The 72089-nt window shown below is 45.7% G+C and overlaps 1 protein-coding gene and 1 non-coding gene across 4 annotated transcripts; one reads left to right on the plus strand and one right to left on the minus strand.

The window, feature by feature from the left end:
* Positions 1-23743: 23743 nt before the first annotated feature.
* Positions 23744-56342, minus strand: SENP5 (SUMO specific peptidase 5). Of its 3 annotated transcripts, none has more exons than XM_028731682.2 (10): positions 56229-56342; positions 42874-44402; positions 40552-40657; positions 40262-40409; positions 37312-37359; positions 36612-36689; positions 30081-30218; positions 29211-29294; positions 24762-24812; positions 23744-24634 (listed from the first exon to the last, which is right to left on the minus strand). In XM_028731682.2, the coding sequence occupies exons 2-10, from the start codon at positions 44369-44371 to the stop codon at positions 24524-24526; spliced, it is 2262 nt and encodes a 753-aa protein (XP_028587515.2). In that variant the 5' UTR covers positions 44372-44402; positions 56229-56342; the 3' UTR covers positions 23744-24523. The 3 variants fall into 3 exon arrangements, with proteins under 3 accessions (XP_028587515.2, XP_028587514.2, XP_028587518.2); XM_028731681.2 differs by lacking the exon at positions 56229-56342 and adding an exon at positions 56063-56140; XM_028731685.2 differs by lacking the exons at positions 36612-36689; positions 56229-56342 and adding an exon at positions 56063-56140.
* On the plus strand, positions 25047-25119 carry TRNAR-CCU (transfer RNA arginine (anticodon CCU)). The gene has a single exon. It is a non-coding gene; the product is annotated as a tRNA-Arg (tRNA).
* Positions 56343-72089: the final 15747 nt, after the last annotated feature.

Consider the following 72089-nt stretch of genomic DNA (forward strand, 5'->3'; position numbering starts at 1 on the left):
AGTCTCAGATGGAAGTGAGCGTTTCATGTGTGAAGTAGGAGTTGAAATCTAGCACGGTGATTGGTCAGTTTCGTTGTTACCACCTCCAAAGGCAGCTTCCTTTCCTTTCCTGGTGTTTCCTGAGTCTCAGACGGAAGCGAGCGTTTAATGTGTGAAGCAGTGTGGAATGTGGATGTGTGGTATTTCCCCCGATTTGAACTATAAAATGGTGATGTTCTTGAGTCAAAATGAGAGTACAGTGGAACCTTGGGTTACGTACTGTCCTCCTTACGAATGCTTCAGGTAATAAGCTCTGCTAACCCGGAAGTAGGTGCTCCTGGTAGTGAACTTTGCCCTGGGATGCGAGTGTCCAAGTCCCGAAAGCACGCCTCAGGTTAAGAACGGTTTCGGGTTAATAACGGAACTCTGGAACGAATTAAGTTCATTACCAGAGGTACCACTGTGTCCCTAAACATTTTTTAAAGAAAAAAAGCACTGTTCAAGAGCAAAACCCGGGTGCGATATTGTGCACATTTGGCTTTGTAATTAGGGACTTGAAAGGGATCTGGGATGAACTGGAAAGAAAGGGGACAAGTTAGCTTTCATTTCAATTTGGGGTGAGTTGCTGGAATAGAGAAACTTCAAGTACAGTGGTACCTCAGGTTAAGAACATAATTCAGTCTGGAGGTCCGTTCTTAACCTGAAACTGTTCTTAACCTGAGGTACCACTTTTAAGCAAAGTTCTTAACCCGAGGTAATATTTCTGGGTTAGCGGAGTCTGTAACCTGAAGCGTATGTAACCCGAGGTACCACTGTACTGGGCTGCCTTCAGGTGTCTTCTAAAGGTTGTCTAGTTACTTATCTCCTTGGCTCGGGGGTTGCATACACGCCTGCATTTCTCCATGAAAATAGGGACATCCTAAGGAAAACTGGGGGGACGCGGGTGGCGCTGTGGGTAAAAGCCTCAGCGCCTAGGGCTTGCCGATCGAAAGGTCGGCGGTTCAAATCCCCACGGCGGGGTGTGCTCCCGTTGTTCGGTCCCAGCGCCTGCCAACCTAGCAGTTCGAAAGCACCCCCGGGTGCAAGTAGATAAATAGGGACCGCTTACTAGTGGGAAGGTAAACGGCGTTTCCGTGTGCGGCTCTGGCTCGCCAGAGCAGCGATGTCACGCTGGCCACGTGACCCGGAAGTGTCTCCGGACAGCGCTGGCCCCCGGCCTCTTGAGTGAGATGGGCGCACAACCCTAGAGTCTGTCAAGACTGGCCCGTACGGGCAGGGGTACCTTACCTTTTAAGGAAAACTGGGACATTCTGGGATCAGACCAGAAATAGGGATGGCTTCTGTAAATCCAAGACTGTGCCTGGAAAACAGGAACGCTTGGAGGGTCTGTTTTTATATTCCTTTACCTCTGAGTTTGCTGACAGCCATTCCTAATGGCCACAAGGCAGCCCCATGCCACGGATCAAAAACAAAGAGGGAAGGAGGGCTCTCCAGGCATTGTGCGCTCTCCTTCTCTTCCTAAGGAGTGAACAATTGTTAGCGACTGCATTTTATATTTTATCTCGTGTTCCCACTGAACCGCAGGCATGCCCAGGTCCTTAGAAGCCCCCAGGAACAGATGCTCTGAAATCTTGACAAACTCCAGCCTTGCGTAAAAGGACTCCCGCCTCTCCATTTTGTTTCATTTTGCTGTTTACAGAAGGAAAAAGCTAGGGCCTTTCATTTCAAGGTGATTGGCCTTAAAATGCTATTCACAGGACCCGTGTCCTCCTGCTAAACCCACTCCAGTTTCACTTTGATTCCAGGCACACTCGTCTTTATTGCTATCACAGCTGTTTGCCATAAAGCACTTGTTGCAATAATCTATTTATGTACAAGCCAATTCCCCCAAGGTCGCGTCACACTCTCCTGTGACCAAGAAACAACCCAGGCCTGGGAAGGCAGGGCTATGGGATTCCGGCTGAATTCTTCTAGGGCTTTACGGAGCCTTGCCGGCTCACCAGGGGAGGTTAAACTCCCACATTAGAGATATCTTTGAATTGTCCCCTTTATTTTCCTACATAAAGTGCAGCGCTTGAGGACAATATTGCATTGTGTGCAAAACCAATCAGAAAGCAGCTGCAAAGTGTTCCTGTGTGCAGAGATGCCTTTTCGGAGGCGCCTGCATTGTGCAGGCAAGCCTATTCCTCCATCATAATGCAGGGTGATGTTCTTTAAAAGATTTATACAGTACTTTCCCTGTATGTGAGAGGTGTGCAAGCTCTGAACCAAATGTCACATGCTATCTGTTGGCTCTCTTCTCTCCTCCATGGTTCACCCTACAGTACTTTACATCAGAGGTGTGTAAGGTATAGAACAGGGGTGGTCAACTCCCAAGAGACTGCAATCTAAAGGTAAAGGTAAAGGACCCCTGGCCATTAGGTCCAGTCGTGGCCAACTCTGGGGTTGCAGCGCTCTTCTCACTTTATTGGCCGAGAGAGCCGGCATACAGCTTCCGGGTCATGTAGCCAGCAGCTTCTGACGAACCAGAGCAGCGCACAGAAACGCCGTTTACCTTCCCGCCGGAGCAGTACCTATTTATCTACTTGCACTTTGACGTGGTTTTGAACTGCTAGGTTGGCAGAAGCAGGGACCAAGAAACGGGAGGTCACCCCGTTGCAGGGATTCGAACCGCTGACCTTCTGATCAGCAAGTCCTAGGCTCTGTGGTTTAACCCACAGCACCAACCGTGTCCCAGAACAAGGAATGACTGCAATCTACTCACAGAGTTAAAAACTGACAGTTATCTACCCCCTTTTTGGGGGTTCAGGTCAAAGTTGTTGAGTTTTTTCAGGGAGGAGGTAAAATATTGAGCTTTTTTTAGGGGAGCCACAGTTGTTCAGCTTCTTTGGGGGGAGCCAATGATCTACCAGTGATCTACCACGGACGTTCGGTGATCTACCGGTAGATCATGCTCTACCTGTTGGACATGCCTGGTATAGAACAGAAGCCAGCGTTTAGCCTGATTCTTCTGTTTACAAGTTCTGCAGTGCGTGCAACACGGAGTTCCCAAGATCTCCCAAGCCAAATCTGTTAGAGTTCCATAAACCTGCACACCCTGCTGGTGTACTTGGAGCGTCTGCTCTCTCATTTGTGTGTTTAGTAAAATCAAACGAAGCTGGGTGAAATATTTCTTTTTATTGATATCCCTCTGTGTAAACAGGTTTGTATTTTGCATTTGCTTTTCTGACATGCACAGATTTCGAGCATGCAAATGCAAAACGAAACAGAAATGTGTGCGCTCTTGAGGCGATAGGAAAATGCAGGGCGGAGGTTTTGACCAGATGAAGCCCCCAATCTGGCCATTGGTCTATCTGGGCCGGTGATGTCACTGCCACACACCTCCCCAGCACCTGCTGCTCCCCATTTAATTGGAGATGCCAGGAGTTTGACCCAGCAGCTCAGGCATGCAACGAACATGCCCTTCCTCTTAACTATTTCCCCTTCCTCTCTCTTTTTGAATCCCCTTCCCTGGTAGAGATGGCCGGGAGAGTGGGGGAGGAATTGGGGGATGTTCAAAAGCGAATTTGCTATTTTTGCAGCTTGGATATGTCTCAGAGTTTCCAAAAACTCTAACTCTCTCTCTCTCTCTCTCCTGATAACAAAGCATGTCTAATTCCCTGGCACCTGAGATAAGAAGGTGCCGTTTGCTGGCAAGCCAAAGGATGTGTTCAAAGTCTCATCAGGAGGAGTGCAGATGATTTAAAGACATACACATACCCATCCACACACACACACAAATAAGGAAGGAGCCCTCCCCTGTCTGCAGTTCACTCACTGTCCACTATGTGGCAGTAGTTTTAGCACTCAACCCCCCCCCCCCGTGCAAAGGAAGCAGAGTTCAAGTGAGGGAACAGCGCCACCAGGGGAGGAGCTGCAGGACTGCAGCCACGTATTTCTGGGGAATCTGGATGGCGGGGGGGTTAATCAGACAGGGAGAGAGAGAGAGATAAAAGGAGAGGCTTTTCAGAACTGCCCATATATAAGCTCTGCGTTGGTGGGGGTACATGCAAGGGGGGATGTGAATAAAATTTGCATAAGTGCCAAGCTGAGAAGCGTCCCCCTTAATCCCCTTTCCTACACTTGTCAGTTACACTCACGCTGGAGAGTTCAAAGATGTTTTACCGGATGAATAATTTACAGGAAAATGTGTTTTGTGTAAGTCTCATATTTCGCTTCACCTTCAACAGAACATTTGGGGCATATTTACTAATTTAAGACATGACAGGTGGCTTTCAAACGCGACACAGTATCTGAGAGATCCCCCGCCCCCAGCCCTCCTTTTGCTTTGTTGAGAGAATGCAGGACCGCCTCGCAAAAGCTCGGGCCACGTTCTCGCACCCGCCATCCGCTGCGGGGGCAGCTTCCTGCCTCTGTTTCTGGAAGGTGTGCAGAAGAAGTCATTCAGGAACCAGCAGCTGGCCGTCAGAGGACTTATTCTGGACCCAAAACATCACCCTGGTCTGCAACATCACCCTCACCGTCCCCTGCCTTCCATTATGCATTTCAGCTGCTTCCTACATTCCGTGCATCACAAAATTACGGCCAGAGGCACTTTGACACTCTCCTCCTGTCTCTTCAGAATGAACAACATTGGAAGCTTGAGCAAAGCCTATCCAGACTATCCAGTAGGCATCACCAGCCTGGTGATTTCCAGAAGCTCTGAACTGCAACTGTTGGCTAAGGCGTTTGCAAGTTACAGTCCAGAACATCTGGAGGGAACCAGGGTGGAGTAGGAGCTAGGAGGCCTATGGTTCTCCAGATCTTGTTGGACTCCAATCTCCTCCTCAGCACCAGCCAGCATGGAGAAGGGCCATGGATGGTCATGGGAGTCCAACAAATATTGGGGGGGGGGGGACACACAAATATTGGGGGATGGCTGAAGTGGGGGGGTACAAAAGGAGCACAGTAGAGGACCTGCACCTCCAAGAGCTCAGAGCAAACCAGTAAGGTTAGGCAAGCGATCTTCTCCCCCTATTAGAAGGAGCACATTAACCTTCTGATCTGGGGTAGCACAATTTTGGGCGCCGGCAGAGCAAATCCTGGTGGTTCGTAAAGATGGGCAAATCTGTCAATTTCAGTTTCTCTCCCCCCCCCCCTAATCATAACTTTAGTTCTGCACATTTCCACATCGGTTTGCCACTTTTTAAAAAAAGTCCTCATGCAAATTCATCACCAATGTGGGTGGGTGGGTGGGTGAATGTGCATTTTTTACATGCAATCTTGCCTGATATACACATTTTGGCAAGGCACATTTTCCCAAAATGCCTTTTTGCATTTTGTTCTCACCGCTATGTGTATTTTTATGCACACTAAGGTGTGCATTTTTGGGAACACCTTACTTGGCCGGAGAACAACATTGCAAAATTCAGAGGAGTGCAAATTACGAAGGGCCTGCTGTGTTTTGGTACACATACGGTTTGAGAAAGTGTGAGTTTGGTAGGTTCACCTTTCAATGCAAAGTGAAAATTAATTCCTCCTCCATCCATCTCCTCCTGCCTTTTCTCCCCTCCAGTTGGTCACTCACTGTGGCTCCCTTATCTTGGGTTTCCAAAAGACTGGGGCAGTGGACAGAGCCCTTTCTTTCTTGCTTGGGGTGGGCTTCTGTCCTTAGGGAGAATTCACACCCTTGAGAGCCAGCGCTAGCTGTGCAGGACATTTATTGAGCACTACCACTCACTTTGTAGACAGACGGATGCTGACAGCCGCCACCACTCAGTATTTATCTATTTATTTTTAAAACGGCAGGCTGCTTTTCAAATAAAACGTTTCCCGAAAGCAGATTAAAAAGAATATGCCCAAACAAATAAAGACCTAATACAATTTCCAAACCAAGACATTTCAGAACAGCAACAAAGGATTGTAGCCAACATTTGTCATACCATGACCCATGGAGATTAATGGGCATGAATAACATTAAGGCCATTCATTTCAATGGATCGACTCAAGAGTCTGATTTAGTTTGATACAACCGTTAATATATTACTAAAAAGGACCATGAACTAACATAGCCATACTAACAATCCTAGACTGTATCCTTCTTTCCTTCCCATTCCTTCATTTGCCCCTTCCTTTTTCCTTTCTTTCTGTTTCCTGTTTCCTTCCGTCCTTCCTGATCTGGCCAATGGATCAAGCTGACTATGACCTAGTTGAGGTGGTTTGCTCCTCCCTTTGCAGAAACTGGAAAGCAAGTCAGGGAAGCAAAGCTAAACCATTGCATGCAAAATATGAACTATGGTTTGGTTGGTTTTGTATAGGCTGCTTAAAATAAAAAAATGGCTTCCTAACCAGCCAGAATCCATAGGCAGCTTTAAACCATATATCCTGGTTTCTTTGGAAGTATTAACCATAGTATCTTACCTGTTTCGGATGCAACAGGAAGCTATAGGTAACAACGGCTTCTGTCAGAAATGAGCCAGCTCCTAGTGTAACTTTACAGTCTGCTGCAGAACAGAGAGAGTTAGATCTGACACAGGCTGAACAGCAGTTCAGACAGGCGCGAACAGGAAAGGAGAGAGTTCGCCACAGCAAGAAGAGGTGGGAGCTAATCCAATCAGTCTGAGGAGTCGACGAATGGGAGGGCTGCTAGAGAGGAAGCAAAATAAGCGACGTAAGGGGCAAAAGTTCAGTATCTTCTGTCGACATAGGAAGAAGTCTTCAGAAGGGTCATCTTGAGTAATGATTTTTGTCAGAGCCGTCTGGAACTATCTGTTTGTTTTTGCAATATATCCTCCTTTTTAATTACCTACACTTACTGTGTTATCAAGCTAGGAACCTGGACTCCTGACAGCTTCCTGACTCACACAAAAGATCTCATGCACAGCCCAATTTATTAAGCCAAGACTCACTAGTCCAAACACAGCCTACTGTATATGTAATATCCAACTTTCAGAAACCAAAGCGAAAGTCCGTTTGGACCTAATTTGTGAGGTTGAGCTAATCCATCTCTGTAAAAGAGGAGTAACTAATCTCAGTTCTGTTGAGGGCCCCATTTCCCCAAGGGTAGTCTGTCGGGGACGGCCTCCTAGTAGGGTGGGTGACCAATGGTGGGCAGGGTGAGAGCCAGGAGTGGGGATGTCGCCTCTTTTTCTCTCTTTACAATACATACTTTTCCCTTCTCTTCCTTTCTGACACCCCGTTTTCTCCCCACTCACCCAAAGGGCTGTCAGGAGAGGGAAAGATTGTTCTCTCCAGACGTCTGAGCTGATTGATGGCAGAGGCCTTTTGAGGACTTTAGGTTGACCACCACTGCTGTAAATAATTTGCAGGGAGCAATGACTCAATCTTGATCGGGACATGACCAGGCATCATCCCAGGACCTGATTGTTTTTGCAGGCTTTCAGGGTGCAGTAGAGAGTCGCCCTATCGATATAACTGTTAGCGCTGGTTGTGTTATGCTTTGATTATTGCATATTAGAAGGCGGTTTTAATTTTGCTTTTACAGTTGCGTTTTTGCATGCTGTGAGCTGCCCAGGGCTCTGAACAAGGAAGGAAAATACGATATAACAATAATTAACTGGTTAATATTTAAGAGCAGTCCTGGTGGAACAGACGAAATATTCACCCAAGGCAGAATCCTGTTTCCAGCTACGCTGGCTGTGAAGCCGTCTATTTGAAGGCATCCTCCCATTGAGGGCTCTCCAATCCAAGTTTGCTTTAAAGATAAAGAACCAGAAGGCAGGAAAACAGGAGGTGGGCCTTGGAAGTGTCCCATCAACAGTTAACAGCTTCCTCCACTATGATGGTATATATATTGTATTTCTATATAAATTACAGTCGTACCTCAGAAGTCAAACGCCTTACGAGTTGAATGGCTCCTGGATGCTGCAAACCCAGAAGTGAGTGTTCCAGTTTGCAAACGTTCTTTGGAACCCGAATGTCCGACCTGAGTTCCGCAGCTTCCGATTGGCTGCAGGAGCTTCCTGCAACCAATCAGAAGCTATGCCTTGGTTTCCGAACGTTTTGGAAGTCAAACAGACTTCCAGAACGGATTCCGTTCAACTTCTGAGGTACGACTGTATAGCCATTCTTTCTAAATGTTTATCTATGCTTATACATTTACGCATGCAAATTTCATGTAAATCCATGCCACTTTTGGGATGAGGCATTTCCTCTTGCTACCCAATTGGCAGTGACCCATGACAGGACATTCTCGGTGGTGGCTCCCTGCTTTGATGAATGCCCTTTCTAGTGAGGTGCCTTTGTCTCCCTCACTATTAGCTTTTAAGAGACATTTAGGGCTCAAACATGAACCAGGAAAGAGAGGCTTGTGTGAAGCTGCTGGTTTATTAAAAAAAATGCTCAAGCAAGAATACACACCTCTCATCCAACTCTTATTTATTTTGGGATCATAAAGAGACAACCCCCTGCTCTCTCTCGCACACATAAGGGATTATGGAGGGAAATTAAATTCTATTTTCCCCACAAAAAGTTCCCAGAGTATTTGTAATTTGGTAGGCTTAATTCATTCTTGAGGGGATCCTGCACCTGCAAATTTCATCCACTTTGGCTAAGAAGCAGGGAGTTGTAGCCAATTTTAGATTCCCCATTTGAGAACACAGAGCTTCATTTTATGCTGTGCAACTTGGAACCCAAAATACAGATAGATGCAACTGACGCTGAGCACAAAGCAACTCAGATGCTGATACAAGGTAACTCTTAGGGCCCATGAATATTCCAGTATATGGAAGTTGCAGTTAGCTACTATAGCTAGTAGTCATGAACACCGTGCACGTCTTTTGAACGTCAAGCAAGCACACTGGAGACACCGCTTGTGGATTATTTCAAAACCTAGGAAATCTCCATCACAACCTGTCGTGTCCCCTTTCATTAGGCAACCAGGTGAGGTGATCATCAGCTTGTAACAGCAAGTCTAGGATAGCAGCGGAACAACTTGTGACTCTATCTGCCCTAATAATTTATCTCTGGATCTTACTTTGCAATGCACACTTTGGAAGAGGGGAAACATGCCAGGAAAAAAATCTGCATTGCAAAATAAAGTTACAAGCAGTGTAAGAGTTACAGGCAATTGAGTCTTATCGTGTAAGCCAAGCATGTGAATTAGCTCTAATTATTTTATTCATTCCTACTTCTAACCTATCCCTTTGCAAGGACTTAAGATGGGCAAAAAGACTTTAAAAGCCAATTATAACCTGATAAAACCATGATAATATTTCAATTAAAATACATGTGCCAAAGCAAATTAACAAGACTTCGTGACTGCTTAGGTCTGGCCATTAAGGGCAGCAATGCAAGTCTTTCTTGGCATGAAAAGGAACAAGTATGCCAGCCCAGTTTAAGACATTTTGCCGCCTGAGGCAGAGGAAATGATGCTGGATTCTCCACCAAATTTAGGAACACAGCACCCAGCACTGGTCATCCTATATTGATGCCTTGTGCAGCACCTCTCCTACTGCCTTATGAGGAACGGCTAAGGGAGCTGGGCATGTTTAGCCTGGAGAAGAGGAGGTTAAGGGGTGATGTGATAGCCATGTTCAAATATATAAAAGGATGCCACATAGAGGAGGGAGAAAGGTTGTTTTCTGCTGCTCCAGAGAAGCGGACACGGAGCAATGGATCCAAACTACAAGAAAGAAGATTCCACCTAAACATTAGGAAGAACTTCCTGACAGTAAGAGCTGTTCGACAGTGGAATTTGCTGCCAAGGAGTGTGGTGGAGTCTCCGTCTTTGGAGGTCTTTAAGCAGAGGCTTGACAACCAGGAGTGCTCTGATGGTGTTTCCTGCTTGGCAGGGGGTTGGACTCGATGGCCCTTGTGGTCTCTTCCAACTCTATGATTCTATGATTCTACTCCCTAGTAGTAAAAATACTACAACAAACTGGCGTGACTGGTGACCACTGGGACTGGAAGACAAAAGGCAGAGAGCCCCGACTATAGACAAAGGCAGGTGGAGCCAACTAATTCTGGTTCCCTCCCCATCTTCTTCTGTGTTGAGTTCTGCAAGAGGCAATGTTGACACTACGGACACTGGCAGCCAATGCTACCCCCTGGACCAGCTGCAAGTGGAAACCAGTTTAGGTTAGTGGGGCAGCACCCCATTTGCCCTAATGAACCAGCCTCTGCTGCCTGATAAGACTACTACAGCCCTAGCCCTCTAATTTAGTTCTTTCTCTATAACATTGAGGACAGTGGTTCCCAAACTTCCCCCTCCCCATAGACCACTCAAAAGCTGCTGACCCCTGCGCAGACCTCTTTGTGGATTCTCTGCCCATTGCAGCAGTTGTAACGTGCTGTGCTAGACATTGCTTGGTTTTGAGTTGTATCTTTATGGATGCACTGCAGACCCCCTAAGTGAAGCTCACGGACCACTGCTAATCCCCTGCTTTAGGGGACACTCGCTGTAATGATCTCAGGCAGGCAGGCAGGCAAGCCCCGATAAGAATTAATGAGTCTCTGGCAGTTTTATGGTAAGTTTATTTACAATTAGCATCCAGAGTGTGGCTCTGAGCCTGCTGCTCTTAGCTATGAGTTGGGCAAACTCAAACCCAGGGGCCGGATCCAGCCCAATCGCCTTCTAAATCCAGCCCGCGGATGGTCTGGGAATCAGCATGTTTTTACATGAGTAGAATGTGTGCTTTTATTTAAAATGCATTTAATATGCAGGTTATTTGTGGGGCATAGGAATTCGTTCTTTTTTTCTTTGTCTTCCAAAATATAGTCCAGCCCCCCCCCCCCCCAAGGTCTGAGGGACAGTGGACTGGGCCCCTGCTGAAAAAGTTTGCTGACTCCTGTCACTCTGAGTCTCAGCCCCTTTCACAACACGAAGGGTGCAAAAGTCCCATCCTTCCTCTCTTGTACTTCCGTTGCATTTTAACCCTTTCAGTTCTCCTGGTTTGGGGAGAAGGTAGATGAACTCTCTCTCCCCCCCCCCCCGCTATCAAAGGAAGATCCCTCTAAACGTAGCCTCCCTCCTGGTTGCATAGCAACCCCGTCAATGTTGTATAGCTCCTCCTCTCCCTCTGCCTGCGATCTCTCCAAGTCTGCTGCTCTGGGAACTCTTGGTGAAGGGAGGCCAAACTAACCCACTCCTGCTCTGTCTGTGGCTGCAATCCCATGGCTCCAGAGTCGGGCTCTGGCTCCCTCTGTACCTTGGGTTAAGTACTTAATTCATTCTGGAGGTCCGTTCTTAACCTGAAACTGTTCTTGACCTGAAGCACCACTTTAGCTAATGGGGCCTCCTGCTGCTGCCACACCGCCGGAGCACGATTTCTGTTCTCATCCTGAAGCAAAGTTCTTAACCCGAGGTAATATTTCTGGGTTAGCGGAGTCTGTAACCTGAAGCGTATGTAACCCGAGGTACCACTGTACTGGGATTCCTTCATCTCCATCAGACTCTTCCCAGGCATTCGATTCAGCCATGTCCCTGACACCCACCTTGGTCAGGATAGCTTTACAAAACACATGTCCCCAATCCCTGCTCCTGGGACGGGGAAATGAATAGCACAACCAGCAAACCAATAACAACCACGCATACATTGAAGGAACAAGTGTGGGGCTCGCCCCACGCCACATCAGCACACCCCAGCCTTGCCTCCTCCTGCCACCCACAGGGGAAAGTCTTCTGCAGTAACCAGGTGTGGTAAATAGCTCTGCATCCTCTGATCAGGCTCACATGGAGGAGCTCGATGCATGTGCATCAGCCCACACAGAGACTTCTTTCTCGCACCTGCTGGAGGTGTGCAACTCTAGAGTGCTCCAGCATGGCGGCAAAACTCCTCAACACTTTTTTTCAACACAGGTAAAAATGCGTAAACGCTAATGAGTAGAGTGGAGAAGATGCTTTGGCATGAATGACCAGGTGGGAGGTAAGTGCATTGAGCAATATGTGTGGTTTGGTTTTGTGTTTTTGTGTTTTAAAGCATCACGGGGATGCCATTTTCTTCAGCGGCACTTGGGTCAACTTTGATGGCTAGATGAGGACCAAGTGATCTGGTGCCCACCCATCTCTTTGTTGAACTACAACTGCGATCACCCGGCACCGTTGGCCATGGTGGTCGGGGGCCAATGTGTATTCCAGGGGGTTGGACGAGATGACACTTGGGGTTTTGTCCGACTCTACAATTCTGTGATGGTTAAAAGCATCTGGTGGTCACCACGTTGAGGGAGGCTGCTCCAGAGATGCCTTGGACAGCGAGGAAGAAACCCTGAGACTCACAATTTTCTGCATCGCTAGGAGGAAAGGGCATTGCAAAAACCAACAATGACTTTATCCTCAAGGATTTTCAAAACTGGAAATGCAAGGCACTGACCCAATGATGTACCAGTGAGGTACATTTTGTTGTTGAGATTGAGGTTGAATCCTGACAAGACAGAAGTACTGTTTTGGGGGGACAGGAGGCGAGCAGGTGTGGAGGATTCCCTGGTCCTGAATGGGGTAACTGTGCCCCTGAAGGACCAGGTGCGCAGCCTGGGAGTCATTTTGGACTCACAGCTGTCCATGGAGGCACAGGTCAAATCTGTATCCAGGGCAGCTGTTTACCAGCTCCATCTGGTACGTAGGCTGAGACCCTATCTGCCTGCAGACTGTCTCGCCAGAGTGGTACATGCTCTGGTTATCTCCCACTTGGACTACTGCAATGCGCTCTACGTGGGGCTACCTTTGAAGGTGACCTGGAAACTACAACTAATCCAGAATGCGGCAGCTAGACTGGTGACTGGGAGCGGCCGCTGAGACCATATAACACCGGTCTTGAAAGACCTACATTGGCTCCCAGTACGTTTCCGAGCACAATTCAAAGTGTTGGTGCTGACCTTTAAAGCCCTAAACGGCCTTGGTCCAGTATATCTGAAGGAGCATCTCCTCCTCCATCGTTCTGCCCGGACACTGAGGTCCAGCTCCAAGGGCCTTCTGGTGGTTCCCTCACTGCGAGAGGCCAAGTTACAGGGAACCAGGCAGAGGGCCTTCTCGGTAGTGGCGCCCGCCCTGTGGAACACCCTCCCATCAGATGTCAAAGCGATAAACATCTACCTGACATTCAGAAGACATCTGAAGGCAGCCCTGTTCAGGGAAGTTTTTAATATGTGACATTTTAGTGTATCTTTCATCTTTGTTGGAAGCCGCCCAGAGTGGCTGGGGAAACCCAGCCAGATGGGCGGGGTACAAATAATAAATTATTATTATTATTATTATTATTATTATTATTATTATTATTATTATTATTATCACTGACCCTTCCCCAAAAGAGGAGCAAGGAGTTAGCTCAGTTAGTTAGAGAACGCTGATGGTGACGCCAAGGTTGTAGGTTTGATCCCCATATGGACCACCTGCATATTCCTCATTGCAGGGAGTTGAACTAACTCTATGATTCTAAGCTACGAATAACACTGGAGTGATTTCTGACTGTACCACCTATTCATCTGACATTTTACCAGACACTGTCTCCACCCATTTTCAAACCCGTGTGCAGTGCCATATGGACTAGAAACTTGGTTTCATTTTATTATTGCTATTTTTTATAAGGAGCTGAAATAATTGCAGTGCAAGGGTTCTACAGTGGTTCTACAAAATTGCGAACATAAAGAATCACAGGCTACACAAAGCCTGGCTTATTCCAGACAAAGAGTTTGCATGAAAGAATCTGACTTGAGAACGAATGCAATAGGGAGTCCTTGTCAGTAGGGCGGGGGGCAGTTAATAATGCAGGAAGCACAACTCTGAAATAGTTTTCCACCCCCCTCTTCCTCCCCCCTCCCCCCGAAAAAAAAAATCAAGTACGCTTTTTGTGTATTTAAGACAAAGGCCTGTTTGGTGGATTTGACAGATGGTAAGAGGCTTTTAAAAACAGACTTGCATATTTCAGGTTTCAGGAGTGAACATACTGGCTGCTAATATGACAGGTTACAAACATCAGAAGATTTTGCTGTTAATTAGCCATTTGACAAATACCACATTCCAGAATTTCACTCAAATGCTTTTTCTTTTTGTAGCACTTGGGCGACATCTGGTGGCCTAATCCAGATGCGTTCAATCACACAGACCTCGTTTGGTCACACTATATTTAAACATTTCTAAAGGGAGACAACACAGCTTGTCTCCCCCCAAAAAACACCCAGAAGCCCCAAAGGTGTCTCTGAAAGTGAAATGCAGCAATACGTGTGACAAGAGTTCAGCGAGATCTTCCGTGACCCTCACTTTGTTGATGAGCTGCCGTTTTGAGTTCTTAAGGGAACAAGCTTGTTTTCTCCTGCTCTGGAAGGTAGAACACAAACCAATGGCTTCAAGTTACAAGGGGATTTCAATGAAACATCAGGAAGAACTTTGTGGCAGTAAGAGCTGTTCAACAGTGGAATGGTCTCCTTTGGAAGGTGGTGGACTCTCCTTCCTTGGAGGTTTTTAAGCAGGGTTTGGATGGCCATCTGTCATGGATGCTTCAGCTGAGATTCCTGCATTGCAGGGGGTTGGACTAGATGACCCTCGGGTCCCTTCCGACTCTACGATTCTAAGTCCTTCTCGTTCAGGGCACTCGGTGTGAATGAGTAAAAGCCACCAACAGAGATCCTGCAGTGTAGGGAGCAGGGGCAAGTGGACTTCCCTATGTCCCCTTTCTACTGCCATCAACTCCAGCCTGGGTACCAATGCCTAGGGATGATGAGAGTTGCAGTCCATCAGCATCTGGAGGGCTGCAGCTCAGGGGGAGGCCTTGGCCCAGTGGCTGAGTGTCTGCCTTGTGTGCAGAAGGTCCCAGGTTCGGTCCCCCATAGCATCTCCAGGTAGGGATGGGAAATATTCCCTGTCTGGTAGCCTGGAGAACCACTGTGTCAGAGACTGGTTTGAATTTGATATCCCGCTTTATCACTACCCTAAGGAGTCTCAAAGCAGCTAACATTCTCCTTTTCCCTTCCTCCCCCACAACAAACACTCTGTGAGGTGAGTGAGGCTGAGAGACTTCAGAGAAGTGTGACTGGCCCAAGGTCACCCAGCAGCTGCATGTGGACGAGCGGGGAAGCGAACCCGGTTCACCAGATTACGAGTCCACCGCTCTTAACCACCACATCACGCTGGCTCTCGTTGGACCATGAGAGCTGGGAGGCACCAGTCAGGAAACACACACACACACACACACACCCCCAAGGGAAACCGCAGAGGAGGAAGACTCAGAGCCCCAGGGATTGGTGGCAGGACAATGAGGAGAGATCACAAGGGGGAAGATTGGGAGGAGGTGCTGGATGCTGAAGGGGCAACAGGGTTTAGTGAGCAGGGGGAACCTGTGACAGAGAGGAGTTCAGACTGCTTTTCAGGAGGATTAGAGTGCAGTTCTCAACCTGTGGGTCCCCAGATGTTGCTGGACTACAACTCCCATCATCCCTGAGCTCTGGCCTTGCTAGCTAGGGGTGATGGGAGTTGTAGTTCAACATCATCTGGGGACCCACAGGTTGAGAAAGGCTGGATTAGACAGATTGGTGGAGGATAAGGTTATCAATGGCTACGGAACCATGGCACCTTCAAAGGCCAGTCACTGGGAATCACAGGTGGGAAAGAGTACTGTTGCACAGAATTATATAACTGGAAGGGTCCTGGGGGTCATCTAGTCTAACCCCCTGCAATGCAGACTTCCCACTGTGAGGAGAGGCCTCACTTCCTGTATGTTTAGGTTACGTTTATTTATTTTAGGCAGAAATATTTCTGGCTCCAAACACTTCCCAGTGACTATCGTTATAAACAACTAAATGAGCCTATGTACGCAGAATAGCAGGTCAAAAGCACAAGTCCCATTACTGAACAACAAAAGGTGATTTATTTACCTGTGCTATAATGTTGCTATAGTTATGAAAGGTAAGGGGGTTTTTTACATTAAAAAAATAACCACAGCAAATGCCCTTAAAAATCTATTGTCTTCCCGAGTCTTGTACGGACAGAAAGAGGGTCATTCCGTCTCGCACAAGAACTTTTTTGGGGGAGAAACATTTTCTTCCTTAGCAGTGAAGGAATTTTTAACACCTCCCTGTTAGGGAAGGACATAAAATAGCTTTATGAGATAGATCTATGCCACCGGACCACTCGCTGGCTATTCTTTAACCCAAATAAATAAATACTTAATTTCAGCAACCAAAGAATTGCCACAGCTCAGCAAATCAAGATGTTCTGCAAATCCAAGAAAGAAAGAAAGAAAGAAAGAAAGAAAGAAAGAAAGAAAGAAAGAAAGATCATTATGGTTATATGAAATATAGCTCACTAGAGGGAGGAAAGGAGAAAAATGTGCCAAGATCAAATGGTGTCTCGATGAATATGTATTATCTGCAGGCCTGCTGCTTTTCCAGGAAAACGCCATTTGATTTCTTTCCCAGATAGACTAGAAACAGAACAGATAAGATCTTGATCCCCCGCCCCAACACTCTCTCTTCTTTCATAGAAGGAAGCAAGTCCTCAAATTATTTGGACAGCTTAGCTTGCAAGAAATGGCTGCAGTTTGTTAAAGTCACAGTTTTCTCTACCGGGCCTTGCCACCTTTCCACTTTAAATATGAAAGACTGAATTTGCATCTGTCTTAAGTGGGGAGGTTTGGGGGGGGGGGGCGTGTTGTGTTGTTGTTTTAAAACATTTTCCCTTTCAGTCATTCTGAGTTTTAAAGGGCGAGATTGGAAAATGTTGCATGTACTGAGAATTCAAAGCAGCTGGTGATATATCTGCACCTTTTAAAGAGGAGGATCACAAATCAGAGGCCCAATTTGTGTGTTACAAAGTGCAGTCCTGTGGCAATTTGCCCAGAACTGGGGGCGAGGAGGACCGGTGTGTGTGTGTGTGTGTGTGTGTGTGTGTGTGTGTGTGTGTGTAGCAGTGCTTCAGTACCTAGCAGACCCGACTTAGCAGGTCACAAGTTTGAGAGGCGCGCCTTAAACACAAACATGCAGCGTCCCATACAGTTCTTCGGATTTCATCCCCGGTAGCGCATCCCTCTGCGAGGAAGATTCAATCATCGCGCAATTGACACTTGTTTACACACCAGGCTCTTCCAACCCGCTTCCCAGCTGGAAAAAGCACTCGCGTATCACACCAGTGATATGTAGCATGGATCAGGCCGTAAGAAGTAGAGAAGGGCCACTTGAAACTGCTTACACATTAAAACTTGCAGAAATGGGTCAAGTTGCTTTGTTCTTCCTCTTGCCTAACTGCGATTCATTTCAACAAGCAAGATTTGTCAAAACTGGGGGGAAACATGGATAACTGACATCTGGGACAAAGTATAAGAGGGCAGAAAATAATATAAGGAGAAATAGTCTTTTTCTAATGCACCGGAGCAATAAGCTACAAGATCATGCAAACCTCCTTTGTGTTACTTGTAACCTTGCAAAACTGAACCATTAAAAAAAATTATTTTCCAACAGAAATTTGCCTGCTGAGTTCGGTTCAAGATATCCTTTTTAGTTTTATCTGCTGTTTTTTTATATAGTTTTCTATGTTCCATTTGGGACGCGGGTGGCGCTGTGGGTTAAACCACAGAGCCTAGAACTTGCCGATCAGAAGGTCGGTGGTTCGAATCCCCGCGACGGGGTGAGCTCCCGTTGCTCGGTCCCTGCTCCTGCCAACCTAGCAATTTGAAAGCACATCAAAGTGCAAGTAGATAAATAGGTACCGCTCCAGTGGGAAGGTAAACGGTGTTTCCGTGTGCTGCTCTGGTTCACCAGAAGCGGCTTAGTCATGCTGGCCACATGACCCGGAAACTGTACGCCGGCTCCCTCGGCCAATAAAGCGAGATGAGTGCCGCAACCCCAGAGTCGGCCACGACTGGACCTAACGGTCAGGGGTCCCTTTACCTTTATGTTCCATTTAAAAAATAGTACCTATCTCAAAATAGTACATATTTCCAGCAGATTTCCATGTAATACCACAGTGCTGGGCCCAAACAATAGTATGTAGGCTATAGATTTTAAAAATGCTAATTAGTCTTCCCCATCTCACACCCCAAAAGAGAACTGTTGTGAAAGCACAGACCAGCCCTTGTTCTAATATAGACATGGATACATTGCCTGAGATTTGATGTTAGGCATACGCAGAACAGAACCATTAAAGTCAATGGACTTGGGTCCATTGATTTTAATAGATCTATTCAAAGTACAGCTTAGTTGGCTATAGTCCATTTATCCTCTTTGGCATAAGTCCATTCTGAAGAAGTGCCATTTTCAAAGGTGACAACATGATCTTCCATTTTTAAAAAAAGCAAAAACCATCAATTTGTTACAAACCCCAGCTGTAGGAATGCTCATTCCTGTAGAAGGTAAAATGGTACTTTTGGGGTAATCTCCTGGTTTCTTGCAGCAGCTGTAAAATTTAGTATGAAATTGTTGGTAAGATGTTACCAGCAGTACTGTGTTAGCATTGCGCTCTAAAATAAAATTATACCCTACCCATTTCTGGGGTCTGTGCTTTGATAAGAAATCCCATGCACCCCCATCACGCAAGACTGAAAGGGCACCAGCTTCCATTTCACCAAATTTGGGAGGTCAGGATGTTAATGGCAACAGTTTGCTCTTGCAAATGATGGAAGCCAACCCCTTTGGAGTAACTGCAGACACACTGCTTGGGGAATTCTGAAAGTCTTGAGCCGACTGATCAAAACTCAGCCGTGATTTCCCCTGTGTGAGGCTGTCCAAACTGCTCTGATTGACGGAAAAGGGGTAAAGCGAAGCAGTGCCTATAAACAAGGTATTCAGACCCATCAGGGGAAAAGGCTGGCAGAAAGACCCAGTTCAGTAGCCTATTCCAAGGATGATGCACAACCCCTTCCAGATGACCTTTCTATCATGCATTCACGATTATTTGTGCTCATGATGGTACCAACCCCACATTCAACGCTGTGAGTGCCGGCAGAAGTTTGAGGCTTCGTTTCCAGGCGGGTCAGCGATCCCTCAGTGAAAGTGCTAACATTAGGGAGGCAGCCTAATGAACTGAACTTCTGCTTCAGTTCTCGGTTTCCACAATTTCAGCTAAATATTGCAATATTCTTAGGACAGAAGTTATGTGAACTGTACTTGAATTGCCTAGGACCAAGACCTCTTCAGCAAAGTGTATGTTTGCACGCAAGTTGTTGTTGTTTAGTCATTTAGTCGTGTCCGACTCTTCGTAACCCCATGGACCAGAGCACGCCAGGCACTCCTGTCTTCCGCTGCCTCCCGCAGTTTGGTCAAACTCATGCTGGTAGCTTGGAGAACACTATCCAACCATCTTGTCCTCTGTCGTCCCCTTCTCCTTGTGCCCTCCATCTTTCCCAGCATCAGGGTCTTTTCCAGGGAGTCTTCTCTTCTTATGAGGTAGCCAAAGTATTGGAGCCTCAGCTTCACGATCTGTCCTTCCAGTGAACACTCAGGGCTGATTTCCTTCAGAATGGAGAGGTTTGATCTTCTTGCAGTCCACGGGACTCTCAAGAGTCTCCTCCAGCACCATAATTCAAAAGCATCAATTCTTCGGCATGCAAGTATTATTACCTAATAATTAGATGATTATATTATCTAATTAACGTATTTAAAGCCCACCTTATTTCCAAAGAGCTCAAGGCGGCATATATGGTTCTCTCCATCACTGTTTTTTCCTCCCAACAACCCTATTAGGTAGGTTATGAGATATTGCGTTAGCCCAACACCACCCAGTGGGTGCTGCACCAGTAAAGTTTGACTGGACTTAACTGTCCAGGGTCCTTTACCTTTACGTGCTTGAGGCAGGATTTGAATCTTACTCTGGTGCAACACACTAGTCTAAACAATAGTTCCCAAACTTTTTCGGGGTGCCACTCCCTTGGTTCCATAAACTCTTCCCCAAATCCCACTACTATAGAAAAAGGCATTATTCAGAATAGTGGTTTCCACAACCCACTAACATAATTAATTGCACATTTGTTCAAAAGCCAATTAAAATAGTTTAATTCGTTCAACAAAATTAATGAACTTGATCCAGAGGTAGCCGTTTGTATTAGCCAGGTGGCTATTTGCACCGCCTGCATAATCCCACCCCGATATAGAGGGTGGTACCACACATTTCGGGTACCACTGCTCTAACCACAAATAATCAAACTGGGAAAGCTCCTTTAAGGTCATTAGAGACAGAGAGCAAAATGGACAGTAGATGTCATCCAATATCCTATTCAAATAAAGTAAAAGAAGCTAATCGGTTCACGACTGGTGCTATGAACCAGGACAAGATTATATAAAATAACTCAAAAAATGCTTCGTAAGAATTCCAATTCCAATGGATGAGGACTAATGAGAAACTTAAAGAAGGGATCTACCAGCGGGGTTTTTTTTCCTGGAAGAGACAAATTTAAAGCCAGATTATGCCCACCAAGTGCCTGTGTTTTATTTCTTCTGCAGTTTAATAAAGATGGTATTCTAGGCCAAGTTTCCAACAGGCCGAAAGCAGGAACTGAGACAACCGCTGCTTGAATTTCAAATAACTGAAGCCCAATACGCTGAGGGACACAGAATTTGTGACATGAATATTTTCAAATTAAGGTATTTCTTAAACAGCTGGTTGAGAACTCAGCAAAGGATCAAGGCAGTGGGGAGTTAAAAAAAAAAAACTTTTGAAAATTATATGGGAGGCCAGGGTGCAAAAAGTCCCTGCCTCTCAGCTTAACCTGCCACACAGGGTTGTTGTGGGAATAAAATAGGGAGGGGTGAAGAACCATTTATGCCACCTTGAGTTTCTTGGAGGAAAAGTGGGATATAAATGATGATGATGATGATAAATGTAATAATGCTACAAAATGGGAAGTAATGACTGGGATACCAGATACCAGCATATACATTGGGGCTAACATTAACAAGTATGCAGTATGTTCATTGAACTTATAAACGACCTGGTATCCTAACCCAACTCAGAATGGCTAGAATTTATAACACCAGTAATGACAGCTATTGGAAAGCGGGGGAAGTTAAGATCAGATTTCACTCACTGCTGGTGGAATTGCCCCTGAAGCTGAAAAGCACTGACAGGAAATCATATCTAATATAAAGCAAAGTATTGAAATGCCCTGTTCAGCTAAACCCTGAAAATATTTCTATTAAACTTACCTGAAAGACGCAGCCCCAAAAGACAGGGAGAAACTCTAGTTTCACGTGATTTTGGCAGGAATGATGTAATTATATGCAAAGTTAACGGGTTCGGGACAGACCTCCCCGCTTAATGGAATGCTGCAATTTTAGTTCAAGAACTGGCAATTTTGAGCAAAACCATCGGAATCTTATGGGTCTGGCAGAGGGGGAGGGAGACAAAGGAAGAGTTTTGAGAATGAGGGACGTTTAAAGAACTTCGGAACAGCAAGCTGAGGGTGAGTAGCTACAATCCTTTTTTCGGTCATGTGAGATGTCCTTCTTCAAGTACTGAATACCCAGGCAGTGTGTGTAATGGGTAAATCACACAATGCCAGGTGGGAAGACCCGTAATTCAAATCCACACACAGCCATAAAGTCTGCCCATCATTTTTGCTCCACATCACCTACTTCAAAGCACTGCCAAGGATAAAAGAGGTTGAAAGACCAGGATATGCCATTTGTATAACTTTTAAGCTTCTTGGAAGAAGGATTTGATGAAAAATGTTTTAAAAAAGAAGCCACTAACTTTTTATCATGAAGTCTTTTAAGTCCTGCAAACATGTGTGGACTAGGCAACTGCTCTATTTCAAAGGGAATATGCCAAGACTGTTCATCAGGAAAAACAAGTGTTCGTCTCTAACCTCAAAGGGATTTTTTTTAAAACAAAAAACAAAAACCTGTAGCACTACAAATTCAGGGGACAACATGCAAGGCCAGGATTCTTCTAGACGGCTGCTTGCAAAACCCATTAATCTTCAGTGCAAACGTTGAGTTGTCTCTTTTACCGCCGATAGCCATTACACATAAATAGCAATTATTGTGCCTGGCAAAGGGGCTGACAAGCTGCCTCTTTATGGTTTTGTATTTTAATCTCCTGATTTCTTAGCACTCACCCCCCATAAGAAATATTTAACAACGGCGCACAATTTCCTCTCCGAGGCAGGTTTTTTATATATATATATAAAGGAAAAAATGGAAGAGAGTTATGAATGCAATAAAGACAAGGATGTTACTAGAAGGCATCCATGATGAATTGCTTGAAGGCAGCGTAGGCACGAAACCTTGCAAAATAAAGGTCTGCAAGCCTTGCACATTTAATTTAGTGGACACTCCAGCAGGTGGCAAGTTAAAGCTAGTTTTTTAAAAAATCTGCTACATGCGCTTTACTAAGGGGATAGGAGATAATCTTTGCACATGCTTCTGGAATAGATTCTTACGTCTCCAGGACTTTGTGCACTGCACCATTGGTGACTGCATTTGTACAGAGCGCCAAGAAACTAAATTACATTATTGCTCACCGGAGCCAGAGTTGAGACGGGATGGCAACAACAGAAATATGCTTGTACTGTACAGCCATCCTGCTTGGCAGAACAAGCGTAGCAGTCCAATGAACGTGATGGAATTAGAGGGGCCACTGCAGCAGGGAGGTGGCCGCTTCCAGAGCAAAAGCACTACGTTATCCATCAGGCTCCTGCCTCCTTCAGCAACTTGGCAAGCAACTGTTCCATCAGGCTGCTGCAGAAGGAGAAAAAGCAGAGGCACTCCATCGGCTCTGCTGAGAGACCAGCTCCATTTGCCAATGACATGACTACCCCAGCTGCTAACTTTTAAGAATTGGTGCCGAATACATTATTATTATTATTATTATTATTATTATTATTATTATTATTATTATTATTATTATTATATCTGAAAAACCTTTTCAACTTAGGAGCAATGAAAAGAACCCACCCTTTATTAGAATAGGAAGAGTGAATTGCAGGACTATCTGGGGCACGTTCCAATTTTATGATTCTATGAGGTTCTGACCAGGGAAAAACATGCAGGGATTTCTCAGTAAATGAGAATGGAATGGAAGCTCTGAATGCCACTCCTCTTATTTGAACCTCTAACAGTATCCATCTTCAAATCAGCAATTTTCCAGGAAAGTTCACGCCGGGGTTCTCAAAATCAGGACATCTCTAGCTGCGCCAGGTAAATGTGAAATTGCGGAATTCTGTGGCTGGCGGAAGGGTCCCCAGATTCAGCTTTCATTCAAGCACAGAAAAAGGAAAGAAGCCAAGTTACTAGACCTCAGGATATGCATACAGACTTTGCCCAAGAGGATGGTGGGAATTTCACGCAGTGTAGGTACTCTAGCGTATTGCTGCCTGCCCCCCACTCCCATCCAATACTCTCGGCTTTTCTTTCTCAGAAAGCTTGAACAGAAGATCACACATTCTTCAAGTACGCAAAGTAACTTTATCCACATTTAAAAGTTTTATTCCTGGCACGCACGCACACGCACACACACGAGAGAGAGAGAGAGAGAGAAGTCAGCCTCGGAGAAAGTGATCACACTGGTCCTAAGCCAAGGGACAAGCGGACCACGCCGAAAGAAGGGGCAGGACTACACTGAAGCACACGGGGTGAATCTTAAGACTCCCTGCAGGACAAGCCCCAAGAAGCAAGAAAACTTACAGATAGATAAAAGAGCTGTTGTCCTCTTGACCCTGTCACCGACACCACAACAAACACAAGGAACAAGAAAAGGGAGTTTGGGGGGGGGGGGGGAGAGAAGTAAAGGCAGGCAGAGAGGCTCAGAGGTGGCCTACAAATCACCTGAGAATGGGACCATATTAAAAAAAAAAAAAGACGTTTCCAGAGCAAGTGTAGGAGCAACACCACCAAATCCGAACCGAACTAGCATCTCCATCTTTTATTAGTACTAAAGAGTCTCGTGTACAAGGGATTGCTTTTGAACTGTAGGGTGATCTAGTAGCCACCTAGTAGATTTTCTCCCCCCCCTCCCCCCAAGTTGCAATGATTTAAAACTTTACTGGACTTCCACAAATCAAATATATAGGCCAGTTTCCAACACACCCCTCTTCTTCCCAATATAATGGGGATTTAGAGCTTTTTTTTAAAAAGGCTGAAGGAGGAATAGTCTCAGGTTGTCGTTTTTCTGGAAGAAATGTTGTAACTGCTCTCGTTATGGCATTGGGTTTCTTTGTACATTCAAAGCATTATTGCATCAGAGAGGGGGGGGAATGGAACATGCATTTTTTATGTTTTCAGACAAAAAAGTTTAACCTGTATTATTCTCTTCTGTTTCTAGCTACATTTCAAAAGGTGCACCAATTCTACAGTTTTATACTTCTCGTTTAGTCGCATGCTTTGCCTATGCGCATGCGTTTTTAAGATAATAAATATTAAATACAGGAAAGAACATTAGAAAACGAAAAGAAAAGGGGGGAGGGGGGAACCAACGACTGACATCGGGAATATTTTGTGGCAGGTCCGCCGGTTAAGGAGCATGTCAGAAAAAATGTTTGAGGTAATTGTGTTGGCCACACTGCTCCGCCAAGACTCGTTTTGAAATCCATGGAAGTTTCTCAGAAAATTCAAGTACACAAAATACCAGCCAGGGCTCTTCGAAAATGCCGAAAGGAGTAGCTTCTCTCTTTCCTTCTCTTCCTTTTTATTAGTCTATTAGCCGGCATTCGCAGAGCTCCTTGTAAATCCTTTTTCGCACCCGAGGCATGTCTTCCTGGGAGAACTGAAAAGGCTGGTCTAAGGCGAGGCACTTGCAGTACTGTGGGGGGAGAGAAATGAGAGAGAGGTTTAGGAACCAGAACCGAAAATTATTACAAGGAAGATTCTAAAGAGGGAGGAAGCCCACACAAAAATAATAAAATATAAAAAAAGGATTGCATCCTTACCTGGAGCACAAAAACTCCACAGTCACTGTCGTTTTTCTGTTGTGGAATGCACTAGAAGGGGAAGAGGGGTGGGGGGGAAACGCAAACAAATTTCAAACATCCACAGAATGATTCCCCATTCAAGACTCTCCTCCAAATGAAAGCTGGGGGAGCAGCCTCCACACTTCCTAGCCACACCTGTCGAAAGGGTGATACAAGAGAAAGAACCCTGGGTGCACAGGTGGGAAGAGAGCTGTCCTGCAGGTATCCAATTGGCCACTGAGAGAACAGAGCGCTGGACCTGATGCTGGGGTAGCTCAGTTGGTAAAGCATGAGACTCCTAATCCCAGGATCGTGGGTTCAAGCCCCACACTGAGCAAAAGATTCCTGCATTGCAGGGAGTTGGAATAAATGACCCTGGTGGTCCCTTCCAGCTCTACAAGTCTATGACTAGATGGGCCTTGGGCTGATCCAGCAGCCACTTTTCTTATATACTCCTCTTCGTGGCACAAGTCCTTTGCCAATTGGGCTTGTGGGACACCAGGCAGATAACCACTTGCGCTCTTCGACTGCTTGCAGGATGATCCAGTAGCAGCGAGCAAGGGGTACCCGGCGGTTGCTGATCAACCACTCTCATATTTTTCTGCACTGTCTCACATCTCGACTCTCCCTACTTCGCTCTCGTCTGGAGCCAGCAAAGAGGAGTGACTCTAGCAGCAATGTGGAGAGGGAAAGAGACAGCAGGCAACACCTCATCACTTCTACACTGCGCCAGGGAAGGGATGTTTTTGCAGGAGCAACAGCATCTGCAGACTTAGAAGGTGGAACCCAACATAGCACTAACTCCCTTGTCCCGTCAGCACAAAGAACGCCCCCTCTTCTGCTCTTGCTCCCTAAATCTGTCCTGGAAGTTCCCCCAAACTTCTGGAACAGATGGAGGGGGCGTGGGACACATACAAGTAGAGCAGAAATCCCTGGGATCCCAGAGCAAGGGTGGATTCGTCCCAGGACCTTTTGGGATGAAGTCTATATCCACATCAACCTGAAATTCAGATATAATTCAACAGCAAAACATTACTTTTTCCCACTTTGAAGTGGGGGAAACAGTTCTAACAGTTCAGGGATGGGGAACCTGCAACCATCTCTGACCACAGGCCATTCTGGCCAGGTCTAAGGGCCTAAGGTTTCCCATCCTTCTTTTTTTAAATAAAAAAAAAAAGAGAGAGAGAGAGTAGCTTATTTTAGGGGATGGTCCTCTGAAGTAAATCAAAGCCAAGAGGTCACGACAGACTGGGCTGTGTCACACAGCCCATGCATTCTATACTCAAGGAAGTGCTCAGATCCTTGCATGGATCGGGCCAAGTAATTTCACACAAATTTTATAATAGAAAACAAATTACATCTCCCAGCCCAGCACCGAATTTTCAATGACCTCAGCAGGATAGTTTCTCCTCAATTATTTTGAGTAAATATTTGAACATTGCTATCTGCTTTACACAGGAAGAATTTGTTTCGTGCTTGCACACTGGCGCCCGCAGAAGCCCAAATGCGCCAGATCAGAGAAGCATTTGTCTCTAGGCTTCATGGGGGGGGGGGTGAGGGAGGGAGAGATTTCTGCATCCCACCTCCTTAACAGCTTTAGAAAGCTACAAAGGCATAAAGCTATGGCAAATGGAAGTATTTTAGAGTGACTAGCCTGCATATCAATGCCAGTAATTTGAAGGTTTGGTACGGGACACATTTTTACTCATCAGTTCTGCAGGAACCAAGTCAGTGTGTTTCAGGCTAATCTGTAGCAGGTGCTCAAAGAGGCACAGAAAGCAGCTCAACATCACGGGCCTAATCCTCAGCAACACGGCCACAAGCACTTTCTAGTGTTGGAAAGAAGGAAAGTTAAGTTCTGGCTGGGTCTTAGTGGGGCTACTCGATGGCTGCTTCATGCATTCTGCCAGTGTTTCTCAAAGCTGGGTCCTCAGCCACTGCTGGACTACAACTCCCATCATCCCTGACCACTGTCCCTCCTCGCTAGGGATGATGGGAGTTGTAGTCCCAACAACAGCTGGGGGCTCAAGTTTGATAAACAGTGGCATAATGCATGAAGTGACAAGTATGTTTTTGCAACCAAATGACCATTCTACAGCCCCGTGTTTTTACTGTGCTTTGGCACCCGCCACCCCCGGCCAGAGCCTGTGGGCCCCGGCAACTAGTCCACCTGCCTGCATCCAAGGTCCCCTCCGCAGGTCTGGCTGGTGTGTGCCATTATCCCATCCACACCTCCCCAAAATTGCTACGTCCACGCAAGCTTCCCCCAGTGAATCCTGGAGACCTGTTTCATTAAGTGTACAAGGAAGGAGAGAACTGGGTTTCTTAAGGAGGACTTCGGCAATATGTCCGCTGGGCCAAGTAGGACAGCCATCCACCACCCTGAGTCACCCCCTGCAAACGTACTACAATTATTTATATCCCATCTTTCAGGATATGAATCCTACCAAAGTGGCTTACAAGTAATATGAAATTAAATAGGTTCTCCTTTTACTTCCTCCATGGTGCAAATAGTCTTTAGATTGTAAGCACAGGGAGAAGGGCCTGTCAAATCTATATTTTTGAACAGTGCAGTTTTAGGTACAATAATATTCAAAATGTATATTTAAAAAGACAGGTGCCACAGTGGCATCTGTATTATTTTTAGGTGTGCACTTGAAAAACACAACAAAGGATAGGTCCTGAATCTCCTGCTCCCTGCAAAGATTACAAGCTTGGAAACACTCCAGCTTACCAGCACATCTTCCAGATTCTCCAGACATAAAAATCACCAGACGCTCCAGAGGTTAGGTTATGTCCTAGACCTCAAACTACCTCCCCGCCCCCAGGGCTGCAGAGAGTCACTTTTTTTGGGGGGTGGGGGTGGAGGAGAAGTGAGAGAACTTCCTCATGCAGTAATAAAGCCTCAAGATGCCTCATTGTACCAGGAAGCCGTTGGGAGACAGCTTAATGTTCAATGACCCATTTTATCTCTTCAGAACTATTACAGGATACGGTTATGCAAGTCACAAATTCCCTCGTTTGCACTTCACACAAGTTGTTCCCTTTTATCACTGCCAGACTACATCTGGTTGCAAGCGGCTGTCGTACTGGAGTAACGTGGATGTCTTGGTAGATCGGGGGGGGGGGGGTCACTTCCACCACTTTTAAACCCCCCTGCCATTCACTGCAGCAGCCCCCCAGGCACCTCAGATAAGATGTGCTTCTTTCGGTCATGCAACAAGCTGTTGCCTACAATCTGCTAACTCCATCCTAGCACAGCCATGAATCCACAGCGGTTTTGAACGTAAAATACTGCCCAACTCTAATTTCCCCATTCCACCTCCACCACAGATTTTTTTCCCATTTCACGATTTCATTTATTTCACCAGAATTACTGTATTTTTCGCTCTATAAGATGCACCAGACTATAAGACGCACCTAGTTTTTTTGGAAGAAGAAAACAAGAAAAAAAATATTCCGAATCCCAGAAGCCAGCACAGCTAGCAGGATCGCTGCACAGTGATCCCGCTGGCTGTCCTGGCTTATGGGATAGCCGCACGCAGCCTCTCCCGGGCAGCAGGAGCCTTCACCCCCCCCCCCCTGCCCGGGAGAGGCTGTGCGCGGCTAAGACTCCCCCAAGAGCCGCGCTCCCTTTAAAGAGCGCACGGAGTGTGTGTGCGGCTCTTTAAAGGGAGCGCTGAGCAGAGCCTCCCGCCTGCTGTCACTCCGTAAGACGCACACACATTTCCCCTTACTTTTTAGGAGGGGAAAAGTGAGTCTTAGAGAGCGAAAAATACGGTATATACCGCCTGGTTGCAAATGGAGGCAGCTAGTTTGGCTGCGGCTGAATCCCTGGGAATCCCCGCCCATTCTCACGCAGAAGCAAGAGGCATCATTGCAGCGCAGGTAGAGCTTGTGGCAAGCCAACCCCCCCCCCCAATGCTTCTCACTGGCTGCCAGCCCTGATGGTTATGTTCTGCCTCCCCTGTCAAGAGGCAGCAATGCTTCTGAATAGTAGTTGCTGGAAAATGCAGGAGGGAGAGTGTTTTGTGCTCAGGTACTGCTCAGGAACCCTAAAGGCATCTGGTTGGCCACTAGGAGACCAGGTTGCTGGACCAGGCAGGTCACTGGCTGATCCAGAAGGCTCTTCTTATGCTCGCTGTGCCTTCCAGATGTTCCTGGACTCCATTTCCCATAATTCCTGAGCATCGGCCACGCCAGGAGGAGCTGATGAGAGTTGTAGTCCCAAAGAATCTGGGGGGCTACAGGCTCCCCATCCCTGCATTCTTAGTTTGGTGGGAACACGTCACATGTTGAGGGTTTTCGTAGCAAACGCTCTCTGGGCTTCCTGGGGAAAGGTGGAGATTTCTGACTTCCGGTGGACGTTGCATGTTTCATCTTATTCTACAAAGCCATCTTTCTAAAAACCACACAGGTGGTCCTTACCTTTGTAACAGCAGTCTGCCAATCCTGAAGGAAATCGGGGTGGTTCTTTTCTCTAGCTTCTGTCAGCAAGTATTTGCGTATGTTCTTTAAAGAAGAGGGGGTGGGGGACAAGAATAAGGGCCATTTGAATACTGCTATGAAAACATCTTAATTGAGTGCTTCCCTGCAGAGGATACCTGTGGGTATAGTGAAGAGTTTTCGGCTTGGACTGAAGGAGACTGTGATTAATTCTGCAATAGCCCATCGTGTGAAGCTGGGAGACCCCAAGCTCACAAGAACACCGAGCAGGCCCAATGCAAAAGGTAAAAATGAAATAAACATCATACACAGGGCCTTGAGATCTTTACCGAAGGGAGCAGGGTAGAAGTGGGACTGATAAAGGGCATAAACTATTCTGAAGCTATTTAGGATTAATTTAGATACACTGGATAGGAACTGTCGCTTTCGTGAATGTGGGGTATGCACGAAATGTACTGCTGGAGAAGCAAGTCTTGAAATTATATAAACTCCTAGGGTTTGTGGCTGCAGCAGAGTTGCAAGAACAAAAGGTTTTGGGCAGAGCCAAGACAAGGAAACGCCAAGACAATATAGTACCTGGCCTGGGATCCTTGAGACTGGTATGTCTTATCACTTGCCTGAAGATTAGAGTCTAATTCACACAACAACTTCTGAACTACATCTGGGCCAGTTTCCACACTGACAGTGCTCTCTCTTTTGGGCCAAAGAGTCCTGAAATGTGTAGATTAGAAGCTTCAAAGGATTACCGAAAAAATCAGAGCCCTGTGAAAGGATTGGGGGGGGGGGGCCTAAGTGCTTTTTCTAAGGCCGACGCTGTTTAGTAGAACAGCTATAACAACAAGTTGCTCTTACCTCGACACAGAACTTAAAGTGAATGCCTTGAGAGTCGTAAAACGAAATAATTCGGTTAGGAAGATTCACAGTAATTAGGGACCAGTGGACTTCCAGATGAATAGGAATTAACAAGAGTGTCTTTTTGAAGAGGTCCACCTAGTGAAGGGGAAGAGAGCACCCATCACCACAAAATACAAAGTCACGTGCAATTCAGTTGTAATGTGACAAAGCTCAAGACAGAATGATCCCAAACCACCATAGGAAGAGAACAGCCTGAAAACATTTCACCCTATGTGTATTTAAGTCACCGAAAAGCAAGTGCGTGGAGCAGCCTATTTCTCATAAGACACATTCTTCCTTCCCCTATGCTATGAAATAAAAAAACAGGGAGCCAGTGAAGCAGCAACAACTACAGCGATTTTTCTTGAATATGACACGCCAAATTAAAATGTTCTGTTGTCAGGTGTAAAAGCATGTAAGCTGCGTTACTCTTGAGTTACTCTACTCATTGTAGGCTTGGAAGGCCATTGTCTTGTCAGACTTGGAGCAGGGAGATCCAGGTTCAAACGGCCACTCACTGTGCCATCTTCAGTCAGTCACGATATCTAACTTTATAGGGTCATAAACTGTGACAAAACAACCATTCCTTAGCTCCTTAGAAGAGAGCATACAAAATGTGATAAAAATCAAGTAGTGGTGGCACATTCTGGTTTCTGACAAAGCCAAATTAAACAAAACAAAACCCACTAGCCTTGGAGGCAGCAATGGTTACCAGGCAAGTACTACACAGACATTGAACTAGGCAAGACTTTCCAAGTGGAAGCAAGCCCTCTTGCCCCAGCCATACCCACCCAGTACGTTTCCGAGCACAATTCAAAGTGTTGGTGCTGACCTTTAAAGCCCTAAACGGCCTTGGTCCTGTATACCTGAAGGAGCGTCTCCACCCCCATTGTCGAGCCCGGACACTGAGGTCCAGCACCGAGGGCTTTCTGGTGGTTCCCTCGCTGCGAGAAGTGAGGTTACAGGGAACCAGGCAGAGGGCCTTCTTGGTAGTGGCGCCTGCCCTGTAAAACACCTTCCCAGCAGATGTCAAGGCAATAAACTACTATCTTATCTTTAAAAGACATCTGAAGGCAGCCCTGTTTAGGGAAATTTTTAATATTTAATGCTGTATTGTTTTTAACACTCGATTGGGAGCCGCCCAGAGTGGCTGGGGAAACTCAGCCAGATGGGCAGAGTATAAATAAATTATTATTATTAATTATTATTATTATTATTATTATTATTATTATTATTATTATTCAGGTAAGAGCATACATGCATGAGAACACACCCAATTATTTCTTTGCAATCCAGTGTTCTAAGTTTGGCAGCGAATACAAGCCCCACCACTTTCAGCAGGAGTCTGACCCGCTCAGCAGCTCTTATGGGGCATAAAGGCTGGTCCATGGGCTAAGGCCCTTCTGGTGATACCGTAACTGCACAGAGCAGTACCAACAGGAAAGATCTTGTTTCCAAGTCTGCTCCATGTATTTGTGGGACAAGCAGAGGTGAAATGTTCTTCCTCCCAACCCTCGCAAGCCAGCTCCATTTCTACCACTAGCTGAGTCCTGATCTATGCCCTGTAAAGGCTACAGGTCGAAGAAAGTGGCATTTTCAATGCTCCCCGCATAAAACACTCCCAACACAGTAAAATAAAGTAAGGAAAGCAGCACGTCAGCGAGAAAGGTACTCACTCAACCCACTTTCTGCTCTGTTGGTTTTCTTCTTGCAAGGAGTATTGGAAAAATATGACCCTCACCCCCCCTCCCCACTCCCTGCCTGTGATATAAAGTCCATTCTACTGCTTCGAATTTGCTCCTTTATGTAGATTAAGCCTTAGAGCTTATAGACATTCACTTTGGGTTCCGTTTTCCTCCTCAGACACAATTTATTTGATGCCATTTGCTTGTTTAAACAGATGCTTCAATTTATTTATTTTTAAGCAGCGCGGCCGTTACTGCTTTACATCTCTTCATGCTGAATTATTCAAAATCAATATTTTTTTGACAAGTGTGCTATGAGATGGCATTGGGTTTTAAGCATGAAATTAGCATTCCTAAGAGACAGCCTTCCGCACGTGAACGCACGCAGCAGCAGCCGCACAACGCAGCCAAAAGACAACGAAGGAGTTCTGCATTCTGCATCTAGCCTACGAGTGAAGATGTCGAAGGCATATAGAGAGGTGGAAACAGCCTTGGGCGAGTGATGAGGATGGCAGCTTAATGGATAGGACAAACATTTCTGCAAGGCAGGCTGCATGTGTTTAATACCTGATGCTGCAAGCAAAACTGCTAAGGAACATGGAAGGGATGAATAGGTCCCAACTGTCTAAGTTACGGTTTTATGCATACACAAAAAAGGAGCACACTTTTACGGAAAGGGATGCCTGTCCCATTGCACCTGGTGTGCACACACCGGCAAGAATGCCCAATTGTGAAAGGCAGAGAATTGGGTACACTTCTAGTGTTTTTAGCTATTGCAAGGAGAAAAACCTGAAACAAGGAATTTCTCAGGGCAGGCACCCTTGCCCATGTGGTGGGAGCAGCAGAAAGGCCCCCACCAAGCACATAACATCCCATGAAGTAGTTGCCCAATACCCAAGATGCCAACTCGTGAATGGCCAGAGGCAAGTTGCCACGTTGCTGCTTTCACTTAAGAGAAACGGCTTCAGTTCAAAGCAATGGAGGTGCTTTCCCCGGCAACCAGTTAAGACACCCATTCCCACAAAAAGGTGTGGGAAGTAGAAAAACCAGGTACAAACTACTAAGGTTCCGCGACTATAAAATACTGGGCTTGGACGTAGGAAGTCTCAGTTCTAGACCTGGGTGAACCATTTATCTTTTTGCTCGACCCACCTCAGAGGATTACGCTAAAATGTAAGGAGGGAGTAATATTTAGCATTTGCAGAGAGCACTTGCAGCTGTTTGCACGCATTATTTTGGTGAAGTCCTTACAATCACCCTACAAGGTAGGTCAGTATCACTGCCATATCGCAGGTGGGGAACCCAAGCTGAAAAGAAGAGGCTTGAGGGGAGATTTGAACTGGGGCCTTCCTGGTGCATAGTTTAATCTTAGCCATTCTTATATACAAGCTCCTTGCAGTCAGGGTGAGAATTAGCATTTGTTTTGAGGAGGAAGTGAGAGCAATCTTATCACAAGCGTCAAAAATCAGATACTCTTATTCTGGGGCAAAAGATGGAAAGCGAATGCACCCCAAGTTTAATTAAAATTCAGTCAGGTGAAACAGATGTTTGCTGCAGACTTTGAAATGCTGCACAAGGCACGAACAAAACAAAAGCAGAGATCTAGTATGCAAGCTAAGTAACAAAATCCAATTTAGCTTCCCATTCCAAGAAGCAGAACAGCACATTTCAATTTATGAGGCCCCGTTTTAAATGAATCCTTACAAAAGAGGATTGACTTTCTATCTCAAAAAAGAAAGACAAGAAAGAAAGAAAAGGAGGAGGGATGGAAGAGATCACACTCAGTAGCTACTGAGGAGATCACATTTTTGCCAAAGCAGAAGTACCAGAGACAGCTGAACCTCAAAGAGAGTTTGGGAACAAAATTGTGACAGCATCAGAGGATGCAAAGGTTTCAAAAACAAGACAATTTCAAGTTAACAAAAATAAAAATAAAGGCTGATTTAAATAATTGATTTAATCAATATTCCATCTGATAATTCATGCGCTTCCTACAAAGTGACTACTTGACCCTTGTTATCAACTAAAAACAATTTCATTTACACCTGCTGCACTCTACATACAGTTCTGAACACTTTCCATTTTTACCTACAGAGGGCATGCTTTTAAAATATCCCCATAGAGAGACTTTCTTATCAAAAAGAAGCCGTATCAGTTATGAGCTAAGGAGAGGACTGTAGGAAGCTGTGCTCTTATCTAAAACTTTGCCTATTGCTTCCAGCACTGCTTCTTTCTGCTTCACTCTGCCTTGGCCGACCCAGCCCTGCCTTCACAGAAACAGAGCAGCAAAGCAAGAAGTGCTTGTGATCAAAGGCTGGGATAGCTCAGCTGGTAGAGCACAAGGCTCTTAATCTCAGGGCTGTGGGTTCGAGCCCCACACTGGGCAAAAGATTCCTGCATTGCAGGGGGTTGGAATGGATGACCCTCACTGTCCCTTCCGGCTCTAGAATTCTATGCACAGGCTGAAGGAAGACCAGAGAGTCACTGGGCAGGTTAGAGCAACTCTGTCTCCGCAGAGTCAATATACAGTGCCCATGGACCACATCTAATGTTCTCTGTCGACTAGCACAAAGGTGAGTTTTAATGTTGAGCAGAGGACGCCAATGCAACAACTGCAATAGCAGAAACTCAGATTGTGCAACTCGCTGCACAAGACTGTGCAACAAAATTACCAGCAACCTGGTGCATTCTTCTTGCGCAACAACGTCCCACCGGAATAAAACATTTCACGACCGGAACAAGCTTCTGGTTTGCTTGCAAAGGGAAATGGCGGCGCGGTGTGAGTCGTCTGTTTAATAAAGACGATCGCTACCGGGGGTTTTGAGCGGTGGGAGTGAGTGACAGGGTTAGACACCCCCCAAAAAAGCATCACGGATAGTGGGGTGTTGAGGGGACCAGCTGGGCTTGAAGAGGCTCGCCACAATTGCCGGATCCACAGCGCTGGTATGACTTCAGAAGTGTGCATTCACACAAAAGCTCATACCAATAACAAACTTAGTTGGTCTCTAAGGTGCTACTGGAAGGAATCTTTTTATTTTGTTTCAACTACGGCAGACCAACACGGCTACCTACCTGCAAGCCTTAAGTTTGCCAAAGCCTGACAGTACTTCATATTGCACATAGATGGTGCCATTTTGCCTACATAAGGATAGTGAACCCCGTTCTCCAAGTGACCGAGTACACAGGATATTTGGGAAATGATCAACATGCTTCTTCATTCGCACAGAAAAGTCGCAACGTATCTGGTAGGGGCATTGATTAGCTTTATAGTTTAACAGCAGGGCTAGCTTTGCTAATATTAATCTGAATCTAAGTTATTCCTCGAGAAACAAAAGTATTTTTACATAAATAAAATTAAAAGCTTATTGATCAATCAATAGAAGGAATCTGCTTTTATTCAAGATTTCCAAGATTTAAGGATGTGCCTTAAATAAGCATTTAATAAACATCTCAAGTCTACTTTAAGCCTCTCTGCAAACAAAGCCCATTTCAGTGCTCAGTTGTGATTTAAGCAAACACCTACAATGCTCTGGAGCACTTCAGCCCAAACACTTTGCTACATGGCTCCATATATAATTCATAGTGCTGAGTTGCTGAGCTTCCTGTAGGTTGAGGAACAAAAGCCAAGGCTGTATACTCTAAGGAGGCCATCTTTTCCTATCCTGAAGCTTGCTAGACCCTTTCTTTTTCTTTCTTTCTTTCTTTCTTTCTTTCTTTCTTTCTTTCTTTCACACACCTCTCTAAATATTTTAATCAGTCAACTCAGTTGGATATAGGAAGTCTTTCCTGTTACCCAGAGGTTTTTCCATCCACCATATTAGAGAGGAACATTTTATCTGGCAAAGACTCCCTGGGCGGGTTTATTCTGCACTATCAAGTTTACTATTTGGGGCTTGGAAGGGTATTTCCACTAGGTCAGTGATGCTGGAAGGTAATTCCCCAGCTATGTGTGATGCTTGCAACCAGCACTTCTAGCACAAAGATGCTTTCCTCGCTTCTGCTTTTGGTTCGTGGCTATGTATATTCTGCAGCCGAGCCTGGGACCATCTTTCATGCAAAACCTGTGTTTTATCAGGAAACTACGGCCTCTCAGATCTATCTTAAGCAGCCAAAGGCACGCACTCATTTATTTAAGACATTTACATGCCATTTAATCCTAAGCCCTTCTAAGTTATGTACATTTAAAAAAACAAATAAAGTTGAATTTAAAAATAAAACAATAAAAACTCATCATAAAACCAAATGCTACTTTAAAATGCCTGCTGGAACAAGGAAGTCTCAGTCATGTGCCTGAAGTTCTGCAAAGAGGGCGCCTGTCTAATTTCAGCTGGGAAGGAGCTCCACAGGCTCACATCCACTACAATGAATGCAATGTGTCTAATAATTATGAGCCATGCATTTGAGTCATTGTGGACTAGCTGACTGGGATGAAATATAAGGAATCAGATGGTCCTTACGATATCCTGGACCCAAATTAAGGACTTGGAAACTAATACAAGAACCTTGAACTCAGCCCAATAATTTAGCAATACAGTGGAACCTCAGGTTGCGAATGTGATCCGTGCAGGAGGCACGTTCTCAACCCCCAGTGTCGCGTCTGCGCAAACGCGGGTCGCAATTTGGTGCTTCTGCACACACGCAAAGCGCGATTTAGTGCTTCTGCACGTGCACAAGCGCCAAAACCCGGAAGTAACCCATTCCAGTACTTCCGGGTTCGGTGCAGTGCATTCATTTCAAATTCATTCTTCAAAATAGTTCAGTATTACGCAGCTGTTAAGGGCTTTCAGAGCACACAGAAGCCTACCTTTTTAGTCCATCGTTTTACTCCGTTATATCCTTTGGTTACCAGCTGTCTATGAAAAAAGCTGTTGAAGAAATGAACCTACAAAAGGCAGAAGAGGTCGATGACTGATCACATTCAAAGCCTCCAGTTCTAGCACAATGAACTCCAGCTGAATACAAACCAAGATCTGCTGCACCCCAACTAAGAAAGGTTTATTTTATTAAGGGCATTTTTATACTACAGGAAAAACCTCTTAACTAGTGAAGGAGGGGAGCTTCAGCTCATAAACCATGCTGTGTGATTCTGAAGGTCCAATTTTATTATTTTAACTGTTTTGTTATGCTTGTTTTATTGCATATTTTAATTAAGGATGTTTTAATACTCCAGTGGATTTGTTATTGTGTCTCTTGGTTATGTGTTGATTTACAGTTGTAAACTGCTTACATGAAATTTTGGCGTGTAAGCCATATATAAATTAAATAGTAGTAGACAAATGTCCATACATAGCCAGTGGGTGCTCTAGAATGGAGTTCATATGTAAATAAACAGCCAGCCGATTAAAGGACTGACTACTCCCTTCCCCTGCGCAAAGCTAGGAATAACTGCCCCCATAATTGCCCCTCTCCATTTTCCCTTAGGACTAATAATTTTAAGCCACCTTTCCCCCCCTATCCAATTGAGCTACTGTTGCATAATACAGAACCAAGTAAAAGAAGCTCACCTTGTCAGGGACTGCGTCCATTATTAGCTCGCCATACATGTTGATAATCTGAAAGAGTTTAGAGAAGAAGAAAGCTTAAACTTTATTAGGGAGGAAAAACACAACATTACATTTGTGAATTGCTCCTCTGCAATGCTCAATGTATGTGGTCATTCTTTGAATGCACTGCTAGAAGCCAGGATACATATACTGCACATTGAAAATACATTCTGCACAATCCAACAACAAAGAAAGCTGAATTCTGCAACCTGAACGATTTAGAATGAATGAATTTACTCTGTTTTTGCTAGTAGTAATGAGTTACGCTGGAGACTGAAAGTTTTATTCTCTGGAGGTTTATTCTGCCACCTTTTCAGATTCTGGGATTGTAGCAGCTACTGCCCCCAAACATACAAGATTGCAACCATGAGGACTGGAATCCCACCCACCCACAGTGTTGGATTTAAAACAAAGACTGCCCCAAATGGCAGCTCGCTCCATCTTGCAAGGTGTGTGATTTCTGCTCTTTAAAAAAAGAAGCACATGTTCGTTTTGTACCAGTGTACTCCCAACATTTTTCCACCAAAGAATAAGGGAAACATGGCTCTGTTCTCTATGGCAGAGGAGGTCCTTCTTCCTCCAATTACATTCACACGGACAATGTGTTCAGGAATAAGTTTACAATGCTGCTATGTCCTTCATTTATTTATCTAAAGCATTTTTACTTTGCTTTTCAACCAAAAGGGCTCCCAGAGTGGCTTATATATGATTAGTACAAACTTACTTACAGGCTTACAATCTAAATTGCACAACACAAAAGCAGCCTGGGGGGAGGAGGGAAGACCAACAAATAAAGACAACCCACACACCAATTCTTAAAGTTGCACAGTAATTCTTAGAATGACCAGATATAATATGCACAGCTCTACCTCTATGAAACTCAGAGAGCCAGACCTGAGAAAACCGTGAGCTAATTGAGCCTTTCTTCATTAAGTCAGGTAGCTCATCTGAAGATTAACATATTTGTATGTATCCAAGGAGATTAAGGGACACTTTTTGACCTGGAGTTACACCCTGGTATTGAGGGAAATGACTTTGTGGGTGTATTGTAGCAGATTTGACACATGCAGTGTTAGAAACTAGGCACCAAATGGTTCCTTAAACCAGGATTACAGCTGCAATAAAAAATAAAAAATAAAAAAATAAAAAAAAATGCCTGGTTGTCATTTTTGGACCAGACAGCTCAAAAGTTGTATTTTTCAATACAAGTTTTTGGTTTCTAAAATTCATTCTGATTGTGCAGATAAAATATAATGGATAAAATTTTACAGGATGTGTTGCTAGTGTGTGAAAACAGTCAAGACCCAAGGATCCCCAGGCATGCACCTCCAGAAGGTGGAGACATCAGGCACCATCCTGGCACCCAGGTATCTTCACCTGGTCACAAGTGGCCGATAGCCAGGTGCAAAGTGTGTCTGGCACATTTCACAGGCTGGACACATTACTTACTGGCTTGATATGCAGCAGATGGGCAGAGTCCTTTGTGAAGCAGAAATTCTCTTCTCAGTCCAGAAAGAGGCTACTATTTTACATTGTATACAGATTTCCACAAATATGCAAAAGCATTTGGTATAACAGGAATCTAGACCTGACCACACAAGATAGGGTGTAAGGATGTAAATATTTTTTTCCCCCTAGACCGACAGACAGAGCAAGTTCCATGCTCACATCTTGTCTTAGAGATTTTTCAAATCTCATTTTTAGGCAGCGATGCGAATCACCACTGAATGTAGCAGACAAGTATGAGAAGGAAGCTGTCATGGTTATTTGCTTTACAATTTTGTCTTATTCTACTGTTGCAGTCAACCATCTTCGCAAGCTTCATTTTCTCATTCCGCTAAGTAAGAATGCAAATTTGGAAGGATGCACTAATCCTAGCCTGGATTACATGTTTCAAAGCTAGCATTCCAATTCTAATTAGACAGTCTAGTTCTGTACAAATCAAGCCACTTACTTACACCATAGCAATCTAACCAATTTGAACCCAGAACCGGATTAAGGGGGCAATTCTATAACAAGGTCTACTAGGATGAACTCCAACGAAGCTGAGAGGTTATCCTGTCTTAACTTCCTCATACTCAACTCAGAGATCCACTGGCTTATGTCCCCCACAGAAGGGCATTCCATAATACAGTCATACCTCGGGTTGAAGTAGCTTCGGAAGAAGTATTTTCGGGTTGCGCACTGCAGCAACCCGGAAGTAACAGAGCGCGTTACTTCTGGGTTTCATCACTCGTGCATGCGCAGACTGTTAAAATGACGTCATGCGCACGCGCGGAAGCGGCAAATCGTTCACTTCTGGATGAGAAAGGGGCTCCGGAACAGATCCCGTTCGCATCCAGAGGTACCCCTGTATAGGACCAACCAGTCATGAGGTCAACTAATGCACACATGACAGTGGCCAAGCCAACCCTGTTCAGGAAAGAGGTTATTGGTATATCCATGTAAGCTGATAACAGGTGCTCCTCACTGGAGAGATCACCTGAACCTCTGGTGACAAATATGGACCTAGGAACACCCTTGAATGTACACACACAAACACGCACCAATCAAATATATTAGTAGTGACTTGAGTGGTTCCTTCTCTCCCAAATCACACACCCTTCCAGCAGTATGCCAACTGGGTAGGAGGGACTTTTGAATAAATGTGTTTAAAAAAAAGTTTTTTTAAAAAAAGATGACATTGGATGGGAGTTTTAACAGACGTCACTGAAGATCAGGGAATTCTCGCATTGCAGACGCCTCTACTGGATAACCCTTGCCTTTTCTAAACCCTAGAACTCATTTCCCACAATAAGGCCCTGCTCCAAAGAAAACCCAACATCCCTTCAACCTGGAAGCAAGGCAACAGTACCACGATGGCGTGACTGAAAGCACCATTTTAAGCAGCAGAATCTGCAATTGCTCTCACCTGATCGTTTAGCCAGTTCTGACCATCCAACGTTGTCAAATCATCCATATCCAGCATGTGCTTGTTATAGAAGACCCGGAAATTGCAAGTGGAAGATTTGGGATGCCTCGTCTGATACTTCATGATTTCCTTGGTGATGAATGGCTTTCTGGAACAGGCAGCCAAGAAAGAGGTAAGACAATGCGAAGTTATCCCAGCACATTTGATATGCAGCTCTGCATAGCCGTAGGAAGCCAGTGGAATCCGGAAAGTGAATCAGCAGAGCGAAGAATTAAGAGATAGCTACTAACCTATAGGAGAAGTCTTCATTAAAGACTTCCTTTAATCTTCCCATAACATCCTTTTCACAGAGTGGAATTAGACTGCCATATTTCTTCATTACTTCATCTAGGAATCCTTATAAATAGAGAGAGGGGTTTTTTTTGAAGAAGAAAAAGTATGCATAGGAGCAGCAGTTGCATAGGAATCAGATGACTTATTTCTATGGTTGAGTTTCTACGACCCATTTTCAAGTCAGAATGGGAACAGTACAAAATTGACGTACAAGGTTGACAATGACGCAATGACAAGTCCCAGACTTGGACCCCTGTTCAAATGAGCATAGACAAACAATTTATGCAGAGCCAGTGTCTCTGCAGTACTGTGTGAGAGAGAGAGCATGCGCTCATGAAGGGCTTAGCACCCACCCTAGTCCCTCCTAGAGAGCAAGAAGCATAAAATGGTTTCTAGGGCTTGCCTAAAATAAACCTGATAAGCGCGTAACTTGTGATCCTAAATCCAACCCAAAAGAGAAGCATGCTACAATCTCTGCCCAGATATGAGGCTTCCTGCAGCCTAAGTGAAACGAATTGGGGGTTGGGGCGTGTCACAAAGCTGTAGTGCTTAATTAATTGCACCTTTGGTGTATAGCATTTCTAGGCAGATGAAAGAGTTTCCAATCAGCACATCATCAATTTACATTACATGGCTTGGGAGAAGAGATACGTACCCCTAACATCTGGATGAAATTGCGGTTCTGTTCGCATACCGTTACGCTGAGGCAGAGATGGACAAAAAATAAACGTGGAATACGCAGCCCTTTAGATGGCAGCAATCAGACTGCATTTCTCGAAACTTAAATTCTTAAATTTTGAAAGACCAGTTGGGGGATAATTGCAGGGAGGGGAAGAAGCCTACAGAAGCGCAAAAATGAACCTTCCGGGGTCTGAATGCAGGACAGGAGCTATACTGGCCCTGACTGCAATCAACCCAAATCAATGAGATGTTCAGAGAATAGAGTCATGGGAATGCACACCAGATCTGTTTCAAAATTTTGGGCACCCTCTACTTACATTGTGACAAGGAGAAATATTTTTAAACCCATTGTACACGCCAAGTAACCTACGACACCATGGAACATTTCTAGCAGGAATTGCTACAAGCCAAGGACTCAATCACCCCTGCATTCCAGAATGGAATTGGCCTGTGCCAGATGGACGCCACTTAGGACACACCAACAGCCCAATCTACACTGGGCTGCCAAGAGGTGAGTACAGGGGATACGGATCTACTGAGCTCACAGTCAGCAAGTAGCTTCACTCCTTTTATTACCCATCTCATTAAGCACTCAGATTCTTATTTCAATATGGAAGATGGGCAACTCTAGCATGTATTGAGATTAAGCCTCCAGTCTGGGTTCTCTTAAGTATCTGGGGCCACAATAAACAGACAAAGTGTTCTGAAGAGTTAAGCTGCCTCTTGATTTTGGCTCCAACCCCCAATTGCGCCAGTCTCAATTTCGTCTCAATTTCGTCCCATAACAAGCCCATCAAATGAAACACCACCACCAATGCACTGTGATTGCAACCCACTGGTTTATCATGCAACTGCGCTATCAAAGGGCAGGCCTGTACGATCTGGAACCCATCAAGCTTAAAACAGCCCAGCAGCCATTACTAAGGTCCATCAGGTACTAAGACTGCGGCTCTTGCAATCCCAGGCTGGCAAGCAAAAGCCAGGGCTTCGCTGCATTCCTGCAAAAGCCACAGTACCTGGCTTGGAGGATCACAAAATTGACAAGGACAGGCCAGCTGAACTGCTGTGTGTGCAACATCCTAATCTCAAACCCACAATAAATATAGCAAGAAGTAAAGGTAAAGGTAAAGGTACCCCTGCCCGTACGGGCCAGTCTTGACAGACTCTAGGGTTGTGCGCCCATCTCACTCTAGAGGCCGGGGGCCAGCGCTGTCCGGAGACACTTCCGGGTCACGTGGCCAGCGTGATGACGCTGCTCTGGCGAGCCAGAGCTGCACACGGAAACGCCGTTTACCTTCCCGCTAGTAAGCAGTCCCTATTTATCTACTTGCAGCCGGGGGTGCTTTCGAACTGCTAGGTTGGCAGGCGCTGGGACCGAGCAGCGGGAGTGCACCCCGCCGCGGGGATTCGAACCGCCGACCTTTCGATCGGCAAGCCCTAGGCGCTGAGGCTTTTACCCACAGCGCCACCCGCGTCCCTTCATAGCAAGAAGTACAGTAGTGCATAAAATGTCATTATAATCTACAGGGACAGCACCCAGATTCATAGCATAAATAAACAAAACCAGCAATAAGCATTAAGAGAGTGTTGCTATATACCACAAAGCCACACAGCCAACTGCTCGTCACTGACGCAAGAAGCTCTCTGGCTGCTTCTTTTCCCACTCTTTTGGGTCCCTGATTTCTGTCCTGTGCTTCCTCTCAGAGGCTCATCATGAGGGCTTTTACAGTACGGGTGATCTAAGAGCTCGGCGCCAAATACGTCCATGCTTATGGGCCTTTCCACCTCCATCCGACCACTGTCCTCATTTTGCGCCAGCTCCACGGAAGCAGGCCCATTAGCAAAGCCGTCGTTTGTGCCCAAATCCGCCCTGGAGGGCCCCAGCACTGTCTCGCCGGCACCCGTAAACTGATTCGTTCCCCCATCTCCTGGACCTAAAACCGAGCTTTCTTTCTCCGTCACAGAGACGAAACTATCAGGGCAGCTGTCCAGTGCGGGTGCCTTCCGCGCTTCCTCCTTGTGAGTAGGCTGTGCTCCACATGCTGCTTCTGCTCCATGCAACTCCGGCACGCAGGGCTCAGCGATGCCATTTTGGTCTCTGGGCGCAAGTTCCTTGTAATGGAGCTCCCTGCATGGCAAGCGTGCGCCCTGGGTGAGGCAGGCGTCAGGCAGGTGTGTTTGACTCTCCTCAATCAATGGTCCTGGCATATGACTGTTCATATCTGACAAGCTGAACAGGTTCCAGGGAGATTTACTTTTCAGTTTCCAAGAGGGAAGCGAGGCCCCAGAGACTCCTCGGCGGAGGTCCTCTTGCCAATCTCTGCTTACTTTCTCCACCCAGCTCGGCCTCCTTATGCTCAACTTGCACGCCTTGCCTCTCCAAAACCTGGGACGAGATTTCGCGATTCTAATCCAAAACTTGACCGCAGAAAGTTTCTTATACATCATAAATAGAGATCTGTTTTTTAAAGTACACCTTTTAAATCTAGGCCTCCTCCTAATAGTCAGGAGGTCACAAGTTCCATTTTGCTCCAGGCCTTGGCAGCAGCACTTCCTTCTGGAGTTGTTCAGAACCTCAACGCCACTGTTATTGCTCTCACCCACCTTCCGAGCAAGACCATCCTCTTTTACCAGGAAGGCAGTATTGCTGGTCTCGGTGCTGTGCTGCTTGCTTTGAGAAGGCTTTGAGTCAACCGTTAAACTGCAAAATTTATTCAGAAGTTCTTCGCTCTGAAAGGATGTGCCACCCAGCTCCTCTGCCACTGTAACAGGTCCTCCACTTTTGCACCAAGGAAAGAAGCCTCTGTGTACGTTTTGTGGAAAGGTGCAGTTTTCAAAAGGTACAACTTGCTGGGGGTTTGCATTTAGGAACACTTCAGGAGCCCACTTCCTCTGGAGCCAAAGACTCTTGCTTCTGCAGGGCTTCGTTTGTTTCAGGCTCACAGGTGTCCAAGTGCCGCGCCTCCCTCCTTTAAGTAGAGAAAGACGGTTCCTTTGGAAGCAGTACTGCTTTAGCCCCCAAAATCCCACCGTCCATTTTCGATAACCGGCCAGCAACCGACTTCTCCGCTGTATTTTTCTCCTATGCTCTTTCATTTTTCTGCTGCATTATGATCTCGAAGTGCAGCTGCAACAGCAAAGGAGACACAAAAAAGAAACAAGTTACACCACAGAAAACTGAAAAAGTTCCATCATTCAAAGCCCTCCAGCAACACAAACTGTTCAGAACCCGTTTTTTGCATGCAGCAAGGTAAGTTTCCTGAGGGAGACTGCAGAGACATACCAGGGACTATGGCTTCTTTCCTTGTCGTTAAAAACTTGCTGTTTGATTGGACCAGAGGCAACCACACACTTGCTCATCACACACTTGCAATGCAGAAGAACTCAAGGCTCTCCTGCTTACTGATCTGTGTTAAAGATGCCCATTTCACCCTAGCTACACTTGACATGGTTCAAATTTTGACTTCCGCCCCAATTTGTTGAGCCACTCCTTATTCCTCCAGTCCAGAATGTGCCCCCAATTCTGCATGTGTATTTGCATCCTTTTGCAAACCAGATCATAGCTGTCAACGTTTCCCTTTTTTAAAGGGAAATTCCCTTATTCCGAATAGGATTCCTCGCAAGAAAAGGGAAAAGTTGACAGCTATGAACCAGATGTCTACTGTGCTGCCAGGAAGGCAAGAGGTTATGGGAAAATTTGAGAAAGGCATGTTGGGAAATAAGCTACTTTTCCTTTAAGATCCGGTGGGAGAGCAGTGGCTAGCAATACAAGACAGTTTCTCATCCCAGGCACAGGTGTCCTCAAAATGCCACTAAGCTCAGGGTCATGGCCCCATCTGCAATATGGCAGCAATGCTAGCCTACCTTGGAGGGTTACTGAGAAATTGTTTTTGAAGCGTTTCCAACACCCGAGGCATTATTCCAGCCTTCCCCATCTGGAGGGAACAACTTTCATCAGACTGAGCCAGCACAACTGGGAGCTGTGATCCAAACCTTCTAGAGAGCACCAGGTTGTGAAAGGCAACAACATACAAATACTTATTATGTAGTGTATAACCTCACCCCTAGCCAGTTTGAACAGTCTTACTTTTTCAGCACAGTGAAAAATTGCACAGTGTTGCAGGCTATTTGTAACTGTTGTTGTTGTTGTTTTAAAAAAGAGAAGACAACCCAAGTATGCTAAACAGAATTAGGAAGCAGTCAGAAAAAAGAACAGAAATTGTCATATGTGGTGGACATGGCAATTTTCAAAGAAAAAGGGGGGGGGGGAGAGAGACCGTAATAAGAATGACAGGACATGAGATTGTGTTGGATCTCATTTTTGTTTTTTTAATTAAACTATGCAGGTGGTTCAGAAAAGAGCTAACAAATAAACAAAATTAGGAAGCATCAACTACAGAGCAAAGGGGCTAGACTGAAAGCTACAGTCTGCTTAAATAGCCCAATTAAAATTAAAATGTGCTTTTGAAAAGAATTGGATTTCTGTTATTCTTTTCAAGTAATTAATTAGTATATTTAAAGAAGATTTACAAAAATTGCTGTATTTAATTAGTTATTAGTGCATAGGTTTAGCTATTAAGTTTATTTATTGAAGAACTGTATTTAGAATTTGCAGATATAAACTTTACGCAATCTTTTTTAAATAAAAATCACTATAAAACTGCAAATACACATTGTGAGCAAGGCTGGAAAAATCTCATTTAGCACCTTCAGTTTACTTTGCTCCTTAATTTGAGCCTTATTTGTGTGTTCTGATACCCCTGCAATATTAGTTCTGTGGAAGTGAGAATGCGGACCAACAAGCTAGCCCTGCCTCACCTGGAAGTCCTCGTCTCCATTCATATACTGGAGGCAAACATCTGCAAAAGGGAGCAAACAGGTAGGGTCCCCTGTGAAATTTGGAACTACTGAAAGTTCAGGCTTCCAAGTTGCACAGGTAAGTCTGGGCAAAGAGAAATGACTCTTCACTTCAGGGCAATGTGACAGGACGCAGTTCCTCATCACATGAGGGATCAGGATGCATAAAGGGCTCTATAACACCCTGGAAAAGATCCCCCAAACATGCCAACACCTGGACAAGTACTGCGCTTCCGAAAACTATGTCACGCTTTTGTCCACCCTAAGGGAGACAAAAGCAGAACTAGCAGTTCTGCCAGGAAGTAGATAGTAGTTTGATGTGACAGTGGAAACTTAAGCCCTTCCCTGTGACCCAAATTGTTCATTCTTGGCCACTTTATTTTACCTTGGCTTTATACCGCCAGGGTCCTTTACAGACCTTTCCTTCAAGTCTCCTCCAGTCCAACCCCCCTGCCATGGTAATGTGTAATGCAAGAGCATGAACAGTGAAAGCGTCTTCTGTTACAGTTAGACACAGGAGCAATCGGCATCCAGTAAAGAGGACCTCTTGAGGAGAAGTGTATGTTGATTAGTGCATAGCTCAATAAAACAAAAGTCAGAACAAAGTTGAAGGAAGGAAATATGGGGAAGGTAACGGAAAAGCAAGGGAGGGAAGCTTAACAGACTACAGGAAGCACGAGAGTCATACTTTCAGGAACTGTCAATGCCTGCTTGCTGAAGAGGCTCGATTGGAAAGAAGGCAGGTGGCTCGCTGAATAGAAACGGTGAAAAAGTAATCCTTTAAGCATCTCTGAAGTGAGATGAAAAGTACATTTGGAGGGTACCCAGTGCTTTTCGAAACGTGCAGCTACTGATGAAAGTGCAAGAGAGGATCAAAAATAGCTTCTGTTGCACGCTTGAGAGCAAGAGAGAGGAAGGAAGGAAGGAAGGAAGGAAGGAAGGAAGGAAGGAAGGAAGGAAGGAAGGAAGGAAAAGCCAAGGGCAAAGGCAGTGGTGCTCAGCAGCCCACATATCCTTCTGAATACACAAGAAGCAACTTATTGCCTCTCAGCTAGATATATTTTCCCAGGCTCAAATAAGCTACCTTTCAAGGTTGCCATGCTATGAAACTCAATGTGATCCGTCCCTTGACATGTGCTCTTAAAAATCGGTGCAGCTAGGGCCTCTCTTCAGGAGTCGGTGTGGCAAAATTAGGAGCATTAGATGTCAGAATATAAGAGCCATACTGGATCAGACCAGACACCTGCCTAGTTCAGCATCCCACTTCCCACAGTGAGAAACCAAAAGCATATGGGAAGCATATGGGAAAACCAAAAGTAGAACGTTGATAAAACTGCCTTCTCTCACAGCTGTTCCCCAGCAGCTGGTATTCAGAGGCATATTGTCTGAACCTGGAGGGAGCATATAGGCATCACGACTATATATTGCTGCAGAACCAAACTGAGAACAAGAACCATAAGACAGTACATAGGCATGATAATAGCCCTCTTATAGGCAACAAAAGAGCCTGGCATCTCCACCATCTGAAGGTGCATTTCTGGAAGTCATTGGATTCTGACGGTTTTCACACACTTAGAATCATAGAATCATAGAGTTGGAAGAGACCACAAGGGCCATCGAGTCCAACCCCCTGCCAAGCAGGAAACACCATCAGAGCACTCCTGACATATGGTTGTCAAGCCTCTGCTTAAAGACCTCCAAAGAAGGAGACTCCACCACACTCCTTGGCAGCAAACTCCTCTGTCGAACAGCTCTTACTGTCAGGAAGTTCTTCCTAATGTTTAGGTGGAATCTTCTTTCTTGTAGTTTGGATCCATTGCTCCGTGTCCGCTTCTCTGGAGCAGCAGAAAACAACCTTTCTCCCTCCTCTATGTGACATCCTTTTATATATTTGAACATGGCTATCATATCACCCCTTAACCTCCTCTTCTTCAGGCTAAACATGCCCAGCTCCCTTAGCCGTTCCTCATAAGGCATCTGAACAACCAGAATGAATTTCAGGAGCCAAAATGCTTTTTCTGTGCACACTGAGCAGGAGCAGTGAACAAATTATAGCTAATCAGTGTAGCTTGTCTTCAATTACCCCACCGCCCTGCTCACAGTTGTGAAGAATATTATTACGTTATGAATGGTCCGTGTCACCATTAAGAAAGAGAGGTAGGAATAGGCCAATGTATATGTGTGTGGACTGTCCCTGGATTAAGTGACTTTTCTTCTTTAAGTTCTCAAAGTTCCTAACCTAGCTCAAGGCTGTCATCTGAACTATCCAGATGTTTAACTGAGAATCAATCACAGTCTGTCCATCATTTGAAAAAGAAGACTAGGCATTCCGTTTTGGTGACTGAAACGTTGGTTCAATGAGCCACTTGGCCCCTACCTTATATATCTTGAGTTTCTAACACTGGACTCTGTAGGACTAGGACCTAGAAGACCCGGCTTCAAATCCCCACTCAGTCATGAATTTCCCTGAGTGTTACTGTCCTATATATGCCTCCCTGTATAGCCTGTTTGGCCATGGCTGGTTACAACCCTCCAAATACCACTAATTGCAAAAGGAACCAAATAAATTCTTTACAAAAAATAAATAAACAGAGAGTGCTGCTACATTGGGGGCGGGGGGGGGGGGCAATTAGCCATTCTGTTTCTGCACCCATAACCCAGGTTCCAGGAGCCATGTGGTGAACAGCTTTTCCATCCCAGTTTCTAACACTGCCTGTCTGGTTGCTTTAGATTCTCAACTCCCATCAGGTCCAGCCAGTATAGCCAATGGCCAAGAACAATAGGCACTGGGGTCGAACAATATCTGGAAAAGAGTTTTGTCTAACTCTGCTTAGGGGTGGGGAAAAGGTTCTGAGTATGCACATACTATTAACATTAAAATGGCTTGCTGCTGCTCTTTCCTCCATTCCCATGCCAGTATCAAAAACCGCAACAAAGCATGAAGATAGAAGCACAAACAGAACAGAAAGTTCAACTCATTAGCCTCTGTTTTCACTGCTCAGACAACAGTGAGCAGCAGAAATTCTTATGCATGGAAAGTTCCGCACATTCAAAGAGGCTACTGAAGCCTTCCTAGAGTTTTGTCCACACTTTTTCTTTTTTGGGAGCTTTCGTGACAATAAAAGCTTCAATATACTTTCCACAGAAGGGCAGAGCATCAGGAGTTCTAGCTGACACCATGAACTGCACAAAATCAATTCATTTTACACATTTAAAAGTTAAAACTATATCACATCAGTGTTTTGTTTTTAGGAGACTTGTATGTGCTGCACAAGACATTACTGCAAACAAGACATTTTATTCTAGTACCAACGTTTAAGGGCTGACCACATCATTGGCAAGTGACAAAAGCAACAAATGCAAACTTCAAAAGCAGAAGTGGACAACTTACTCAGTGCCAGGGGGCAAACTGGAAAGATGTGACTAGAAAACAGTTGCTGATCAGCGGTTTTTGCTACTTTAAGAAGTTTAATCATCATGAAAATGAGAAAGTATTGAAACAAGTATATGTGCAGCAGAACTTCCTAGAGAGGATAATCAACATTATCTAACACATATTCGGGAAATTTTGTTTGCTACTAATTTGGACATCTTTTAACCAAATTTTGCATGACTCTTCCCAAGATTAATGGGTAGGTGTTTATCCATGCTCTGATATATTTGGACACCGCTTTGAATCATGATGGTAACGTAAACTAAACCTTTCCAAACTGCACTGATTTTTTTTTTTTGGGGGGGGGGGTGTCTTATAATTCCCATGCAATGCTTGGCACAAATAAGACTGCTAGAACAAAACGGACTGAAAAAATATTATTTCTGACTGGCACAGCAGGTGGGTAATTTTTTGCATCCTTCCTCTACAATAATCATTGCCATAGGGAAATCCCGATTCAATAAAAAAAAATCGAAATGGGTTTAAATACTAAAACATATTCAAGTATGTAACACTGCTCACAGAGAAGGAATTAGATTTTAACGTACAGAATATAACCGGGGTGGGGTGAGGAGGACTAGCTATAGTCACACAAACATTTTGGGGTGAAAGGGGCGCTGCATGTTATTATCCCACCCTAAATAACTGAAGACTCCTCATACTGCTTTGTTATTTTGTTCACTGCATCAGCAAGAGAATTTCTGCAGATCTTCATGGTATTCACAGTGAACTTACTGTATTTTTAGCTCTAGTTTTTGGAGGAGGAAAACAAAAGAAAAAATATTCGGAATCCCAGAAGCCAGAACAGCAAGAGGGATCGCTGTGCAGCGATCCCTCTTGCTGTTCTGGCTTCTGGGATAGCTGTGCAGCCTGCATTCGCTCCATAAGACGCACACACATTTCTCCTTACTTTTTACGAGGGAAAAAGTGCGTCTTACAGAGCGAAAAATACGGTACTTTGCAAAACTGGTAGTGCACTTCTTGCTTAATCTCTGCTGGTGAAGCACTATGCACTCTTGTCCTTCTATACCAAGTTCTCAACACTAAAAGTTATTTTATATAAAGTATATTTTCCCCAAAAAAATATTTGTTTACTCAAATATACAATACGCTTGGGTGCTGCATTCAAGGATGCTCAATAGAAGCTACTATCCCCATTCTCCCAATCTGTTCCTTCTCCTCAGTTTCACACACCTTTCTCCTGTACCTTGAAAAGCATGGTCATCAAAGTATAGGACTCCTGCCCAAGTTCTAAATTGCTGAAGATCTAGTTATTCACACCTAAATAATTTCATTTTGCCAGGCTCTTTCAGCAGTCTTTATTGTGTAAACTAGATACATCCCTGAAGTCAGATGAATCTGACTTGTAATTACATGTTAGGCCTCAGATTATGGAGTCAGGAAGAACAACTTGCATCAGCTTTGTCTTCTTCCCACCTGCATCATCTCCACCACAGACGCACTGCCATGTAGTTCATCGCTGCACATGGACTTGAAAGGCGTAAAGTTCTCATACCAACACCGATAATAGTCTGCAAAACAACTTTATAACTCTTGTCCTTTAGATTTTTCAAATAAGAAACTAGGAGACCTGTAAAAGGAGGGAAATAGAGAAAAGCAGAGCCAAGACTATCCAAACACCTTAAAACTAGCAAGATCCCAAATCTTGTTCTTCCCTCCTCCAATAAGCTGTATAAATTGGCCTAGGGCATCCTGGAATGCAGGGACTCTGTATGTCTCATTCCTTTCCAGCCCAAGTCACTCAATTGATTTTCTGTACTTTCCATACATCCCAATCCTATACAAATTTACTCAGAAGAACCCACTCCTCCATTTCAGAAAAAAATATTTCCAAGAATGCACAGAACTGCAGGTCACTTGAAAAGAAGTAGCACTCCATAAAGAAGGCTGATCGCCGAAGAATTGATGCTTTTGAATTATGGTGCTGGAGGAGACTCTTGAGAGTCCCATGGACTGCAAGAAGATCAAACCTATCCATTCTGAAGGAAATCAGCCCTGAGTGCTCACTGAAAGGAGAGAACATGAAGCTGAGGCTCCAATACTTTGGCTACCTCATGAGAAGAGAAGACTCCCTGGAAAAGACCCTGATGTTGGGAAAGATGGAGGGCACAAGGAGAAGGGGACGACAGAGGACGAGATGGTTGGACAGTGTTCTCGAGGCTACCAGCATGAGTTTGACTAAACTGCGGGAGGCAGTGGAAGACAGAAGTGCCTGGCATGCTCTGGTCCAGGGGGTCACGAAGAGTTGGACACGACTAAACAACAACAACGAGCACTCCATTATTGATGCCATTATTATTTCTGCATATTATCTTGCAAATGTTGCTTTGAAACTTCCTGTTCTCACTAGTTTAAACAAGAATTGCTTAAAACTCACAGGCTTGCTGTGACATATCAATAAACAAAGCACATCTGAATTATAATACACACTTCACAAATTTAAGAATGCTTCTAAGTACTTCAAGGTCCAACCTACAGAACTGCTACCAAACAGTAACTGAAGTTACTTTTTCATAATATTTGTTATTATTGTTATGGTTCTAAAAGATCTCTGATCTGCATAGACCTCAATGGTAACCCATAAAGAAGTCACGAGTAACTTCTTAACATTTTTAAACAATAAAGCACAGCAATGCAGAGATTAAATTACTGTAGAGAAGTCATATATTATGAAAGCAAATATATATATATATATATATATATGAATATATATATGATATTATGGAAAGACCTCTGCTGGATGCCAAGGAGAGCCACCGCCAGTCAAGGGTAGACAATATTGGGCAACACGGACAAGTAGTCTGGCCAGGCATAGAACAGCTTGCACAAGTGAAGATTATGAAGCCAATTAAACACCTTGCATTGAGCAACAAAAGCTTTTAATGAATCAACAAGGATTTAGAGGTGTTCTGAGCCAAGTTAGAATTCCTCAACAGAAGCTACAAAAATAGTAAGGCCTTTTTGGAATTATGCATTATGACACAAACATGAGTTGAAGATACGCTACTTTAGCCAAATGTAGCAAGCGTTTCTATCCAATTCTGAAGAAACTGTGGCAGATATTATGTAGAATTTGCATTTTGCTTCAGTATGAATTAGGTTATAACTACTGAACTCACTACACTTTCTAGAATTCCACCAAGACTAAGGAGCAAAGGGGTCACTGAGATTATGACTGTTGTTTTTATATCACATATAATGCCAACAGATAATTGCTCCCTGATCTGCTCATGTCTAAATACTTCTTGAAGGTATTAGTGTATGTACAGTACAAACAGCATGCATATTCATAAGAACCCAGCTCCACCCACCTATGACCAGGCTCCTTATCCTGGGAATGGTCAAAGAGATATTACCAAGCCACTTGTGGCACAATGGGGCAGTGCACCTGGCTGTTAACCAGAAGGTTGGTGGTTTGAGCCCATGCACGGATGGCTGCAGGCAGGGTTCCTGAATTGCAGGGGACTAAACTAGATGACCCTTGGGGTCCTTTCCAACTCTACACAGAGTAAACTTTTGTTGATGCAAACTCCAGATAAACGAGTTTGGACATAAGAAAATCTGTGCTGGATTAGATGAAAGGTCCATGAATTCCAGCAGAGTGTTCAAAACTCCCATTGTTCTAGGAGCATTTTACAACAAGGAATTTCATTAGTGTGAGTAGTTTCTGAGCTTTGGATGCAGTACTGTGCCTAAGATTTCAGATTTAAACTGCAGAGTGGAAGGCGAAGGTGACCTTTTTCTGCCTCCTCACTTCCAGCTACTCTGAAGACTGGAGAAGAGACCCTCTTAAGAATATCAGGGGGGTGGGCAGGGGAAGGACTAGACCATGTGAAAAAATGAACATAATATTTCAGTTGCAGTTCATTTTCAGCATTGTATTCTTGTTATAAAAAAGCACGCCTAGACATTCTATTGTTGCACCCTTAACCTAGGTTTAAGGTGCCGTTTAGCTCCTAGCTTTCATATCTCAGTTTCTAACACTGTTCTAGCATTCCATTTCCCAAGCAGCCACCTAGATGCCTCTGAAGTCCACAACTAAGGCATGGAGGCAACAGTCCTCTCATACTGCCACTCCCCAACAGGTGGTATTCAATGGCAGAGTGTCTCTGAATCTGATGACTTCATACAGTCATCATGACCAGTAACCGAAAATACAATTTATGGAAAATAAGGCTCTCTAATCCCCTTTAAAGCCATCTAAACTAGCAGTCACCACAGTAGCTCATAGCAGCCCAATTGCATAAAATTATGTGTGGAAAAATTCACTGTCTGTCCTGCATATCGTACTGATAACCTCAAGTACTAGTATTATGAGCTAGGGATAAAGGTATAGTTTCTAGCATTTCGTTGAATGAAGCACAAATGCTTGAATACACCTGACATAAATGTTTACAAGTATTGAGGACATACTCAGCTGTTTCCCTTACAGTGTGCATGAGCAAAACATCTCTGCCTTTGGTGAAACTATGCAGGAAAGCCTTTTCGCTTATCTCATGCATAAAAAAGAAAACCAGAATACAGGAATTCAGTCCCACATCCCTTCATACACTCCTTTACCCTATAAAACTATGAACCCTATAGTCCTTGCTGTGCACTATACAATACTTCATAGCATCAATCTCCCTGCATGCTCATGGTACTCGCTCTCTCTTCAGGATCTTCCCGAAAGCTCACCTTCCCAGTGAATCCTTTGACTTAGCATCTTAATCCACATTCTCACCTATCAGCGTGTCTAGGCACACATAAGCATATTGCCTCATAGTCACCCCTTGTTTCATATTCATCTTTCCATCTCCCCTCGTCTCAAATATAAATAAGTAGGTTGTGAACACTTGGGGGTAGTTATCTTTTATTATTATCTATATTCTCTTGAATGTCATATATTTTGATGTGTAGAATATAAACATTATTTCCACATCTTTCCCTCTCACCATATGATTAGATTCTGCTGCTGCTCCACCTTTAACTGTTCCCATTCTCTCTAATGAAGAGCCAGCAAAATCACAAAACATTTTTGTCCCAGGAATAGCACTAAAGAAATGCACCCCACTTGCTTAGCAACAGCAAATTCCCAGGCACATCTCAACGACCCCCTTCCCATGGGAAAACCTGAACTGCTTTGCAAGAAGAGAAGTACTGCACCCTCTTGAACATCCTTTCACAAACCTGGGTCCCCCAACGATGTTGGACTATAACTCCCATCATCCCTAGCAACCAGGACCAGTAGTCAGGGATGATGGGAGTTGCAATCCTACAACATCTGGGGGCCCAAATTTGAGAAAGGCTGCTCTTGAAGGATGACCTTGCAGCAAGGCACCCACCCTCTCTACTCTAGCCTGACCCCTCCCCAAGAAGGCCAGTTCCTACACATAAGAGCCCTTCTGGATCAGGCTAATGGTCCATCTAGCCCAGCATCCTGGTCTCCCAGCAACCAATCAGATGCCCCTATGGGGAAGCCTGAAGACATCACACAGCTGCAACAGCAACTCTCCCCATTTGCGACTCCCAGCAAATGTCACTGAGGGACATGATGCGGTTGGCTAGTAGGCTTATCCCACCCCATCAGGACTCTGCCTTACTGTCTTTTAAAGACATGTTGGGGTCACCATTACCTCCCATGGAAGTGAATCCCAGGGTTAACTATGCCCCCGTGTGTGCAGAAGAGCTTTCTTTTATCTTCAGACTGGATAGCCTCAGGTATTATTATTATTATTATTATTATTATTATTATGATGTAATAATAACAATCTCAATTGGTAGAGCATGAGACTCTTAGAATCAGAGAACCATAAAACAGTGAGAGTTTGAAGTGACCCCGAGGGTCATCAAGTCCAACCCCTTGCCACGCAGGAATATTTACCCAACATGGGGCTCGATCCCAAGACCAAAAGCCTCATGCTCTAGTGATGGAGCTATCCAGCCCCACGTTGGGCAAAAAGATAAGACTCCTGCATTGCAGCGGGTTTGGCTGGATGGCCCTCGTGGTCCCTTCCAACGACAAACGAGATGACCCAAGGGCGTGCAGTCAGAAGACAAAAGAAAGCCCTTCCAGATACGCGGGGGGGGGGGGCACGATGACGGGGGAGGAAGAAAGGAAAGCTTCTCCGGCCATGCATAAAAAAAACCTTATCACGTCGTCGTCCCTTCCCTGGCCCACCTTCTTCCCAAACTAAAAAGGGGGGAGCCCGCAAAAAAGGGGGAGCCCCCGCACGCAAAAAAAAAAAAACCACCGTTATGAGGAAGGAATCGAAAGGTTTCCAGCAGGAGGCCGCCCCCCCCGCCCCTCAGGTCAGGGGGGCTGACTAGGCCAGATAGGCTCCCCCCACCCTCAGGCACTGCCCTCAGCACGACCCCCTGCGAACCTGCTCGGCCCCCTAATCTCTAAGGAGAATATGGGGAGGGGGGGACGTGAAGAGAAGGGGAAACAAAACACACGGACCCCGCCCCCCGCCCGCCCCTCGAGCCGCCCGTACCTTTGTCGCTTGGCGCATCCCGGCCGCGAAAAGGGGCCTCTCCCCGCCCCCCGCAAACACCCGCCCCCCTCTCTCTTTCCGCCCCCCCTCCTCCCAACTCCACGAGCGCGACGGCGACGGCAGCCGCTCGGCGACACCTCACGTGGGTCCGGTTCCCACAACCTACACGGCAGCGGCCGGCCCAGCGCCTCTACACGTCACTCTCCCGCGACGAGAGCTTCCGGATCGAGAGGCGGGGGTGGAGGAAGTGAGAGGGAGGGGATTAGGAGCGGCTTCTTGCCGGACCTGTTTGCGCATGCGTGCAAAAAAAAGGGACTGAAGGGGAGGGGCGGTAAGGGAAAGGGAGGAGGAGGAGGAATGAGCCGCTAGGCTCCACCATCTTTTGGTCCGGGAAAGGGAGGAGGAGTGCGCATGCGTTGGGGGGGAAAGCAAGCGGGGAGGAAGGGTCGGCCGTTCTCGTTGCGCGTGCGCGGTTGGTTTCTCGTTGCTAGGTTTCCACCCCACCCCCATATTTGCATATTAATTGCTGGGGGCGGAGGGACGACGGTGGATTTAAAGATCAATATAACTACTTAAAAGAAAAAACAAAGCAAAATAACCATTAGAGATAAGCCCTTTATCTCTAATCATTTAAAGATAATAATCATTAAATTAATCTCGACTAATTAGTCATTACTTTCGTGCTGATGGTGTGCATTTAATCTGGCTTGATATTCTGCCACCTAATTTGTGTTTTAATTTTTTGTTAATTAGATTGCTCTGCGTCGCCTGGGGAAATGGATTAACAGGCAACTAAACGTGCTAATAATTACTTTATTATTATTATTATTAAAATTACCTGGGTACTATTAGAGTCCAAGTGACTTAACAAGCTGTTGCACTATGCTAGTGAAGGGTAGGCCAGTCAGTCTACTCAGGAAGTTGTTGTTGTTATTATTATTATTATTATTATTATTATTGACAAAGGAGCATTATGATATGCGATCTCCTAACAGCTGCCCAAAGTGATACATTCCAGGAATGGGTTTGCACGTCTAAAGAAATTAAGGCCCTCAAAAGGAACCCTGAGTTGAAAAAGGTTCAACCAGCACTGGTGAATAGAAACAGGATCAGGCCAGCTCCTTCTCTTGCAGAGAAATCAAAATGATGACGACAAAGGTTGCAAAGCAGCTGCGCTTGCAGGGCAAAATCTGTTACAAGTCCCCTCCTGATTGATGTGCGAGGCAGTTTTCTTTTGATGATTGGCATCTGCCAGGATGACAGTTCATGCTAGGATTTTTTTCAGCATTCAGAAAAGCTGTCTTGCACAAGAAATAATAAGAGGAAAGTGCCCTTGTGGGATAGAGCCCAGAACTAGGGAGAGGGTTGAGACTTGCAAACATGGCAAGCAGATCCAGTGCCAGCTTGGAAGCCTGCCCCCTTTGCACCCCAAACAAAGCAGCTGGTGCTACAGACTTGAAGCTACAAGGGTACACTTTGAAAGAATGAACACCAACACCCTCTCAATGGTGTGTGTCTTGGATTCGAATGCAGGAACAGGAAGGATTATGCTCCAGCAGGTCCAAACGCAAACATGCAAATAAAAAGCTGGCAGAGCTGGTGCCAGGCTTAACAGGGCCCAGGACATGGCAATCATTATTATTATTGTTATTATTAATTTAATGCATTTATATCCCACCTTTCTGCTTTCTTGAAGAACCATCTTTTACCACGAGTCTGTCAGTTTGTATTTCTTAGTGCAGAAAGTATTGATCTGATGTGTGGAGATCTTTCCTATTCTACTTATTTCAAGGGGGTTCTGGAAGCTTCTCTGCATGAAAGAAATAAGCAGAGGGTTCATGATGTTTGGGTTATTCCTTCTGGGAAGCTGAGTACAGCTGGTGTAAAGTGGTTCTGTTACCTCTTCTGCCATGGTCATGCTGACTATAATAATAGGCCAGAAGGAGTGTGCGCTTCACTTTCTCTATCTCTTTTCCTTCTGGTGTAGTGTTTTGTACCTAGTATGCTTAGTGATAAGGTTTAGACTTATAAGTTATTGTAAGTTTAAGTGAAGTCTGCTGCAACTGGATTTCTTATAGAAAGTGCCAATCCTGAATGTATTGGATTTGTGTCCATTATGCTCATTTGCCTTCAGTAGCAGAAAAGCTCTGCTGGATGGAATATTAATTTCGTCTGGTCTATTTTGGGGGGAATCTTGCAACATGTTTAAGTTTTTAATCTGCTAACTATACGTTGAAATCTGCTCTGGATCAATATTGAGTAGAATTTCAATGACAGAGTCTGCCTGCCCTCAAGTTCAACATTGCCCGGGACATAGACAGGGCCTCCTTCATAGTGGCACCAAACTTGTGGAAGGATTAGCTCCCTGCTTTTTAGCCTTTAGGCCAGGGTTGGGGAACCTGTGCCCCCTCCCCGGATGTTGCTGGACTACCAACTCCCATCATCCCTGACCATTGGCCATGCTACTAGCTGGCGCTGAAGGCACTTGGGAGTCTGGCAGGCCACAGGTTCCCTACCCCTGCATTCTGGTTTTATTTAATCTTTTACTTGAGTTGCTTTTCATTTTTTCCTCGATGCAATAGGTGGCTTTACTGTTGCTCTGTTTTTGTTTTTGTTTTTTAAAATGATATTTATTAAAGTTTAACAATTACAGAAAAAAGAAAAAAAACAGTAAAAAGTTAAAAAAGAAAAGAAAATACAATAAAAAACAACAATACAGCAAAACAATACAAAAAAAGAAATAAAAACATTTAAAAACAAAAACATTTAAAAAGAAACCCATCCAGTATTTTCATATCTTTATCTTTCATTTACTTGTTTCCTTGACTTCCTCGCACCTCCCTTTTTTGTATTCTAATTCAATTAATTGTTTCAGCAAGTCCTTTCCCTCTTTCTCAAATTTTGTTCCATAATTTATCTAACGCAATTTAACCTTAAATTTTACACTTTGACCCGTTAACAATCTATTTTTACTCAATTCTTTATAACAGTTCTGCTAAAGCCATATAACTTCTTTCCAGCATCCTTGTAACATTCATTTATTTTACAATATTTGTGTAAATATACTTTAAATTTTTTCCAATCTTCTTCCACCGACTCTTCTCCCTGGTCTCGGATTCTGCCAGTCATTTCCGCCAACTCCATGTAATCCATCAGCTTCATCTGCCATTCTTCCCGGGTGAGTAGATCTTGTGTCTTCCAGTCTGTTTTTGCACTCTTGGTTTCTCTGTATTTGTTTTGCTTCATTGTACATTTTGTATCTGTTGGGGGCTCTTGGAATGGAGAGGTATGATATACATTTCCTAATAAATAAATCCATTTGTGCACTACAATTTTATATCAACCTCGTACTAAAGCTTCCCCCCCCCAAAAAAAAAAAAAATAATTCTGGGAATTGTAGTTTGGCGATGTGGGTATTGAGAATTCTTTGTCTGAAATCCTTTCCCCTCTGCCCTGAACTAGTTTTCCAAGATTCCTCTGGGGAGAAAAACTGATTATTAATGGGGGGGGGGGGTCACATAACTCCCCACCCCTCTGGGGTCAGGATTAGCTTAGTTCACTATTTGTATACATCATTCCACACAACCAGAGACATTCCAAAGTGATTTGCAGTTATAACAAAATACATAGGAAATTCTCATCTGTGGCTCTTATCAGTGCAATTGGAGGTGACTTCATTATCATGGTCAAGGCTGAATAGGCCACTGACAGGCAATCGGAGTCCTTCTGCTCATCACATCGCAGTGCCTTGTGGCAATTTCTTATCTTTCAGATCGTATTGTGATGGACACCCCCAATCTCCAAGCGGCGAGAGATTTCGGGGTGCCGACACTAACCTCGAGTGTGGTTTCCTTGGAATGAAGGTCACTGGAGACGGTGGTGTCTTGATGATATATGGTTTAATGTGCTCATAGATATAGGCTGAACATAAGTGCTCACTGAATTAGGACTTTAGCAGATATTGCTCTCCCGTTAGGTTTCTAGGGAGGCCGTTGGTTTCAGCACAGATTCAGGCTTCTATTCCCCCCCCCTCCTGCAGACGATATGGACTATTGATTCCTTACACTCACCAGTGATATCACCTCCACCCAGGCAAGGTGGGGAAGGCTTCTTTGAGCATCTCCATCTTGTAGTTTCTATGGCAAACCAGTCAGCTCTATCTACTCTTTGCAAGAGATACTTAACATATAATGCTAGCTTAACAAAGAGAACATCTTAAAAAGCAGAGACATCACCTTGCCAACAAAGGCCCGTATAGTTAAAACTATAGTGATGTATCCCAGTAGTGATGTATGAAAGTGAGAGCTGGACCATAAATAAGGCTGATCGCAGAAGAATTTATGCTTTTAAATCATGGTGCTGGAGGAGACTCTTGAGAGTCCCATGGACTGCAAGAAGATCAAACCTATCCATTCTTAAGGAAATAAGCCCTGAGTGCTCACTGGAAGGACAGATCGTGAAGCTGAGGCTCCAATACTTTGGCCACCTCATGAGAAGAGAAAACTCCCTAGAAAAGACCCTGATGTTGGGAAAGATTGAGGGCACAAGGAGAAGGGGAAGACAGAGGACGAGATGGTTGGACAGTGTTCTCGAGGCTACCAGCATGAGTTTGGCTGAACTGCGGGAGGCAGTGGAAGACAGGAGTGCCTGGCATGCTCTTGTCCATGGCGTCACGAAGAGTCGGACATGACTAAACGACAACAAAGAGACTGGTCTCACCACTTTAGCAGCCTCTCTTTCTACGGTGCTCAAACTTTTTTTCCTCTGGGCCACACTTTCATGCCCTCCAACATTTCTCCAATGAAAATAAGGACATCCCATTCCATAATGATAATTTTACTATTTATACCCCACACATCTGACTGGGTTGCCCCAGCACTCTGGGCAGCTTCCAACACATACAAAAACATAATAAAGACTTAAACACTATAAAAATAAATAAATCCCTATACAGGATTACCGCCAGTTGGCTCAGGGGTTGGATAACTCCGTTCCCTCCAACATTTCTCCTAAGGAAAAGCGGGACATTCTGGGATCAAATCAGAAACCGGGATGGCTTCTGTAAATCAGGGACATCCCTGGAAAACAGATACACTTGGAGAGTGCACTTTCAGAATAAAAATCTGTTTGCACCACATACATTTGGGGTGCTGTGTGAGATTGCGCCCCCAAAAAAGCATTTTTTGGAGAGAGATCTTGGTGCGAAATCGCAAAATCACGGTGCCCAAAATGGCCGCCATGCTCTCGCAGGGGGAACTGGGCTTTTTTTTCAGGGCACCTGCAGGTATGCCCCAAAGATGTCTTCCAGTCCAACCCTCATGATAGTTAAGGCTGTTCTCCATACATTGCACACACATCACATCACCAGTGGGGAAAGCGAGACAATCTAGGTTTTTTATAATGAATGAAATCCCCTGTCCTTGGCTTTATATATCTGGTCAACTCTTTAATAACAGCACCATGAGCTGAAATAACAAACACATAACGGGAGGTGGGCGCAGAAAAATGAATTCGAGCCAAAGATGGCTACAAGGTACACATTGTTAGGGGGCTCTTCACAGCCCCCTGAATGCATTATTTCAACATATGGAAGATGAACACGTGCAGTGCAATTCTATACATGTACACTCAGAATCGCTTTGGCTCAGTAGTAGAGCATTTCTTTTTCATGCAAAAGGTCCCAGGTTCATTCCCCAGCAACTCCCAAGTAGAGCTGGGAATCTATAGGATTTTAGGCTCGGCCAAAGAAGTGAGCAAACACCAACAAAGACATTGGAAGCACATTCTGTGCTGATTTGCAGATTAAGAAACTGAGAGCAAAACTGATGTTTGAGCAGCATGTTAAGAAAACCATGCATGATGCCTTGACACATGCTTATTGTTAGGGCCTTTTATTATCTCCTCAAACAGGGGGATAGATCAGTTGGAGAAGATGCCCAATCTCTACAGGTCCTGCACTGTGCTGCTAAGCAATTAACATTCATAAAATGCTATCACTGGAACCAGTTTCCCAGAGAAGTTGAGGATGAAAGACACAACTCCAGTGCCATCTTCTGGCCTCTTGCGGCTGTTGCTCTGTGCTTGTACTTTATTTGGATCATAAAAGAAAAGGTACAAACACTTAGGACAGTTCCATCTTTCAGGCACACAGACACACACTAAACAGACTTATCAAACAACAGCAAAAAGGGAAAAGAGAAGAAAGAAAGAAAAAATACCCAGCAGCACAACCCCCCCAAATGATAATAAAATGACTTTCAGATGAAATGTTATCCTAGCATCAATAGCAATATCAACATCACGAAACTCCTCCGCCGTTAGATTAACGCCATTCATCTTTTGCCACTCTTGACTTTCTTGGGGAATTCTCACATATGCATTTGACCTTTTAAAGCATTATTATTATTCTACAAAGGAAACCCCAGCGGTATCCAGTTTGATTCTTGCCTCAGAGCACAACTGAGAAATTTCAAGGGCTGTCTATTATCGAGTGTTTGCAGGGAAAGATCAGATAAGAGTTGTTCCCTGTGATCTCAAGCTGCCTCTGTGTCTCCTCAGGGCCCCGGTAAACATGCAGGAAGGATGCCGAACGCTGTCCTTTATTTTCTAATGAACACAGATATTTCATGCAGGTGTTTGGGGTGAGGAAAGGCTCTCTGACTCCAGCACTGCAGCTAGGTCGTTTTAGACCCTGGCCTCAGTTGCAAAGTGCACAATTAACATTTCTCTTCTACTTCAACAATCCTTGGTATGTTAGAAAGAAAGAAAGAAAATGCAAAAAATAAAATAAATAAATACTCTGAGCATGTGCAGTTTTGCATTTGAAACTCCCTCAAATCATAGCACTATCACAGCTGCTTCTGCTACCCTGATGCTGAACATATTTACTTGGGGATAAGCACTGTCTTGTTGTAGAAAAAGATGGTACAGCATTTAAAACCAAAAGTAATAAAATGAGCATGGGAAAACATGCCCAGCCCTGAAGAAGAAAGGAAGGATGCTGCAGGGATCAACATCAGTTTCCTGCTGCCCCCATCATCCCTTGCTCTCTGGGTAGTCATTTGGGATGGGACACTGCCTCTTTCTCCTGCTAGCTGGGACATCTGCACTGGGCATACCCACGAACCAAGAAAGGCTGGTGAGAAGAGGCATCACCGTGGTCCTGGCCCCCCGTAGCAGCATCGCAGGAATGCCAACAGAGCCCATCCAGGATTCCTGCTGGTGCACCCGAACCACAGGACCGCTGCACTGCCCCACACCATCTCAGTGATCCTGCTTCTGGGACCCCAGGTCTGCTCCAGCCAAGCTCTCTGACTCTAATTCTCTTTGGGAAATCAACATTCCTGATCCTAACCTCGTCCGTGCAATTTTCAAGCTTTTGGATATTCTTTTTCTCCAAATGTCATAAACTGCCTGGCATCTCTCCACCCTTCTCCTTTGAGCACAGAATTTGGGAGTTATTTTATGTGCGCAGGATGCATCGGCGGCCCAGTATATATCTGCAAACTGATCTCAAAGACAAGGTGAACTACGGCAGTGGCAGAAGGAGCAGCCTGGGGAATAAACCTCATCTAAATGGAAATGCAAAGCTGTTAAAAGGATATCTTGTGATGAGGTTGGGGTTGGGCTAGGTGGGTTTGGGGGGGTCCCCTCCAACCAGAGTATAGATAATAGAATCATAGAGTTGAAAGGGACCGCAAGGATCATCTGTCCCAACCCCCTGAAATGCAGGAATCTTTCCCCCAACGTGGGGCTTGAACCCATGAACCTGAGGTTAAGAGTCTCATGCTCTACTGACTGAGCTACCCACTACCCTGTGATTCTGGCTGCAAAAAGAGACTGCTAAAGAGGTCAAACATGTCTGGCTCTGTTATGGCTGCATACAGGCAATCTGTTGCCAAAGGAGCTAGTTCATAGAGATTCCTTCCAGAACAGGTCATGTGTTTCCCCACTGCTTGCTCCTCGCAGGAGGTGATGTCACAGAGGTCCATGGGATCTCTACACTATAGATAATATTTCACTAAATAACGGTGCAAGTAAAACAATTTCCATTTGCACAATGGGACTCTGTCGGTCAACCAGCTACAAATCCACAGTTACTTCATCCAGCCCACATGTTACTAGATTCTCCACAAGAAACTCATGGGGGATTTTGTCAAAAGCCTTACTGAAATCAAGATATACTATGTCCACAGCATTCCCCTGATCCACCCAGCTTGTTACCCTGTTTTTAACTCTGTTCTCTTTTTGAGAAAACCATGCTGGGTCCTAGTAATCACAGCATCCTTTTCTAAATGCTCACAGACCAATTCAGAGGGTTGGACTTGAGTCTCATTGCTAAGGGCACATTGTTGTCAGCACAGGCACAAACAGATACACACATCCTGGGGCAGGGGGCACATGATTGCAAACACAGCCTTCTCTCTTGGGACAGGAACCACACAAATGATGTACCCTACCCCATTCCTTTAAAAGTCAAACAGGAGGCACGGGCCATGTGTTGGGACAAGGTCTTCACTTACTCCTGGTCATGTATCTTAGTCCCTGCCTGCACCTTTTGAACTGTGTAACCTGAACCTTGAGCTGAGGCCAACGTCACGTACTGTATTTTTAAATAAAACTTTGAGATTTTCTGAAATGAGGGTGAATCTTTTGTCCAGGGATGGGAGCCAGCACAGAGAGGGATTGGGAGTGTTTTCACCCAATGTGCATTACTTGTTTGGTTCCCCTGCACGCACACACATCCCAAACTCCTATTCACGACGCTCCCATCTGCACATGTGCTGTCATCTATACTTGCAAAACGAATGCTTCAAACGTACACACCTCAACTTGATCGCGAAGTGAATATGGCTTTCATTTTTCAAATCGGATGGAAGCTGGTTTGAGGGGAAACACGTCAGGTAGTGGCGTTTCTCAAGAATAGATAGATTTGGATAGTGGGTGACATCTTGAGTATGTGGCTTCATGCACCAGAGGTGGGAGTATCCTGGAGCCAGAGTAAGCAGTAATGTTACCCAGCCTAAGAGAATTCTGAAGGAGGAAACCAGGGCTGGCTCAAGGCCTTTTGCCACCTGAGGCAAAGATGGCGCTTCACTCTCCCCATGGCAGGCATGGAAGCTGCCTGGACTGGCCGTTGACTCTTACGTCAGGGCAGTCAATGGAATAGTCTTCTTCACTGCACCTGAGGGGAGCGGGCCAGTTCTAGAGGGGCACACCAGGCTTCGTGACACATACAGTCTATCCTTCAACTGAATGCTTTGGCCAGGGAGTTATGGAAAAACAGCTGCCTCTGCTGCCCACCCCCTAGCATTTGGCACCTGAGATGGCTGTCTCACTCTGCCTGATGAAAGGGCCGGCCTTGAGAAAATCATATCCCCAATAAACTAGCATCTGCTTTGCATGTAGAAAGGGCTGAAGAAGACTCTTGTTTGAAACCCCAGAGAGCTGCCACCAGTCAGCTAGATCAGGGGTCAGCAAACTTTTGCAGCAGGGGGCCGGTCCACTGTCCCTCAGACCTTGTGGGGGGGGGGCGGACTATATTGGGGGGGGGCGAATGAACAAATTCCTATGCCCCACAAATAACCCAGAGATGCATTTTAAATAAAAGCACACATTCTACTCATGTAAAAACACCAGGCAGGCCCCACAAATAACCCAGAGATGCATTTTAAATAAAAGGGCACATTCTACTCATGTAAAAACACACTGATTCCCGGACTGTCCACGGGCCGGATTGAGAAGGCGATTGGGCCGGATCCAGCCCCCGGGACTTAGTTTGCCTACCCATGAGCTAGATGGACTAATGGCTTGATAAGACCGCTTCCTATGCCCTTATTGTTCGAAGAGCTTGGAAGGTGGAATGCGATGGGGGGGGGGCGGTAAACAACCTTAAATTGGAAATAGTGTTCTCGTTTCGCTACTTCTGTCGCTGAGCTTCTTCCCCAGATAAAATCTCCTCTCTCTCTCTCTCTGTGCCATGGATTAAGTAGATACAGCAGCCATCGCTTCACCATCCAGCAGTTCCGAGAATTGTTTCTTCCTTGCTGAAGTGTATTAATAGCCGGCTCTTGAGCCTGGGATTAAAAGTGTGCTCCTAAAAGTGGATTCTCTGGTGGTTAATAAAACTCACTTCTCTTCCCTCTCCCTGCCTCCCTCTTTCCTTCTCTCTCTCTTTGCCGACAGAGTGCTTCTGAGGAAGATGACTCATTCTCAAAGCGGGGACCCAAATGAACAGAGACGCTGTGATGTATGGCCGCGCCGCTGAGAGAGAAATATGAACTCACCCTAAAGGACTGCATCTGCCATCTTTAGTGTAGCAAAACATTTTACGGGGATGGTTTGAAATCCACTGCCTGGATCGTGCATCTCCAAGGGACAGCTGCCATTTTTGCGGATGCTGTAATGTTATGTTATGGCATAGCATAGCATTATTTTCTTTTCTCTTGCGGGTGGGGGCTTGTTAAAGGATGGTGCATTTCGTAACAATCTGCAGAGGAAAGCCATGGTCTGGCTTGCGCGTAATGCTAAGCTGTGGTTTGTTTTGCAAACAAGTTAATCAGGGTGACAAAAAGAAACCATGGTTTGTTTCTTCAAAGTTTGTTTCAATTTTCAGCAGCTCTTGCCTTGTACCTTTGTAGATTGGCCAACATCTGGAATAGGATGCCCATGGTTAAGGAAGGGTTCACACGCAACACCAAGCCATAAACAAACCAAGATGTGTTAGCCAACAACAAACCATAGCTACAGATCTTGGTTTGTTAGTGTTAGAGAGGCCAGAGCTTAGCTGCTGGTCGGGGTTTAATAAACCAGGGCTAAGTGTTATGTGTAAACCAGGCCAATAGTTTGGATCCATACCTGTAAATGTGGGAACTGCAAGAGGGCTTCTGATCCTTTCTTTGTACCTTGCCCTTGAAAAGGATGAATTAGTGCCTGGCTTTACCAAATAAAGGAAGGAAGGGATTTATTGTTTGCTGAACAGCTGTTGAGCTGGGTCACTGGTGATGGGTTGGTGGATGTTGTAAACCAGGGTTTCCCAAACTTGGGTACTAGCTGTTTTGGGACTACAGTTCCCATCATCCCTAACCATTGGTCCTGCTAGCTAGGGAGGATGGGAGTTGCAGCTGGAGACCCAAGTTTGGGGAACCCTACCCTAAACCAAGAAGGCTGCTTTAAAGCCCCAAAGAGCTGGAGTAGGCTGGAAATAATTAGAGGGTGCTGTAAAGGTGATAAAATTGCTACACAGAAAGCACTTTTATGTAGGAAGAAAATGATGATTATGATTATAATAGCTAGCATGTATATAGGTAAAGGTAAAGGGACCCCTGACCATTAGGTCCAGTCGTGACAGACTCTGGGGTTGCAGCACTCATCTTGCTTTATTGGCCGAGGGAGCCGGCGTACAGCTTCTGGGTCATGTGGCCAGCAGGACTAAGCCGCTTTTGGCAAACCAAAGCAGCGCACGGAAACGCCGTTAACCTTCCCGCCGGAGCGGTACTTATTTATCTACTTGTACTTTGATGTGCTTTCGAACTGCTAGGTTGGCAGGAGCAGGGACCGAGCAACAGGAGCTCACCCTGTCACGGGAATTCAAACCGCCAACCTTCTGATCAGCAAGTCCTAGGCTCTGTGGTTTAACCCACAGCGCCACCCATGTCCCTAGCATGTATATAGCATTCATTTATTCATTCATTCATTGCCCTTCATCATAAGATCTCAGAGTGGTTCACAGAACATTGTAGAGTATTTAAAGTCCTTTGCATATATTATCTTGGTATAAGACTTACAGGTAAAGGTAAAGGACCTCTGGACGGTTAGGTCCAGTCAAAGGCGACTATGGGGTGCGGCGCTCAACTTGCTTTCAGGCCGAGGGAGCCGGCGTTTGTCCACAGACAACTTTCCAGGTCATGTGGCCAGCATGACTAAACCGCTTCTGGCGCACCGGAACACCGCGATGGAAGCCAGAGTGCACGGAAACTCTGTTTACCTCCTAGCCACAGCAGTACCTATTTATCTACTTGCACTGGTGTGCTTTCAAACTGCTAAGTTGGCAGAAGCTGAGACAGAGCAACAAGAGCTCACCCCGTCATAGGGATTCGAACTGCCGACCTTCTGATATACATTATATAAAGCAAGTCTGTGTGAATAGAAGCAGATTCTTTGAATGAGCCCCTGCCCACGGATGCCCATCAGCAGGTAAAAAATCTAACAATTAAATGATTATATCTGGAGCCAGCACTCAATTTACTGCCCAGTATTAAGCTGCGAGCACTGCCCCCCCCCCTCCAATTGACCACTGCATGGCATAATACATATTAGGAAGACATGCAGGTCTGGGATAGCTCAGTAGGTAGAGCATGAGACTCTTAATCTCAGGGTCGTGTGTTCGAGCACCACACTGGGCAAAAGATTCCTGCATTGCAGTGGGTTGGACTAGATGACTTTAGCAGTCCCTTCCAACTCTGCCCTTCTATGATGCTGCAAACTCGATGACTATTAATAACAAAGAAAAGCCCGAGTAAACCGCTCAAGCGTACAATTCATAGAAGGAGAGCTTATTTGTGCGAGAGAAATGCGTGGAGATTGTTATCTGGGCCAGGGAGGCAATGCAAAAGGGACGAAACAAGATGAGAATGGAACACAGGAAGAATATTGGTGCCTAAGCCAGTGTTTCCCAACCTTTTTTGGGCAAAGACACCCTTGTTTCATGAAAAAAATCTCGAGGCACACCACCATGCCAGATGGGGAAAGGTCACTTTTTACTTATGTAAAAAAAAAAAAAAAAAATAGTAACAGCATAGAAGGTAATGGTAGATGACTGTTAGGGTCTCCCCCCAAATGCAGAATTCTATTAATATCTTCCTTAGCGAGCCGCGTTAACCCCTGTAATGCTTTCTATAGAGTAAGCATAGGGGACACTGGGGGATGTGGAACCAAGGGGGCAGTGGGCCAAAAGAGTTCGGGATCTAGTGCTTTAAACAGAAATAAGAGCCAGTGGGTTCTTCCTTTTTTAAAGTATCGTTTCAGCAGGGACAGCAGTCCGGATTTCCAAAAAGCGGCGCTTTTTTGCGTCTGAGCAAAGAAGAGAGAGAGGGGAAAAAAGAGAGAGAGATTGATTTGTGGCTGCGCAAAGGGGGGAGGAGCCCAGGAGTAAAAGTAGGAAGGACGAAGGGAGGGGAAAGGAAAGTTAATAGAAGGAAAGGCGGGTGGGAGAGAAAGAGAAAGAAAGAGGGAAGGAAGGGGGGAAGAGAAGTGGAAAGGAGGGAGACCGAGGCGGGGGAGAAGCGTCTGGAGAGTTGCTCCGAAGTTTGGGGGGCCGTGGGGGTGGGCGTGCGTCCCAGGAGGCGGAGGCCAGCCCGGGCTGGGAGCCGCGCCGCGGCCCGGGGGCGGTAGGCGGACCGCGGCTCCTAGGATGTGGAAAGGGGACGGCGGCGCAGGGGGAGGAGACCCGCACGGCTAGGGCAGCGCGCAGGGGGAGGGGAGCGGGCCGGAGGCGGGCGAGGGGGGCCGCGATCCCACGCGCCGCGAACATGGCCTCCTTCCCCGCGGGCCCCGCCGAGCCCCGGAGGAGAGCAGAGGCAGGAGGAGGAGGACGAAGGCGCTGCCGAGGAGGCGCGCCAACTTCTGCCAACTTCGGCGCCCGCCCCGTCGCCGCAGGCTCCTCCCGGCCGAGAGCCAGAGGACGGCGGCGGAGCAGGAGGAGGAGGATCGGGTTTGGCGACGGCTGCTGCGTCCTCTCCAAGCGCGGGGCTGGCCTCCGCCGCGCCTGATGCTCCGCGCTCGCCGCGCTTCTCGGCGGAGCAGGTCTCGTGCGGGTGCGAGGCGCTGCTGCAGGCGGGCGACCCCGGCCGGCTGGGCCGCTTCCTGGGCTCGCTGCCGCCCGACGCCGAGGCGCTGTGCCTGGAGGCGCAGGCGGGCAACAGCCTGGCCAAGGCGCGCGCGCTGCTGGCCTTCCAGTGCGGCGACTTCGCCGAGCTCTACCGCCTGGTGCAGAGCCGGCGATGGGATGTGGGAGGGAGCTCGCTCGCCGCCCCGCGTGTGCCTATATGGGGCACGTTACAGCCCCGTGACGTCAGCGCCAGGCAGGCAGCCAGGCAGGCAGACGGCGAGAGCCCCGCGCTGGGCGGCCTCTCCTCGCCGCCGCCGCCCCGCCTCTCGCCGCCCGACTCGCCCGCCTCCCTCCCACGGCACACCAGGCAACGTCTCGCGGCACACTAGTGTGCCGCGGAACACCGGTTGGGAAACACTGGCCTAAGCAGCTACCTATCTGCAGGGGGAGGTTGCTATTTCTCCTGCCCTGCTTCTGTTTCCTGCATTCTCAAGCCCAAGGCAGGAGCTAAATTAATGTTAAGTAGTGGCAGTAAATGTCCCTCGATTCATCTCTGTGGCAAGAAGCCAAACGACCTTCCCTTTCATAGTCGAGCTGCCCTCATTTTTTTCAAAAAAACGGAAGATTATTCCATTTCCTCCTAATAGCGTCCCTGAATTGGAGACTCGTAACACTTGGATATTACATTACCTTCTGCCCCAACACTTTTATTTTGTAGCCGATTATCATGGTAATAAGGCGATTCCATCTCTAATTGTGTCCTCTGTGTTTTGCCGGCAGCGGGTGGCGGGGGGGGGGGGAGAGAGAGACACTAGCCGTTCATTAGATGCCTCCACCACCGTGTGAACCGACCAGGGAGCTTAGCAGGCCTCAGTGCAGAATTCAGAAGCCAGAGAGACACACATCCGTCATCATAATGAGCAGTTTAGAAGTGCAGGATGGGGCGGCACCAGCCAGCAGAGCCGGTCCTACCATTAGGCGCAATAAGGTGATGCAACGGGGTAGCAGAGGGATCCAACATGTTGTGAGTTGGGCGGGGGACACCCTTCTAAACCCTAGAAATTAATAAATGGTAGGATTTTGATTATTTGGAGTATTGAAGGGAAGATTGGAGGCCAGTGGAAAAATACAGGCTAAACTTCCTTTCCAAGCCAGAACCTCACCTGGGATAGAGGCATTAACATGTCAAAAGGTGTTGATGGCCCATTTGAGAGGAATTCTTGGGCCGGGGCAGACAGAAGGTTGCCAGGGTAACGGTGTGAGGCAGGGATGCCAACTTGAATAAAATATTTGGTGGGGCAGGTAAGCTCCAGACCACATAATCGACTACACGATTTGGCACACACACACCATTTGAATGGCAATGGCCATTAACTTGCGGGGGGTGGCCCCCTCAAATGTTTTATTGTGGGGGAGGGGATGAAGGGCCCTAGGGCCCTAAGAGTTGGCTTCGATGGTGTGAGGTGATATGGAAAGAGAAGCACACCACATGTAAGCAAGTAAACTTGAAGATGAACCGGAAACCGCTCAAAATTCAATCGCAAAATGAACTTATTTCACATTATGGCAGTGTTTCCCAACCGGTGTTCCGCGGCACACTAGTGTGCCTCGAGACGTTGCCTGGTGTGCCGCGAGATGTTGCCTGGAGGGAGGCGGGCGAGTCGGGCGGCGAGAGGCTGGGCGGCGGCGGCGAGGAGAGGCCGCCCAGCGCGGGGCTCTCGCCGTCTGCCTGCCTGGCTGCCTGCGTGGCACTGTCGTCACGGGGCTGTAACGTGCCCCACATAGGCACACGCGGGGCGGCGAGCGAGCTCCCTCCCACATCCCATCGTCGCTCGCTTCGGCCGGCCTACTGGGCTGTCGCAGGCGGAAGGCCTGCGCATGCGCGAGGTTTTCGCGCCTTCGGGATTCCCTTCACGCCTTCCTCCTCCCGGGTCCTTGAGAGCGCGGGAAGCGGCAGCGCGAGACCGGAGTTGAGCCTGGTAGGTATTGCGCTTGCCAAGGCAGTCATTTGGGAAATGAAAACTTGCAAAGCAAGCACCCAGTTCAATCTGAAGTACGTGTATGCTTAATATCCTGTATCTGAAACCTGTTCTGCCCCCTTCCCCCACACTTGGTGCCATTTTCATCTACACATGCAGCAGAGTAAGTTGACCCAGAATAGTACCAATTCAGATGGCAGATGGGAGAATGACAGTGCTG

The sequence above is a fragment of the Podarcis muralis genome, chromosome 6, assembly GCF_964188315.1.
Source record: "Podarcis muralis chromosome 6, rPodMur119.hap1.1, whole genome shotgun sequence".
NCBI classification, from domain to species: Eukaryota; Metazoa; Chordata; class Lepidosauria; order Squamata; family Lacertidae; genus Podarcis; species Podarcis muralis.

Coding starts and splice junctions, on each gene's coding strand:
- SENP5 (XM_028731682.2), bottom strand. CDS start 44,371: ATGAAAGAGCATAGGAGAAAAATACAGCGGAGAAGTCGGTTGCTGGCC. Junction 40,410..40,551: donor AATGAAGACTTCTCCTATAG/GTTAGTAGCTAT, acceptor TGCCTGTTCCAG/AAAGCCATTCATCACCAAGG. Junction 30,219..36,611: donor TAAAACGATGGACTAAAAAG/GTAGGCTTCTGT, acceptor CCCCTTCACTAG/GTGGACCTCTTCAAAAAGAC.